The sequence below is a fragment of the Setaria italica genome, chromosome IX, assembly GCF_000263155.2.
Source record: "Setaria italica strain Yugu1 chromosome IX, Setaria_italica_v2.0, whole genome shotgun sequence".
Taxonomy (NCBI): domain Eukaryota; kingdom Viridiplantae; phylum Streptophyta; class Magnoliopsida; order Poales; family Poaceae; genus Setaria; species Setaria italica.
In genome coordinates, this window is record NC_028458.1 from 11747540 (window position 1) to 11814002 (window position 66463).

At 43.9% G+C, this 66463-nt stretch overlaps 5 protein-coding genes, 1 long non-coding RNA gene and 2 pseudogenes across 10 annotated transcripts; 5 read left to right on the forward strand and 3 right to left on the reverse strand.

The window, feature by feature from the left end:
* The first annotated feature begins 731 nt into the window (after positions 1 to 731).
* Positions 732 to 2460, forward strand: LOC101765389 (UDP-glucose 6-dehydrogenase 2). Its single transcript, XM_004982395.1, has one exon. It carries the CDS (start codon positions 732 to 734, stop codon positions 2178 to 2180), a length of 1449 nt encoding a protein of 482 aa, XP_004982452.1. The 3' UTR covers positions 2181 to 2460.
* A 1012-nt stretch (positions 2461 to 3472) lies between these two features.
* On the forward strand, positions 3473 to 5400 carry LOC101765795 (zinc finger protein ZAT1). Its single transcript, XM_004982396.2, has 2 exons — positions 3473 to 3659; positions 4195 to 5400. The coding sequence occupies exon 2, from the start codon at positions 4202 to 4204 to the stop codon at positions 5090 to 5092; it is 891 nt and encodes a 296-aa protein (XP_004982453.1). The 5' UTR covers positions 3473 to 3659; positions 4195 to 4201; the 3' UTR covers positions 5093 to 5400.
* Positions 5401 to 9515: 4115 nt separating this feature from the next.
* Positions 9516 to 10369, forward strand: LOC111258490. Its single transcript, XR_002679011.1, has 3 exons — positions 9516 to 9586; positions 9681 to 9916; positions 10132 to 10369. It is a non-coding gene; the product is annotated as an uncharacterized LOC111258490 (long non-coding RNA).
* A 7104-nt stretch (positions 10370 to 17473) lies between these two features.
* On the reverse strand, positions 17474 to 19926 carry LOC101766211 (presenilin-like protein At2g29900). 2 transcript variants are annotated; one of them, XM_004982397.4, is made up of 2 exons: positions 18687 to 19926; positions 17474 to 17831 (listed from the first exon to the last, which is right to left on the reverse strand). In XM_004982397.4, exons 1-2 carry the CDS (start codon positions 19871 to 19873, stop codon positions 17708 to 17710), a joined length of 1311 nt encoding a protein of 436 aa, XP_004982454.1. In that variant the 5' UTR covers positions 19874 to 19926; the 3' UTR covers positions 17474 to 17707. The 2 variants fall into 2 exon arrangements, with proteins under 2 accessions (XP_004982454.1, XP_012704205.1); XM_012848751.2 differs by lacking the exon at positions 17474 to 17831 and having other exon boundaries at positions 18250 to 19926.
* Positions 19927 to 20200: 274 nt separating this feature from the next.
* Positions 20201 to 26606, reverse strand: LOC101766618 (pentatricopeptide repeat-containing protein At5g55840). 4 transcript variants are annotated; one of them, XM_012848722.2, is made up of 7 exons: positions 26230 to 26606; positions 23551 to 25415; positions 21986 to 23451; positions 21739 to 21898; positions 21417 to 21553; positions 21073 to 21288; positions 20201 to 20950 (listed from the first exon to the last, which is right to left on the reverse strand). In XM_012848722.2, exons 1-3 carry the CDS (start codon positions 26375 to 26377, stop codon positions 22138 to 22140), a joined length of 3327 nt encoding a protein of 1108 aa, XP_012704176.1. In that variant the 5' UTR covers positions 26378 to 26606; the 3' UTR covers positions 20201 to 20950; positions 21073 to 21288; positions 21417 to 21553; positions 21739 to 21898; positions 21986 to 22137. The 4 variants fall into 4 exon arrangements, with proteins under 4 accessions (XP_012704176.1, XP_012704175.1, XP_004982456.1 ...); XM_012848721.2 differs by having other exon boundaries at positions 20201 to 20947; positions 21986 to 25415; XM_004982399.3 differs by having other exon boundaries at positions 21986 to 25415.
* A 725-nt stretch (positions 26607 to 27331) lies between these two features.
* Positions 27332 to 32996, reverse strand: LOC101762988 (annotated as a pseudogene).
* Positions 32997 to 44087: 11091 nt separating this feature from the next.
* Positions 44088 to 50184, forward strand: LOC101768113. Its single transcript, XM_004982403.3, has 3 exons — positions 44088 to 44361; positions 49661 to 49737; positions 49870 to 50184. Exons 1-2 carry the CDS (start codon positions 44186 to 44188, stop codon positions 49734 to 49736), a joined length of 252 nt encoding a protein of 83 aa, XP_004982460.1. The 5' UTR covers positions 44088 to 44185; the 3' UTR covers position 49737; positions 49870 to 50184.
* A 1706-nt stretch (positions 50185 to 51890) lies between these two features.
* Positions 51891 to 59043, forward strand: LOC101763800 (annotated as a pseudogene).
* The last annotated feature ends 7420 nt before the right edge of the window (positions 59044 to 66463 follow it).

Genomic DNA, 66463 nt, shown 5'->3' on the forward strand with positions numbered 1-66463 from the left:
CACTACATTTGCTCTTAGCCGTTCACCTGTCACCGCACCAACAGCACATCCCATCTCCTTTCTCCTCCTCTTCTTCTTTCGCATCATTTCACATGCTCCATTCCGTTTCCTGTTCCTTGTAGCACCAAGGTGTCAAAGGTTTGGACCTCTCTATCTTTTGATTTCTTTTATTTTTCTCTGAATTGCCGCTTCACCTTCTGTTCCTCATTTTCTGTATGATCCAATCAACATTCATCACTTCGCGGAGAAAGGACACCTCCATCTACAGCAGTTTTTCTTCTTCGAAAGATCGCATCTATAGCAGTTACAAAATGCATTTTTTATGTCAGGGAATAAGCATGCTGCATCTCATGTCATAATCAAATCAGGAGCGAAATATCAAGTTTCAAAAATCATACAATAGTATGATTTTGCTTTATGCTAGTTTGAGTCCGTCAGGCCCAGACTACCTGCACGGCCTGTGCAGCAGCCCGGGACTGAATTCAGCCCAACTGGCGACGAGAAACCTTCTTTCCCCCAATCTTTGATGATTGAACCTTGCTTCTTCTTTTTGCACAATTTTTTGTTCTTGATCTATATGCTGCCTCCACTACAATTCCATGAAGACTAAACACCTGTCTAGTTCTGTCCCCATACTACACTGTAAAATTCTTGTTTAATCCGCGAAATGCAAGAGGTTTGATCATACTCTGTTTGTTTGTTGATCTCCTCGTGCAGCAGGGAAGGGAACCATGGTGAAGATCTGCTGCATCGGCGCAGGGTACGTGGGCGGCCCGACGATGGCGGTGATCGCGCTCAAGTGCCCCGAGATCGAGGTGGTGGTGGTGGACATCTCCGAGCCCCGCATCGCCGGGTGGAACAGCGAGCGCCTCCCCATCTACGAGCCCGGCCTCGACGACGTCGTGAGGCAGTGCCGCGGCCGCAACCTCTCCTTCAGCACGGATGTGCACCGCCACGTGGCCGACGCGGACATCGTCTTCGTCTCCGTCAACACCCCCACCAAGACGTGCGGCCTCGGCGCCGGCAAGGCCGCCGACCTCACCTACTGGGAGAGCGCGGCGCGCATGATCGCCGACGTCTCCCTGTCCGACAAGATCGTGGTGGAGAAGTCGACGGTGCCCGTGAAGACGGCGGAGGCCATCGAGAAGATCCTGGCCCACAACGGCCGCAGCGGCGTGCGGTACCAGATCCTGTCCAACCCGGAGTTCCTCGCCGAGGGCACTGCGGTGCGGGACCTCCTCAGCCCCGACCGCGTCCTCATCGGCGGCCGCGAGACCCCCGAGGGCCGCGCCGCCGTGGCGGCGCTCCGGGACGTGTACGCGCGGTGGGTTCCCGGCGACCGCATCATCACCACCAACCTCTGGTCCGCCGAGCTCTCCAAGCTCGCCGCCAACGCCTTCCTGGCGCAGCGCATCTCCTCCGTGAACGCCATCTCGGCGCTCTGCGAGGCCACCGGCGCCGACGTCGCCGAGGTGGCGCACTCCGTCGGCAAGGACGCGCGCATCGGCCCGCGCTTCCTCGCCGCCAGCGTCGGCTTCGGCGGGTCCTGCTTCCAGAAGGACATCCTCAACCTCGTCTACATCTGCGAGTGCTACGGCCTCCCCGAGGTCGCCGGCTACTGGCGGGAGGTGATCCGGATCAACGACTACCAGAAGTGCCGCTTCGTCAACCGCGTCGTCTCCTCCATGTTCAACACCGTCGCCGGCAAGAAGGTCGCCGTGCTCGGGTTCGCGTTCAAGAAGGACACCGGGGACACGCGGGAGACGCCGGCGATCGACGTCTGCAACGGCCTGCTCGGGGACAAGGCGGTGGTCAGCATCTACGACCCGCAGGTGACCGGGGAGCAGGTGGCGCGGGACCTCGCCATGAAGAAGTTCGACTGGGACCACCCGCGGCACCTGCAGCCGCTCAGCGCCACCGAGATGGCCAAGCAGGTCGCCGTGGCGGCGGACGCGTACGAGGCGGCGCGCGACGCGCACGCCGTCTGCATCCTCACGGAGTGGGACGAGTTCAGGAGCCTGGATTACAAGCGCATGTTCGACGCCATGCACAAGCCGGCCTTCATCTTCGACGGCCGGAACGTCGTCGACGTCGCCAAGCTCCGGGAGATCGGGTTCGTCGTCTACTCCATCGGCAAGCCGCTCGACGATTGGCTCAAGGACATGCCAGCAGTCGCGTGATCGGATCCGGCGTTCCCAATCTTTTTCTTCTTCATTCCCTCCCTCTTTCTAATCTAAGTTCTACGTTGGCTGATCGGTTCCCCGGTTTCATTTTTTTTGTTCTTCATCAGAACTTACAAGGTACTAGCTCCAGCTCGTATGCATTTCGTTGGCTCATGTAGGGCACATTCTTTTTTTTTACTTTTCTTTTTTGTACTAACAACTAATAAGTTTAGCTTTATTTGTAGTAAGCTAGCTTCCTTTATTTATGTGTCAAATGTTGGCAAAGCATCGATCCTGTTCCCGCTGCATAAAAGTTCAATTTCGGATCTCTCACTTTAATCGGTCAATTGAGCTAATGGGAGACTCCAGGCTAAAGTGAGTCATAATTTGGAATGCCAAAATCGGGTCACAAAAGACATGATTTTTTCTATGTTGTTGGAAAAGAATTTTGGTCATATAAATGTAACGGTCCTATTTATGAAAATCTTTTGCCTACATATGAAAACTACAATGCAAAGATCACTAGTTTCTTACATTATCTTAAAATAAAAAATATATATACTATGGCGCAAATCATGACCATATATATTAAGTTCCTCGACATTAGTACTTCTATTATACCAAAGTAGTTGGCACCCGCAAGTGTGAATTCAAATAGAAATTTGTCAAAAAAAAAGAGAAAAAGAATGGTGATCCACTTTGTAGATTACTGATAAAAAGAGAGATGCATGTACGATTTTTCCTAGCTACTAACATCCCTGTTCTCTTACTAGGCTCTTTTTCAGGCATCCACCATGATGCCAAGTTGCCAACGGTATCATAATTTCACCATTGCTAACTGTCTCATGCGTTCATGCCTCTCGTGACTAAACGAGTATCATTAGAATAATTGAACCAACAAAGGTGAGCGAGTCTATAGAAAAAATAACTTTCAACTTGAGGGTTTAAAAAGGTTCAACTCAAAAAGATTTTAACTTGACGAAATTGAACATTTGACTTGTCGTTTGAAAGTTGAAACTATCTAGGTTAACATTTTCTTTCAAAACTGCTACTCTCTTCTGTTTTAAATTGTAGATTGTTTTAACTTTTTTAAGCTGGAGCTGGAAAAAAAATAACTTTTGGCCGTGTTGTCAGGAATCCTAAAACTCAACCCCTCGTCCACGCCTTTGTCAGAAATTTTTGGCTGTATCCGCCCGCTCCCCACGTTCTCCCTGGCGCGGTGGCGCCTCCAGAGCCGTCTGATCGAACGCCAACTGCTTCCTCCAAATCCCACTGCGCTAGAAAACCCCACCTCCTCTCCCTTCCTTGTTCCAAAATGCCCCTCCAAAAGCTCAACACGCCAAGAACCCACCACCACCACCGCGCGCTGCCAGGGGAGGAGGAGGAGGAGGAGGAGGAGGCCGCCGGCCCGCCGCAGTAATCGGGCGGACGATTCCTCGCTGCCGATAGAAGGAATCATCCAGATTTCTCGTGAGCTCCAAAGGGAGACGACTGGAGGTTGGTTTTCTAGCATCCCGCGTCAATTTGAGCTCTTGATTTTCGGATTACTCGTAAATTTGCAAGCTTTGCGGCAAGCATGCGTATGAACCCTATCCATTTTCTTGTATGACGAGTAAATTTTCGTTTGATGAGCTATTAGGTTCTTTGGAATTTGGATTATACGGTTATGCTCTAGTTCTGGCGTTCTTGGTTTTTCCGTCGGTAGCTAGTTCTTCTCCCCCCTAAGCAATCTAATCGAATATCATATTCTTTTCAATCTAAAAGGTCTCCGTCTTCTTTTTTACGGATGGAGCAAAACGCTCAAGATTTGGGGTAAAATTTCAAGGCATTTCACAAGTTCACGCCGTAGTAAATGTCAAAACAAGGGGTTTCCCATTCCTTTTTCGCGTCCAAAAAGAACTCCTTTTTTTGCGGAGAGTGCTTTCAAAAATCATGATTTATCCATGTCCGTGTAGCATTTCAGCTCCTGTTTTTCATTTGCTCTGTTCTTCCATGTCGTGCTCATTATTTCTGCAATTTTTGCTGTGTACAGTTCAGGCATGCCACCGAGAGGAAGGAAGCACTGGTGCAAGCTATGCAAGAAAAGCTTCCCATCTTGCAATTCGCTCGGAGGCCACATGAATCTTGCAATCCGCGACAAGTGCATGCAAAAGAAGCTAGCAAGGAGCACCCTTAGCCTTCCGAAAATCAGTGCTGGTGCTGGTGGGTATAGACTCCGGGAGAGGCAACATAGTACCTGGTTGTTACGTGATTCTAGCGTTGATGAGGATCAGACAATGGTCCCCAAGACGGAATGTCAGTTGTGCTTCAAGGTTTTTGCATCCTGCCATGCGCTGTCGATGCACATGAGAGCGCATACGCGCCATGAGAAGAAGATGGTGGCAAAGGAGGCATCAAGAAAGAGCAGTGGATATTGTGATCACAATGACGCTGTGCCTACTCCAGTGATGTTGACATATGGGATAGAGGAAGTGAATGCTGCGCGTGTTCTTCTGATGATTTCAGGACATTCTGGCATGGATTCAGCTTCTGAGCATTGCAATGAGGATTACGAGATGGATGGCAACTCGGCCTACCGTATGCAGAAGAATGAGAGGGAGCTGGATTATTCTTTTCATGGCCAAATTGGGGGTGCTGATTTGATGATGCCAGAAAGCCCCAGTTCTGATGCCAAGCTGAAGTTCAGCAGTCTTTCACGAGTGTTGAAGGCAACAGAAAGCCACGATTGCAAGCTCTGTGGCAAGGTATTCACATCCAGCAAAGGATTGGCGAGCCATAAGAAGTTTCACAAAGCGGATAGCCGGTTGCTATGTCTCAACCTCCCTGGTTTCATTGACAGAAAATACAGAAGCAGGAGTCCAAAGTCTGCACAAACTCCATGGTGGACCACAAGAGGTTTTCGGAGTGAGCGGATTCTGGGCGGTGTCTGAAATTGGCACAGTTTCGGAATCAGTCTGGTGAAAAGATTGGTGAAGGATATTGATGCCATGAATGCCCTTCATAGATTTACTTAGTAGTTAGTAGTACTCTGCTATTAGGAATGGCCATCGTTCTTACATGTAGCGCTGCAGTTTTGTTCCTCAAATACTGAACTGTATCCAGCGACAATGAAGTGAGGGCCATGGTCTCATTTTTGGTTGCCCCCGTGGGGCATAGCATGCTTGTTCAGGTTGTTACAAACTTGCAATGCATTTTATTTTGTTTCTCTGACTCTGTGGTAACAGAGATGGTTCCTGAATTTGTTCAGTCCAATTTCTCGTTCTTATCTTTCTTTTCTAATGCTTATATCAGCCATCATTTTCTACAGTTACACAATTTAGTGTTTTGATTCCCCGGTGTTGGGTGTACTGCAGGATATGCATGCATGATTGTTTGACTAGTATTTACTCAGGTCTGAAAATTAATTATTATGTTTGTAATGTCTTGTGAGTGCCTTGACAGTATGGTGACTGAAAATCTGAAATTTTCTGGTTTGTCTGTTCCAACTTGATCTAGAACTCACTGCAAACAGGACACAGAAGATGCATGAAATGCATAGCCAGTTGTCCTGTATCAGCCTTACTGCTCTCAGTGACACAGGAGTCCAAAGTCTGAGCAGAATCCATGGTGGATCGCAAGCGGCCTTCTTAGTGATCGAGTGCTTGGTGTTGTCTGAAATTGGCACAGTTTCTGTACCATTCAAGTGCAAAAACTACATCCAGGCTATCCCATGAATTTCCTTGATAGATTTAGTTTTTAGCACTCTGTTATTATGTGTAGCACTGCCCTTTTGTTCCTCAAAATACTGAATTGTATACGGTGACTGTGAAGTGAGACCATGGTCTCATTTCTTGTTGTCCCCTGGGGTATAGCATGCTTGTTCAGGCTGTTGCAAACTTGCAATGCACTTTATTTTATCTCTGACTCTGTAGTAACGGCTATGTGCTTGAACTATTCAGCTCATTGGCCATTCTTATCTTTCATTTCGAATGCTTTCAGTATCTTGTATCTTCCGCAATCCGCAGTTATATACAAATAAGTTTTTCGATTTCTTGGTGTTACGAGTATGGCATAGTATGCACGACAGCACGAATGATAGTTTCCTTTAGACACATATTTTCTTGGGCCTGAAAGTAAATCAAAGGAAATACGTGGATGAGGTCTGGTTCTGATAAGATTAGTTTATACTACCAGTGATTACGAATGTAGTGTCATTCTCATGCCCATTATTGTTCCACAAAATCTCAACATAAGGAAAAAACGGGCAAATGTCATTTGGAAGTGAATTAACTCGGATTAGTAGTTTTGAAGCTAAAAGGCTACAGGTTGAGGGGATTATCTAGCCAACTGGAAAAAAACACCGAGTAAGTAAATTAGACTTTTTTCCCTGATGTAAAAATGTGTCCTGAGAGGGAAAAAGATACGAGTGAATAAATTCTGAAATAGATCCTACCACGTGTAATAGAATATAGGCCCCGTTTGGGACCGGAGTGACCGCACGGTGCGATGGAGGGCCACGAATAATTCCGCCAAACGGGACGCAACAACCGTGCGGTACCGTCCCTCGCGAGGCTCCCTCCCCACTGTGAATTGCGTTCAATCGAAACGTGGACGACCCCCGCGGTACGTGATTGAGAGCAACTTCAGCAGACCCTCTAAACAACCCCCTACTCTAAGTTTAGAGGGCCACATAAAAAAAATGTACTCCAGCAGGCCCTCTACTTGGCTCCCTATTTTGGGGAAGCCTCCAAATTTCCTCTTCCACCCTCCATTCCTGGGGGATCTCTAGGGGGCCCTCTATCCATGGGGGCTATTGCTAGAGTTGGAGACATTTTTATGATCCTTAAAAAAAATAGAGAGAACCCCATTTGATCTTTAGAGGCTTTGATTTGAGGACTATTGCTGGAGTTGCTCTGATCGACTCTCTACCCCTCCCGTTTCCGTGCCGCGACAGGCCTGGCTCTCCATGGAGGCTGGTGGCTGAGCTCCGACGTAGCCACGGGGCAACGCGGCTAAGCTCAGCTCGAGGCGAGGTAGATGGATGCAGCAGCAGGTGAGCCCGCCATGGGAGTGGCGTGGCTGAGCTCAGATCGAGGCGAGGTGGATGGATGCGGCGGCAGGTGAGCACACCATGGGGGTGGCGCGGCTTAACTCGGCTCGAGGCGACGCGGATGGATACGGAGGGTGAGCCTAGGAGCTCGCCATTTTACACTCAGAACAGATAATCAACTACAAATAATCAGGGTTGCCAAACTCCTAACTTATCCAGCCAGCAAGTTTTCTCGACGGTAGCACAGACAATCGATTATTCCAACAAACAGATTGCAACAAATATGAACTTGGAGCCATCAGCCATGGGTAGTGTATTCTTAAGTATCATATATTTTGCCACATTGTTGGGAGAACAACAAAAAATTTATACACCACCCTAATGTTAGAATTGCATTTTTCATGGGATGGAGGGAGTACTTCTCTTTGCATTTTTTTTTGGGGTGCGGGGGTTGGGGGATAGAAGTATTTCTCTCTACGCCAATTTTCAGCGTGTGTCCACCTTGCAAAAATTATGCAACCTCGCTATCTGGGACAGCTAGGCACGTGCGCAGCCAGCCAGCGTAGCTGCGTAGGTGCGGCCCAGCACGGCTCTGCAGGAGCACGGGTCGCTGCAGAAACCTGCCCGAATTCGTTTTATGTTTCCTGAGTTTTTGGGCTGTCAAGGAAGCGATTTCGACTGAAAAAACTAGTTGTGGGAGAAAGAAGAACCCTCCGCCTCCGGCCATCACTTCCGCGAATCCGATCGATCGATCAATCATGGCGGGGCCGGGCAAGCGTCGCCGGAGCAGGCCTCCCTACGCCGACCGCCACTACAGATACAACACGTCGCGGCGCCTCGTCCGATCGGCGCTGCTCGAGACCATCAACGGGTTCTACGCGGCGGCGCTGGACCGGCTGCCGGTGGGCGAGATGCCGGCGCTTGTCCTGCGCCTCCTCAAGGCCGGCCTCTGCGTCGGCTTCTCCGACCCCGTCTCCAACATCGTCCTCAACACCGTCTCCTCCTACAGCCGCCGCGTCCCCGAGCGCAAGCCTGCCGTGGCGCTGGCACCCAAGTCCGAGTCCGACGACTCCGACGAGGGCGAGAAGAAGAGGAAGGCGGCGGCCGCGGCGAAGAGGTGGCGGAGGAGGGCGCTCTCGCGTGCCGTCGCTGACACCAGCAACGTCAAGTACTGGCCACCGTTCCGTCCCCTCCTCCGCGACATGCCCGTCGCCTCGCGGTCGCTCGAGGCGCTCGTCGCGTTCCTCACCTACTACTTCCGCTACCTCCCGGTTTCCGAGGCGCTCGAGTATCTCCGCGTCGCCGGGGCGGACCCCCTCGCCGCCGTGCGGCTCATCCTCGAAGATCGCAACTCCTCCGGCCGCAGCTTCAGTTTCGCCTCCCAGACCACCAAGACGGCCCTCAGGTGCGCCGCCATGGCCGCGTGGCACCCCAAGCCCAGAGCCCTCGTCAACAGGCCCTACTCCTTCGCCTCCCAGATGGAGCAGGTGTCGGAGCTCCTCGATGCGGACGGCGGCCGCATCTCGTGCAGCGCCGTAGAGGCCATCCACGGCTTGCTCAAGCTTCGGCGAAAGCTCCGAGGCCTCGCCGCCGGAGTAACCCCGCCTCAGTTCCATCTGGAGCTGAACAGGCCGCCGCCGTTTGTTCCTACCAAGTCTCTGCAGAGCGTCCTGCTCGACAGGGTCTACGGATTCTACCTGGATGCGCTTGCATTGCTGCCGACGGCCGACCTGGGACAGCGCTACCACCGGGGACTCCTCAAGGCCGGCCACTGCTATGGCCCTTTCAAGGATCCTGTCTCCAACATTGTGCTCAACACCGTGTGGTACGAGACCGTGTTCCCGCCGCGAGAAGAGCTCTCCGTGGCCATGGTCTGCTCCAGGAGCCTTGTCCTCGTGACGTGCCGCTCCCTCGGTGGCCTTGTCGCCTACCTCCGCGCCTGCTTTGACACCATCTCCGAGCACCAAGCCATGCGCTATCTGCTCTTCACCGAGGTTGATCTCTGGGGAGCAATCGACATGGCATGGCAAGACGAGAAGGACACGCTCAGAGAAGCACGGTGACGGTGGGGCAGGAAAGTGCCTGCAAGGCAGCAGTCACCGCTGCGATGCACCCGGATCCTGATGCAGCGGTGAACTTTCTTTCTTGTCACAACGTTTCCTGGCTTGCCCCTTTCCCTTCAGACAGAGCCAATGGCATTGGATGTACAGCTCATCTCGGTCGCAGATGTTGATGCAATACTGTTCCATTCCCCATGGTGCAGACAGCTCCTGACCTTTCTGAAGGGGGGGGGGGGGGGGGGGGGGGCGGAGCGATTTCAAGGAGGAAGAACACTTTGCCATTGCGAATTGCGAAGGTTGATGCTGCGCTGAAGAAATACACGCAGCAAACCGGGGTATGTTTGTTAATTCTTTGAGATTTACAGTATTATCAAAATGTGACAGTAATGTTAACAATAGCCGATTCATTGTTTACCTTGTTCTGCATAGGGACCTGCATTCGAGCTTCATGTTATATGTGGCTTAAATAGGAACGTAGGCAGCTCTTGGGGTCTCCATTACGGACCGGGGCATATGCGTCCAAGAAAAACTCAGTATTCTCACATCAACTTTCTGGCCAGCCCGACAGATTTGCACTCTTCTAACGCAGTTCCTATCCTGTTCTTTGCTGAGTGCTCTAACGATGAAGATGTGACTGATGAATCATCCTGTCATGGGGCACCCTGGTATGATCTCCTTCCATTTTTGTGCATTTCTACTTGCTGAGTGTTATTTGTTGTATTGTGTAATACACCTATCTAAATTATTGATATAGGTTGTTGATATTAGTGAGTTACCTTTGTTCTCCTGTAAGATACATGAGACGATGGCTGTTCTCCGTATATTGCCTTTCTTTTTTTGATAGAACTGATGGTCGTCATTTATTTCATTCTCTTAGCAGATGGTCGTTGTTTCTATTGTGAGAACGAAGTGGCTAAGATTGTCCATCCGGACTCAGAAAAATACAATGGCTGTGACATTGCCTTTGAGAGGATGGCTTGCGAGGACTTACGCCCTGTTTGTATACGCTTTTCTGGAACTCGCTTATCTGTCAAGTAAGCTTATTTGATAAGTCTGCTGTCTGGAGAATCTACTGTCTGAATAAGCAGGGTGTTTGGCAATCCTGATTATTTTGTGTCGATTGTCTGTCCAGGTTGGTAAATTGACCTGAATGCCCCTAAGGCTGATAGCTCATTTTTATTCTGAATATGAGGGGCTAAGCCCGGCGGCGGGGGCTAAGCCTGGCGACGAGGGCCAAGCCTCCAAGGGCCAAGGCTGGCGGCGGGGACCAAGCCGCCAGGGGCCAAGCCCGGCGGCGGGGGCAAGCCCGGCGGACGGCACCTGCGTCGGTTGCAGGGGCGGCGGCGGTGGACGGGAGCCGGCGGCGGGGGCCAAGCCCGGCGGACGGGAGCCGGCGGCGGTCGCGGGAGGCGCGGGGGCGGCGGCGGCGGACGGGAACCGAGCGCCGGCATCGGGATCTGCAGGCGGCGGGACCCGACGATGGGCTCTGGCGGCGGACGGGATCGGGCGGCGGACGGGAGCCGGCGGCGCTCGCGGGAGGCGCAGGAGCGGCGGCGGCGGGCCAAGCCCGGCGGCGGGACCTGGCGACCGACGGGAGCCGACGGCGGGCGCGGGAGGCGGCGGCGGTAGCGGGAGGCGCGGGGCGGACGATGAAGCGTCGGTGGGTGAGGGGCAGCGGGGGGAAATTTCCTTCGCTTATTCGAGAAGCGTCTCCCGACCCGCTTACACAATAAGCCGGATGCTAGTCGTTTCCCAGCTTGTGCACTAAGCGGCTTACGTAGCAAGCGGGAAATAATCAAAACGTTTGGGTGGGCTTATGGCTTATTTCCACCGATAAGCGGGAAATAAGCGGATACAAACAGGGTCTTAGGTGGCTTGACAGTTGATGACAGCGGCGACCGGCTTATTACTGGTTCTGTTGACGCTTGTGAGGAGGGTTGCATATAGTTTGATGCCACGAGGGATGTCAAGTGTGCAGAGTTCTTAAATTCCCGTGCAAGGATTTTTGAATACTCTCTTTGTGTTTAATAATACAATTTTTCAGGATTAAGCTCATAGGTCAAGGTTGCCCGACCCGGTGCACACATTAATAATATTAGTGGATCTTTTTTTCACTAGACAATGATGCATGCACCAGGATCATATGTCAACTTTATATGACTCAAACCATTTGTTTAGGTATAAGGACTCATCATGAGTTTTTTTTCTCCCAGATCCCTTTCTTTTTAATATAATAATAGGCAGCTCTCTTGCCAATTCATTAAAAAAAAGACTCATCATGAGAGACAACACAGTGACATACCGGTCCTTAACACCGAAGGGTATATTTGCAATTTCTCCAACGAGTTAGCCCCCATCTTCTCTTCTGCCTCCACGGGGCCATTGGCCAATGTTGCCGTCGGCATCCAATCCTCGACGCCGTCGGTTCCTTTCCAAGAGTCCCGCGTAATTCCGGATCATGGTTGGCAAACATCGCGCGAGCGGGCGTTCCCACGCCGACCGCCCCTACCGATGCGACACATCGCTCGGAACAGATCGGCGCTGCTCGAGACCATCAATGGGTTCTACGCGCGCGGCGGCGCTGGACCGGCTGCCGGTGGGGGAGATGCCGGCGCTGGTCCCGCGCCTCCTCAAGGCCGGCCTCTGCGTCGGCTTCTCCGACCCCGTCACCAACATCGTCGTCAACACCGTCTCGTCCTACAGCCGCCGCGTCCCCGCCCGCCGCAAGCCTGCGGCGACGTCCATGCCCAAATCGTCCGACTACAAGACGGCGGCGGCGAGGCGGCGACGGAAGGCGCTCTCCCTCACCTACTACTTCCGCTACCTCCCCTCCCCGCCCGCGAGGCGCTCGAGTACCTCCGCCTGGCCGACGCCGACCTCCTCTCCGCCGTGCGGCTCGTCGAGGAGGACCGCAACGGCAGAGGCGGCTTCACATTCGCCTCCCGGACCACCAAGACGGCCCTCAAGTGCGCCGCCATTGCTGCCTGCCACCCCAAGCCCGGAGCCCTCGTCAACAGGTCCTACTAGCTCGCTTCTCGGATGGAGCAGGGGTCGCAGCTCCTGGCAACCGGAGGCGGCTCCCTCTCCTGCACCGCCATCGATGACATCATCGCATTGCTGATCAGGCCCCGGCGAAAGCTTCAAGGCCTTGCAGGAATAACTCATCAGTTCCATCTGGAGCTGAACAGGCCACCACCGTTTGTGCGCACATAATCTCTGAAGAGCACCTGCTCGATAGGATTTACAACGAGGGTTCATGAAGAGCACCAAAGTTAAGTCAGTGTCAAATAAGTAAGAAAAAAAATCTTGAGAGCCATTTTTTTTTCCGACCATACCTTAGCACTAATTTCATTAAGAGGGAAGAAGCAATTTTACATTAGGGTAGGGCTTTGCCATCTAGAAGGGATGACGCGCCCTAAGTAGAGAGTTCACTAGTTAGTTGCTACATGTGCACCATTGTGCGACCAATTTACAAACGCATTAGCATGAGGAGTATCTAAGACAAAAGGCAATAGGCTTGTGAACCTTCCAGCAATCCATGACCATGCCTCCTCTGCGATCTTGTGCACTAGCTGAGTTGTTCTGAGTTGTTGTTTTCTCTTCCCTGTTGAATATCCGTGCATTGTGTTCTAGCCAAATGAACCATGAGATCAGGATGACCGCTGAATCAAAGGACTTTTTTGTACCTTGTTGATCCCTTTTCACGATGCCATCCACCAATCAGCAAGAGTTAGGTTTGGCGCTGAAGGAGCTCTGGACCACCAATTAACCCTAGATAAAACAAAATGCCACACTTGCTTAGAATAGGAGCAGTTAACCATCAGGTGGTTTATAGTCTTTGATTCTTGCCCGCAAAGAACACAGGCGTCGTCATTCTGAAGATTATATTTCTTTTGCCTCGAGGCTGTCCAACAGTGACCATGGAGAGCAAGCTATACAAAGAATTTGCATTTGGCAGGGGCTCTAGATTTCCGAAGGATTTTTGCTCCAGTGATGACGTACTGTCCAATAAAGAAGGCTCTATATGCTGAAGCCGTGGAGAAGATGTGATCTTCTGTCTATTTCCAAAGTATCTTGTCTTGGACATTATCAACCAATGTGATCAATCTCAATCTTTCCCAGATGTTTAGGTAGTCCAGCAGGACTTGGACCGTGAGAGCTCCAATAATATCCTTGACCCATCTTCTATCCTGTAGACCTTCGTAAACAGTTCTCTTCTTGCGTGTCCTCGGTCTTACTGCTTGATACAGATAGGGGGCAATTTCAGCAATTGAGCGACCATCGAGCCACCTATCAGTCCAGAATAATGTTAGTTTCCCATCTCCGACTTGCATGGATGTGGAGTAAAAGAACATGGCTGTGACAATGGGTTCGGTGGTGTCTGGTAGAGCGACCCAGGATCTGGCATTGTCTGTCTTCTTTAACCATAGCCACCGCATTCGGAGAGCATAACCCATGGTTTGTAAGTTTGTGATCCCAAGATCCCCAAGTTCAGTGGGTCGGCATACCTTGGGCCAGGCCAGGAGACATTTGCCCCCCCCCCCCCCCCAACCATTTCAGTTCCATTCCACAGGAAGGCTCTCCTTCTTTTGTCAATGCATTTGATGACCCAAGGAGATATATAAATTGCTATGGCTGTGTGGATAGGAATAGCAGGCATCTTGACCTTTACCATTACTGCACGACGAGCCTTGCTCATCATCTTTGCTTTCCACATTGGTAGACTTTCGCTTATCTTGTCAATTAGCGGTACGAGGTTGTTCTTATGCAGTCTTTGTGGGGATAGCGGAATTCCAAAATACCTGCATGGAAAAGCTTGAAGGCGACCTGGGAAGAACTGTAATAGCCTAACGGTATCCTGGAGATCAATGGTATCCTGGAGATCGCATTGAATAGGGGAGATGAGGCATTTCTGCAGGTTCGTGTGCAGTCCAGAGGCGTCCCCAAAAACATCCAAGATAACTTCAGAGGCCACCAAGTCTTGCTGCAAAGGAGACAGAAACAATACAGCATCATCGGCATAGAGATATGTCCGCTGTTGTATGCTGTTGTTGCCTAAGGGGGACAGAATACCTTCTGTATCTGCTAGGTTGATCATAACATTTAGGACTTCCATAGCAAGAACAAAGAGCATGGGGGATAGCGGATCCCCTGCCTTAGGCCCCTAGCATGGCAAATTTGCCTTCTTGGCGCTCCATTGACAAAGATTCTGGTGCTAGCTGTGGAGAGGATCATGCTAATCCAATTGAGCCAACGTGAAGCCCATGTGTTTTAGAAGTCAAAGCATGAATGTCCAGTCCACGGAATCGGATGCCTTGGAGATGTCAAGTTTGATCAACGCGCACGGTACCCTGCGACAGTGAAGTAACTTAGCTGAGAGTTGTACTGCTTGGAAATTATCATGCAACAGACGACCTTGTATGAATGCACTTTGGTTTAGTTGAACCAGGTTCTGTAGTTTGGGTGCCAATCTGTTAGCTAGGACTTTAGTGAAGAGTTTGGAGAAGCTGTGGATCAAGCTAATGGGGCGATAGTCTCCAACTTGTAGAGCATCTGGCTTCTTTCGGATGAGAACCATGTAAGCCTGGTTTAAAAGGTAGAGGCTACGACTGTCCAGGGTCCATAAAGCATGAAAGGCACACATTATGTCGTGTTTGATTATTGGCCAGGCTATTTTATAGAATAATCATGTAAAGCCATTGGGACCCGGTTCCTTGTCGAGAGGCAAATCTTGGATCGTGCGCCAAATCTCCTCTTCTGAGAAGCAGCAGTCTGTATGGCTCATGTCAACAGAAGGAATACCCAAACACTGAAAATATAAGGAAACCGTTGGCGTACGGGAAGTTCCAAGGATGTCCTCAAAGTGCTGGAAGACTGCTTCAGCTTTAGCTTCCTCATTTACAATGTCTAAGTCCCCTAGTTTGAACGACCGGATGTAATTTATTCTACTGCAATGGCATGCTTGCATGTGAAAGAATTTTGTATTTGCATCTCCTTTGGCCAGAAAAGTTATACGTGATCTTTGGCGAATAATAGACCTGAGTAGTGAGGCGAGGCCAAGACACTTGAGCTTCATCTTGTTGCAGAGGGTTCTTTCATGTGCTGCTAGCATCCTGGATTCCTAGGCAACACCAAATCTAAGCACCAACTCTTTGGCAATAGCCATTTGCAACCAGACGCTGCCAACATGCTTAGCGCTCCATTTTTTCAATGCGACCGCCGTGTTGCGAAGCTTATGATCAAGCATTCGAAATGCATCTGCTTTGGGCCAAGGGGTGGGCATGTCCATGCCTGCTCAACCGTCTGCATGTAGCCCTTGTACTTGGGCCAAATTGACTCAAAGCGGAATCGCTTGAATGCTTTGGGGATGCAATTGGTTTGAAGAAGCAGAGGTGCATGATCTGAACACTGAGATGAAAGGGCTTGTAGACTGTGGTTTGTGTAGAGGGATGCCCAATCTTCGGATAAAAAACTCTGTCAATTCTTTCCATCGTTGGGTCAGCCCTTTCATTACTCCAGGTAAACAAACGACCATTTAAATGCAGCTCCTGAAGTTCTAGATCATCAAGAAAACGTCTAAAGCGACCCATCATCCTTCTGTCAAGGCGAGAGTTATTTTTGTCTTCCACTTTATAAATAAGATTGAAGTCACCACATAGCATCCACCTGCCTGTGCAACTATTCCTGACATCACGAAGCTCAGAAAGAAAGCGGATTTTATCCTGGTCGGTTTGGGGACCATAGATACACGTGAGCCACCATTCAACATTCGTTGGCAAGTGTTTGATCATGACGGTCAGGGAGTGATCACGAAAAATTGGAGTAGAGGTGTTAAATAGGGAATTCTATCATATTTCTTTAGTAATAATTTTAAGTTTCAAGCCTAATTTATTACCTTCGCCTGAACTCTGCCTAGTAATATTGCACGAAATTTTGTTTTGACAATTTTTCACATAATAGCATCGACCTCTATGTGATGGATAATCCATCCATTAAGTGTTCTCTGATAGTACTGATACAGCACCATGTCAACAGCAAAGATCAGGGGCGCAAGGATTTCCTATTTTCTTCTGTCCCAACCAGTCTCGCTTCCTCATCTCGAACATTATACATCTAGGCTCTAGCAAAGAGTCCATCTACCTCAGTTTTTTGTTTTTTTGTTTTGGAATGCAGTGCTTTTCAGGATGACCATCATGTTTGCTGTTAATTGGTTTGCTGCATCAGGCATTTTGTAGTTCTATTAGTGCCTTTCTAGGTATCATAATATATAACAGAACTGTTGGCTGCATAGATGTGTTCATCATCGACATTTGACTATTTGAGGATGAAGCAGAACATCAACGCAGCTATGAAAGAATAGCAAAATTGTAGGAAGTTACCATGATAAATTGGCACACAATTTTGATCACACAAAATTTGCTCTTACAAAGGCATCAATTTCGATTCCCTTTTCCAATGGCAAATACATCGGCACTTAAAAAGTATATTGCTCTTACATCTTGTAGCATGCAATTGCTGTATCATATTACTAGGCTGCCATTTCCTGAACCCATTGAGTCGAAGTTACATTGTCCACAGATGGGAAATTCTCTACTTCTATCCATAATATCATAATCAACATATGCTATCATAGTAGATTAGTAGCATCGCCCTCAATTTGGAATTGCGAAAAGCTGCCAATCATGATGGCAAAGCGGTTGATGAAAGAAAGATGTTAACCCAATAAAACGGCAACACAAACTAGATGCCAACTTCGCATCACACTTGTTCAAAAACTGTTGATATGCTGAGTGGCTTCTAACCGGGCACTAACTTTTGAAGCTGCATATAGCCAGCTTCAATTAAAGAACTTAGCTTCTAGTAATCCTCCAGCCATATTACCAGATTATCCAGAAACTATCTTCAGTTCATCCTTCCAGCTTCCAACAACACAGCTTCAGAAGAGAGCCGTATTATCAGTTTGTTAGGGTCTCAAGTGAGAAGCTGTGAGAAGCTGTAAAGTAGTTATTGTCATGTCTTTCCCAAAACTGTGATAATAAGTTTCACTTTGAAGTATCAAAGCACAACAGCCATGAAGACATGAAGTGTTGTTAAAAATAGTATCTCCATGTGTACAGACACAATTGAGATGGAAGAGAGCCAACAAAGATGACCCTGAACTTCTAAAGCTCATACCTCATGTCCCTTCACCCAGCTTATCATCACAGGGTTATTGTAGCAAATTAGTATTAAATTCCTGTGAACAAAGGAATACCTCCTATATTGAGTGAATCTAGATCTGTCAAATCCATTCTCAACTATTTATTTGTTGTAATCGCCAGCCAACACAAATAAAAGGCCAAAGAGAAAAAACAATGAGACTTTAATAAAAAAGATAACAGTATTCAACATCAGAAATCCCAAACTCTCATCCTCATTCCTTGAAGGATAAGGAAACAACACCCAACTGGTCCGCATCAACCTCCTTCTCCTCCCCACACTTCTGTAGTGAGAACATGAAGCTGCAAACACTGATGCTGGTATCTGTATGTCACCTCCGCAGCCAGACCCCACAACAACCATTCCTTTGCTCCTATATCACTTCAAATATAGAAAGACATCTTGCGTAAGGGCTTACAGAAATCATTAGTAGCAGAATACATATAGAATTAGAAAGTGAGGCGCACTCCATACTGAATTGGACTACCAAAGTGGTCCGCATGACCATTTTGTTGAACAATGTGGTGCAGTAGTTATTCTCACTGAGATATAGTTCATTTAAATGATGCAGAAAAGGCACGTTGGTCCTACATCTTAGCTTTCTTTTTTCTCATAATATGCACAGCCATAATAATTTTAGAAAACTTGCAGCAGACTGAAAATCAATCCATCTAAACAACCTATTTGCAGCCTGGCAAACTTTTCATCCGCAATTGGTGAAAAGAAAAAGTTGAAGAATGATACCTCTAAAAAGGCATATTTATGGCTTGATAATTCAAGAAAATGTCTGTAATATATATGCACCCAAAATGTTCTTATTAATTTTATTACAAAATGCCAGATGCTACAACAGAAACAGATGGGGACGTACCTAGGTTGGGACATACACAACAAGATCAGTAGTGGAAAATATGACACAAATTCCAAATAGCTTTGTATAGGTTGCATGGACCAGTCAGATTAACATTTCCAGAAAATGAAGAGCTAATTGACCAGGAAAGGTGCCAATCGTGAACTACAATAGTACAACAATAAGCAATGTTCCATTAATGCTAAAACATCAAAAGATTGGTGGAGCACTGCACAACAAATTCCTCAAGCAATGTTCTTGTGAGCACATAAAACACAACGCCAAGGGCGATGGACACGGGTAGGGCAGGCAATGCCTTGCGGAAGAAGGCCAGCAGGAGCAGAGTGATGCCAAGCCCAGCAATGATGGCAAGGTAGCAGGCGTACACTGTCATGTAGTCATACATCGCTGCCCTACCGACCAGAACACTGTAGAATATGAAGTCCCCCAAGCCGAGCTTGATCGCCCCAGATGAGCTCAACCCAATGCCATCTTCATCTTCCTCCTCTTCCCCTGATCTCTCTGGACGTGGCTGGATCAAAGGTACCCTCATTTCAGCAACAGCCACTCTATGCTCCCGCAATGCGGATACCTCCCCAGCTTGTTCAACTGTAGAATCTGAGCTCAAAGCAGCCGCCAATGTCTCCCTGGGCCTTGAATTATTAACATTACCAGCTGAAATGGTAGCTTCATGAACTTGGGGTGCCGAACTGTTTCCGGAATTGGCATCAAGACGCCTCCCGGATACCTCCCCAGTCACGTCGACCGTGGTGGAACTGGCATCCAAATCCGCACCAGGTTGCCTCCCTTCCCTCCACAAGCGCCAATTTCGGCCGTGTCGGGGATCCACCGGCCTCGCCTCGTAGACCAGCGCCGGTATCTCCTCGTTCCTCTCTATGGCGAGCTCAAGCAGTACTCTCAGAGGGCCACCAGGAAGCAGCACGGCGGCGAGGTCGTAGATGGCCATGGCGACGAGCAGCGCCCAGGTGGTCCACTCGGGGAGCAGCGTGAACCAGAAGGCGGTGAGGACGGCGACGGCGACGAGCGCGGCCTGGTGGAGCGCGATGGGGACGGATGCCGGGGCCAGCGCGGCGAGCGCGAGCGCCCCCGCGGCGTTGGGGAGGAGGAGCGCGAAGGAGACGGCGTCGAGCGGGAAGCGGAGGCGCGAGAGGAGGAGCAGCGCGACCTGGCCGCCGAGGACGAACAGGACGGCGAGCGCGGAGAAGCCGAGGTAGGCGCGGAGGCAGGGCGTGCAGCGGAGGTAGAAGAGGAGCGCGAGCAGGAAGGTGGCGGCCGTGACGGCAACGACGAAGGTGAGGGCGGTGACGAGCGCGGTGGGGATGTCGTCCCCCACTCCGCCGGAGACGCCGCCGCCGCCGCCGGTGGCGGCGGCGATGGAGGCGGTGAGGGGCGAGGGGGAGGAGGGAGAGGAGAGGAGGGAGACGAGGAGGACGACGAGGAGCATGCAGGCGGAGACGGGGTAGACGATGCGGGTGATGTCCTCGCCGAGCGAGTCCAGCACGGTGGCGCCGGCCGGTGGATCGCCAGGGACGGCGGCCGCCGCGTCGGCCATTTTGGTGGATGGGGGAGATGGGGGATCGCTTCCGTTGGGCTGGCCGAGTATTGACTTGTTTATTTACACTTGTCCGCTCACTTCAGCTTTCTTGTAGCATCTCATCAGAATACAGTTCAGTCTTGCGTCACACTAACCAGCCTCCTAAAAATCTTACCGAGAACAGTAAAAAAATCTTAACACGTCATGTTTAACCTTCAGTTCTTGGTCGGCTGAAAATGAAAGCCTCACAGTATTTCAGTGCTGTAATTCATACAGATCGATGCACATGTCACTATGAATACAAAACGCAAGATATAAAGTGCCTTGTAAACACACAACACAAGATACATAAAGTTGCATCCATCTTATTTTTAAAAAAGGCAGGAGCACTGCCATATCATTTAGGGAGAAGCATGCCAGTCATTACAGAGTTTGAGTTACATAAACAAAAGGGAGCTCTCAGTCTCAAAGGTAACTAACACAAGGAAAACGTTAAGCCACCAAAAGCCCTCCGAACGCTTGCTGCCTGAGAGAATCCACACGCTTGCGATCTCCTCCAGTCCTGCTTGACGTGCCCTCTTCGCTGAACTCATATCCAGATTCCTGCTGACCATGCCACGAGAATCCCAATTCTGAGTACTGGATCGTGCCGAGGGTTGGCCAAACAGAGCCCTGAAGTGGTTAAGCAGGCATTTTCTGTATGCCTGTACAACACAACCATCAGGCCTCAAGTTGCTGAATAAATTTTTTTCCTCCTGCCGTTTGCCTGCACGAAGAAAAGCTTTGAACAGGCCTCTTCTGCTTTGGTGGTCATCAGACGTGACTTGCTTTGCCCTTAGTTTTTCATTCGCAGTCAGCCCAAGAAACTGAGCCTTAAGATCCCTCTTCAACTGAATTTCAGATTGGCTGAGGTCCCTGTACTCTTACACCACATCCAAAAATCCAAATCAGCTGCCTCGCCACACAAAATTGCATACATCTTCATTGAACATTCTTGCTCCCGGCCCTTCAGAAATTCTTCCTCTCCTGAAAACAGGCTGCAGCTGCCTTTAACTACAAAATTCTATTTCAACAGTACCAATGAATTCATACCTGCTGAGAACACAAATAATCAACGTTAGTAAGTACTAACACAGTAGCAACAGCAAGGCAAATACCGATCCAGTAGTGGCATATGGCAACTTCATGACTGATGATACACAGTGGGGTTGGGTTACCTTTGTTGCAGAGCCAGCTTCAGAGATCCAAACAAATGATCCAACAAAAAACCATAAGCATTTGACTAAGTGAACGCGTGATGGCCATCCATCTTGTAAATCGTATACATTGGAATGTCCATCCAAGGTCTTCTCATCGAGTGACAGGCATTTAAAAAGCTCCTGGTAATTGGAACATAAGATTGATACTGAATCTCTGCGAGGACTACATTCTCACTGCAACAGAAATATAGCACTTAATAGTCTATCCAAGGAGACATATCCAGTGAATGAAAACATGATGAAACCTGAAAATTTTCCAATTCATAGATTTAAATCACAAGTGGGGCAACACTTCTACTCACCTCCAACAAGTGAAAGCACATGTTGAGCTCGAGACAACATTTCCACCACCTGCTGTCCCTGTCTGTCGTTCAGTAGCCCCTGCCTGGGACCAAGAGTCCAAGATGCTGTTAGCCTGTTACCCTCCACCTGATGGCCTCTGCAGCACAGAATGTAGATACTTTATTGTTCAAACGTTGTGAAAACTGTGCTGATAAAATGCAAGATGTGTGGTTGTTCGCAGTATTTGAGCTAATGAGTAATGACAGAGCTCTTTTGGGAGTTCTTTTTGCTGCAGATTAAGGCGTTAGGAGAAGTCAAATGTGGGTTTTCAGAGTGGCTTACCTGTCTATGTTCTCTTTAGTGAGTAAGTGCGCTCCAGCTTGTATGGCTATGTTCGTTCTTATGTAGTGAATGACAAACCACAGGCAAATAAAGATTCAAACATGGAAATTGCCCGTGCGCAAGCATATGGGATGTTCCTCCCCAGGTAAATTTTGTCTTTCTGGAAACACCAAACTGATGATTAAAAGTGAAGAAATAGTATTATGACAACAAGAGTAGGATAAAAAGACATAACACAAAAGCTGACCTGAATTAACTGTTAAGGCAAATTGCATTAAAATGTCACAGTACAAGGTATCACAGGGCATAAACCAGAAAATGTACCCACAGTTTTCTACCAACCATATTGGTCAAATGCTAAAATTCATTTGACTTGGGTAAGTTCCAGCGGAATTTCAATCACTGGAAGCTTTCTACTGGCAATACCTCAACCTCCTTAACAGGCATTCCCTTTCTGCAGTTTCTTATCATGTTTAACCTTCTAATTGCATCTTCCATCCTCCTTTCGAGACTTTCAGAATGCTTAGATGGAATAAGGCCCCTTTCTTCTATATCCTCCAGTAGTTTCTCTCCAACCTGCATTCTCTGTGTCGCATACATAGCTCCAGTGAGTGTGACATAGGTTGTAATATTTGGCAAAAGACCCTTAGATTTCATCTCTCCATAAAGATCTAGTGCATCAGAGATACACTTGTTGTTGCATAAACCAGTAATTAAAACATTATAACTGACAACATCAACCTTCAGTCTACATAACTCCATCAACCTCTTCAAGTGCAAAGCATCAGCAATCTTAGATTGTTTACAAAGACCATGCATTAGAGTAGTGAAAGTAGCAATAGTTGGCACCATTCCTGAACGCATCATACTGCTAAAAACTATGACTGCCTCCTCAAGTTTCCCGCATCTACAAAGTCCTCTAATAATTGAGCTGTCAGCAACTTCAGCAGGCACCACACCAAGAGCTTTCATTTCTTCTTTTAGCCTGAATGCTCCATCAATCTCGCCAATCCGACATTTTGCATTGACCAATGCAATATAGTGTGTATGGTTTGGTTGAAGCCCTCCTTGTAACATCTCACGTAAAACCTCATGACTCTGGTCGAAGCAATTTTTTCTGATTAATCCATTTATCATGGCACTATAAGTTTTGCTGCTGGGTGACATATGTAACCACTTCATAGAATTGAAAAGTTGTAGCGCATTATGCATCTTGGATTTCTCACTGAAAGCTGTTATCAGTATATCAAAAGCTAACTTATCAGGAAAAATGCCTTCTAAAACCATCTTCTCCAAGAACTTAACTGCAATGTCAATCATCCCACACTCAGAAAGCCCAAGTATGAGCAAGCGATATGTGACATTGTTTGGTCTGATCCCTTTCCTCACCATATCTTTGTACAGATAAAAAGACCTTGAATAATGTCCCTTCTTGACATACCCATGCATAAGTATGTTATAGCTAGCAGTGTTTAGATAAACCTCATTCTTATGCATATCAGAAATCACACTTTTCATAGTATTTAACTTTCCTCCCTTGAGGTGCCCTTTCATCAATGAATTATAGGCAATACAATCTGCATACAAGCCTTCCTTGCATATGATCTCCTGGAAAACATAAGAAGCAGCCTTCACTTGACCTTCATTGATCAATCCATTCAACAAGCAGGTATATGCAACAGTATCAGGGACTAATCCTTTCTCCAACATCATCTGCAACAAGGTGAATGCAGGCAAAATCTTACCTTTCCTGCAAAAACCACCGAGAAGAATGGTGTAAGTATGGATATCAGGTAAAAAGTTGTTTCTGACCATTTTCTCACATAAGTCCAAAGCTTCGTCTAGGGTTCCATATTTGCATATCCCAAGAAGTAGTGCATTGAAAGTTTTCTCATCAATAGCAGAAGGTATGTCAAGAAGGCAGGACATAAACTGCTTCGCTTGTACCAAGTGGCCTCCTTGACATAATCCTCTAAGCAAATTCTGATATGTGCAAACATCTGGAGAATGACCATATCTAACCATATCATCATAAACTGAAAATGCATCAGTTATGTTACCTCTGTGGCAGTAACTATCTATGATGCAGTTAAAGGAGACAGAATCAAATGATATCTTCATCCTAGACATGTATTGTCTAAACTGCTCAGCCTCTGTAAACATTCCTACTCTATAGAAAGCACATAATAATGCATTATGGATGACTGGATTGGCAACTAGCCCCCTTCGATAAATGTCCACAAAATGCTTCAGTGCTTCCTTGACATACCCAGCCTTACAGTAATAACAAATCAGAGTTGTGTATACCACATCATTAGGTAAAATTCCACTTTTCTGCATTCTTGATAAAATTTCTTTTGTGTCATGCAACTTAGCCATCCTGCACATGCCATTGATCAATGCTGAATAAGTGATAACATCTGGATCAATTCCATCTGCAAGCATATTCCTTAAAATTTGTTTAGCCTTGGAAATGTCACCTACTTGACAGAAACCATCAATGAGAATAGTATACATTGTCTTATTGATGGTCATGCCTCTTGAATTCAGATCTTCGATGAGATCTAGAGCCGGTCCCAGCATGGAAAGTTTGCAGTAACCATTCAGCAAAGCACTATAAGTTAGTTCACTTGGAATGACACCAGAAATTTGCATTTCAGACATAACACTAAGGGCCTTATCAGTTCTCCCATTTCGGCAGTACCCATCAATCATTGTAGTGTAAGTAGCTACACTTGGAACCGAATTTTCTCTCAGCATCTGATTGAAGACATAGCGAGCATGGTTTATCTTACCTTCCCCAAAAAAACCATTGATCAAAGTATTGTATGTACATTCATCAGGTGTTAAGTTATCTTTCCTCATTCTTTTGAGTAAAAGGAAAGCGCGTGCACTCCTCTTTATTTTACATAATTTATCTATCATGATGTTATAAGTATACACATCTGCCTCTATACCATTCCTCTCCATATCTTCTAGAACACACAAGGCAGCCTTAAACCTCCCTTTCTTAACATACCAATGTAGTACTGTATTATATGTAACTGAATTAGATAAGCGGCAGCTCTTCATCTTCTGAAGCATATCTTCAGCCTTTCTAAATTCACCCTTAGTGCACAGGGAATTAAGAAGAATATTGCAAGTGGTAACATCCAGAGGAAATTTACGGGCCAAACTTTCTCTCAAGAACCACCAGACATGTTTTGATTCCCCTTCCTCCACAAGAGCATTAAGGATGGTGTTGCAAGCAACAGCTGAAGCCTTAAATCCACAATCATCCATAAAGAAAACCGCCACAACTGCGTCTACCACTTTTCTTTCCTTGACATATGCTTTGACAAGGATGTCAAAAACAACATGATTGGTGGAATCAAAACGTGAAATGGTCCGCAAGAGGGAACTAAGAATAGCAGTGCAGGAGAAGCCTGTCATGGCAAGATGCTTCAACACTGACATTGCTTGAGAATGCATTTGAGCCTGGATGAGAATTGGAACAGCAATACAGTAAATATAGGTAATTCGGTCTAAACCTGATCGCTCCACAATAGAACTCAGTATCTTCAAGGTCAACTTTCCATCAGACTTGTCAAGCCTCCCAAATTTGTAGGCCATGTGATTCAAGGTCTCCCACCGCTTCATAGTCTGAATGGTGATTATGCTACTATCAATACCACGCGCTGAAAGAAAGAATCAAATCAATGAAACAGGAAATTCATTCCACCCATAAAGTAGTTATAGCGCACAGGAAAGTTATTGGGGTTTGACTTTTACGGAAATGCTACTTCAGTCCCTAGGATTGGCATCCACATGTTCATTGCCTAGTTTCAATTAGGAAACTGTTGTGTCAGAGAATTTATCTTTGATAATGTCCTCGAGACATTCAAAACAGGTTCATTCCTAGACTTATTGTTTAGGAACTGGAAAGTCACAAGCAGATGCCAAGTTGTCAGGTCAAAAGCACCCATCCAGAATTGCCAATACCACTTTCAAGCGGGAGGCTATGAAAACATTTCTTAAGTCAAATATGGAGATAATCTGCAACCGAACTGATAGCCAAACAGAGAAAAAGAAAAAAAATCCTAATTCGGAGCTTTACATGCACCCCATTTCCATAATTGCTAATCAAGTACACATTAACGAATTGGTTTGGAATAGGAGTTACAAATTGATCAAGAAAGCATCGAGATAGAATAAGAAATAAACATGTGTGAGGCGCACGACCAGCAGCATTCTGACTTCAGATTTGCACAAACTTATTATTCCACATACCACTCCATCAAGATGAGTTCAGCACACACTTGCTGGCTACTAGTAATTTTTTATAGGCCTGGGATATGCATTTTGCACTATAAAGATCAACTAAAGTACTAGTGCCCCCAATTCTTAGCATCACCGAACTACGCAACCCAACAAGTTTGCTGACTGACTGCTCATATTTGCTGATACTGACTGGCGCCAGTCAGTTGCGTTTCTGGCGGAGGAGGATTTTACCTGAGGTGGTGTTGGCGCCGGCGGCGATACGGGGGCACGCGGGCGGCCTCGCGCGGGAAGGGAGCCGCGAGGAGTAAGCCGCCGCTTTGCACTCGACGATCCTGCGGCGGTACAAGGAGCACGCCAGCGACGAGAAGGTCGACGACATGCAGCTCGTTCGGCTGGCTGCTGCTGCAGCAGCAGAGAGCTGCTGCCTGCTGCAGCTTGCGTGCTACAGCTGCTGCGACAGAGAGCCGAGCAGCAGCAGCCAGCCGAACACGCTGATGGTAGCTGACTAGCTAGTCTGTGGAGGAGGCGCCACCAGGACCAGGGGGAGGAGGAGGAGGCGCCACCGGGGAGGAGGCGGCGGCCGTCACTCCCGTCGACCGGAGAGGGTGAGCAGCTGGGCGGAGGGGGTCTGTGGGCTTGAGGAGCCTAAACTACAGCAATGTGGTTCATTCTTGGGCCGAGTTGGGCTAGCCAGAGGTTTTGGGCTGGTTGCACGCCTGCAATTCAGGCTCAATTGATATAGAAGTTATGTACGCTCTTGGGCTCTTTGCAGTCTGGCCTGTTGCGCTCGGATTTGCTATTACGTCCGGTAGAGACATATAACTAAACATTTATACTCTAACAGTAGTCCAATAACTGATCCACAGCCCAATAACCTATTTCAACATTTTTCTAATAAACTATCTCAACATTTTCTACGTGGATGTCAAAAAAAAATGTTGGCGAACACGTAAAAAAAGTTGATGAATGTCAAAGAAAAAACTGTGTTCAAAAGCATATTTCCTCTTATCACTGGCAAACACGGGAGGAGCCTTCTAACAAAGAGCAACTTCACGGACCACGGTGCCGGCCGGCGATCACCACAGACGAACAAAACTCTGACGCCGTGGCGGTGTCTGGGGTGAGGAGTGACCCATGCCTCACGGTTGTAGACTGCGAGCTCCTCTCGTCAGAAATGATCGCATGTTCGATACATCCTTGCAACCACCAGAGAGCCTTCCTTCGGCCGATCATGTTTTGACATTCCTCGGCACAAACGAATCATGTTTTGCATAGTCTGTTTTAAAATGAAGGTCGTTTTAGATTTCTATCAAACTTCTCGCTTTGACCAAGTTTATAGAGAAAATATTAATATCTACAACATCAAATAAATTCCAGTATCAAGACAAATTTCATGGTGGATTTAATGGAACTAATTTGATGTTTATATTATTGCACTCTTCTATAGGAAAAAGTTCAATTTACTACCCTGACCTATTGATAATTTAGGGGGTTATTCAGACTTTGTTCGTAGTTTAGGGTAGTAATTTGGACTTTTTTCTTTTCTATAAACTTGTGGTTAGAGAAGTTTGGCTTAGGATAGAACTACATTTTGAAATGGAGGGAATAGTACCCAGCGGGAAAAAAGGTCATTTGTAAACTCAGCCATGCTAACCTCCAGTTTATCTTCTTTAACCCAGTGAATAGATGGAAGCCGTCTAAACTCTTCAGTCAGCTTAATACACTCGCCAACATTTTCAGGGGAAACAAAGCCCATTGCAACGTTGATGCAGGACTGCGCAAATGAAAGCAGCGAGTCATTTGTTGCTCCATTAAAAGAGAGAGGGAGGGAGGGAGGGAACATAAATTAAGCCGTGATGTCCAACTAGCTACCTTCACATTCCTGATTTGGTAGGGACATCCAGCAGGAATGAAAACCGCTTCAACAAGTTTCTGTTCAAAAGTCCAGGGTTCAACACCTAAAAAAAGGCAGAGAAAGGGCATAACACATGTGTGAGGTCTGAATACAATCGCGGAACAAGTTCACTAACCATATTCTTTCTTGAGCTTTCTCTTATGCTCCTCAGTTAAGTAAAAACACTGATCATGAATTGGGTGAATAGCCTGTATCATTAATATAACTATTAATCAGCATAGACAAGACAAGGGAATAAATTCCTAGTAAGTGAAAAGAAAACAAATACCTGCTTCACAGGATTGCAATGGATGTGCCGAAATTCCGAGGCATGCTTCCTAAGCTAATCTTGTAATTTATCCGAATCCTCCCTTCGGAAAATATCCCACAAAGTACCACCTGTCCTCTGATGCTCTCCACTCTCCTGGACCATCCTGTGAGGAGCATCACTGACTTTTCCTTCACCGTAAAGTTCATCAATATCTTGTTCTCTCATTTTCTTTCTGGTTTTTTTCCATCATCTGGAGCTGATGAGTACTATAGGCCACTTCTGCTAGCTGTGTGTGTTAAAATATTTACCTGGTTAAAGCAGACACATATCACAAGAAACTAATAAATAAATAGAAGAGGTCCCTTTACTCCCCAAAAGTATTGCAAGAGTCTGCTTAACCCCCTAAAGTATTTGTTGGCTTACTTAACCCTGAGATTATAATGCCGGCTCACATCAACCCTACACCGGTTTTTCCAAGTAGTTTTGATGATGTGGAAGGTGTTTCGCCATGTGGACCGTCCTGTCCCATGATCCTTCTTGTTCTCTCACCTTCTGGTATCTCAGCTAGCTGTTGCATACTCATCCCTGATGCCTTTCTTTGCATCAACACGCACCCACTGTAGTGCACTAGTGCTCTCCAAATAGCATCGTGACTTCCACCGTATTCAAACATTAGTGCATGCAAGCAACAAGCCACAACATTAGGCTGCGACACTAGCATGTGCACTGAGGCAATTATCGTGACTTCTGGCATGTATGCATGCAACACACTAATGATGATACATGATACGTGCAAAGGGTCGTGATTCATTTGTAGCTAAGTGCATGTAACCAGTGATAAGGTTTGAACATTGAAAGGAGACATTAAGAGAGGCCACGGGAAAGAGTAGCAGCAGGATGGAGCACAGCAATGCCCTCCGCCTGGATCAGTTGTTGATTTAGTTGGGAGGCTTGGAGCCTAGGCATGATGCATCCACCTCCTAAGACAGATGGGGTCAGAACAGAGACTGAAAGAAGAGAGAAATAGATATATGGGTGACGTGGCAGTACACATTGCAAAAAAAACTTCCACATCATCAAAACCAAAACCAATATAGGGGTGGTGTGAGCCAGGATTATATTATCAGGGGTTAAATAAAACGAAATATACTTCAGGGGGTTAAGTGGTCTCTCACGATACTTTGAGGGCGTTGAGTGCACTTTTACCAAAAAAGGAAGAACTACTAATGGTAATTACCTGGTGGGTATAAAGCAGCAGCATTAGAGAGAAATATTATAAAGAAAGTGGGACACGTATCGCCTAGTATAAGACCTAGCTTTTCACAAATCAGTTTTATTAAACACTGCAGGAACAACACACAACTGCAGTAGTGGGGTAAAATGGCAGAAATTTCACTATCAGACAACATACTGAATCTAACATGTCGCAATGAAGCTTGGTCACAGAGTCACGCCTGCCTAACTCTTGGTAAAATCCATAAGCGATATGAGCTTTTGGCCCAAGATCTGGCTTCTGGACACCATCAGGAAGCTTCACTGTAAGATTTAGTGGACCATATCGAGGATCAGTATACTCAGGAAATGGCAATGCACTGAGAAACTCAGCACCATGGCGAGGCAATCTCTGATTAAACGAATTGGACGGTGACCAATCCTTTAGCTTAAACATCTCAGGCCAGTATTTGATGGGGTGAAATCTTCCTTCTGTGTATCCCACAAAAAACTTGTGTATATTAATTTCTACCTGCAATACCAAACGTATGAATGCTAATTGCTTATTATTTTTACAAAAAACTGTAAATAAGTAAATAACAGATCACAGTCTGACTGCATGCACAGAGATAACACCATTAATTTGAAATTGAAATGGAAAGTTAACTTCACTGATCAATTAATAATTTTTTTACTATTTGTAAAGCATGTTTTATTTCTTTACATAATAGCAAGTTTCCAAGGCAAACATATCTGTCAATTCCTGGACCAAGTGTGTCAATAAAATGTTTTGTGAGGAGGGGAGAACAAAGAGGGATTTCAGCAACAAAGCACTAGTAATTCGCATATACAGAACAAAAAAACATGGGGCAAATATGTGCAACAAGCCAACAAAGGAGAATTGGTAATCAAGAAATATCATTGGGGACTTGTACCGCCACAATGAAAATCAACATGGGGCAAATATGTGCAACAGAGCACATACTTCAACAAGGAAGGAAATGAACCTATCCAACAACTACAGCCCACCCTCAAACAAATCCAGGAAAAGCAAAAAAAAATCCAAGGAAAACATTCACATAAAAATCATGTAAAAAAAAGCGATCACTAATGCACTAGCATATTCAAGGCAATCTATTGCCTTGACAGCAAGATGCGCATCTTTTCCCTTGCAATTGTTTTTTTTCTCGCAATGCCCGTCACATTACTAATGGCTCCCAACTGAGACCAGAGGTTAACTGAGAATGTCAGTAACAACAACTGGTTCACCCTTTGCCCAATGTATCTGAAAGTGCAGCAAGTCATCCTCCTTGATACCAGTGGCAACTGGACAGTATAGGTAATTATCACTCAAACCATTCCTATTTGCAGCCTCTCGCGTGTCCTGAGTCCTTATCTTTCTTGAATGATCCCAGCAAGAGCACCTTTTTCAAGCAATATTGCTTTAGCAAATATTTCAGTCCTGATAATTCTGCCAGCTCGTTCTTCTAACTCAGAAAGGAACTTCTCTGGGAACAAGCAATTGAGGTTCAAAACTGAACCACCACAGCCTCCTAGCTCCTTCGGTGGGCAAGGAATGCTACCATCATTCTTTGCTTTCCACAGTAGCATAGCGTTATTTGGATCCTCACTATTGACCAGGCTATTTGGGGACTCCTTGTGCATCCTTGAATTAGGAATATAACCGAAAACATAATCCTTACCTCTATCTTCATACCACACACGCTTAACCTCTTCTCTTCCTGGAATCTCACCGTTGCGGATCTCCCAGCAGCATGCAAGGCACAAATCATAAAAGCAAAACTTGCATCTTCTATGAAAATCAACTATAGAAGTTCTACATTCGTTGCTGCATCAGAAGGAAAAAATACAAATAAGATACTGTTACAACATTTATGGCATAAAGGAAACAGGAAAGGTCCTTACCAGTAAACACGCTCATCCGGAGAACACTCAGCTTGTTCCAACTTTACTTCATTCACCAAAACACGTGAAAAGAAAGACAAATCAGCATGTATTGCAACCTCAGTTACCAGATTATGTCATGCAACACCAGAACAAGAACCTTTTATTTTAGCCTCTAATTCTTTCTCTCCATCTGCTCTTGCTGCAGTTTTCTCAACCAGGGTAATAACAAGCGTACAACATGACAAGCATAACCAACTTGATTTTCAACAGTGACGTCCTTTTTTTGGAGCCTTGATGGAATTTGGAGTCATTAAGGAATACCCGAAAGGAACAATAGCAAAAAATGAAAGCACAAAAATAGAGATTGGATATGTGATGACAGGTGCAAACCACTTCAAGTCCTTGCAGCATTCGTACGCATGCCTTGCAATTACAGTTCTTGCAACAATATGGGCATTTCGCAGAAAATTCATCTTCTGACAAATCAGGGTACCTATTTACCCAAAAGAAAGTTCAGTGCTGTGTAATAGTAATACACAAGACTAATAATACAGCAAGATTTCAATGTAAACGAAATGAAAATGCATTATATGGAGCGCCAAGACATAAACTGAAGTGCAAAAAAAGTAGTCAATGCATACATAAAACAATGGTTGACCAAAGCAGATATGTCTAGGTTATATGTAATGTAACTTCCAAAAGAACAAGGTAGTAGATGGGCGATCAAATTAGTAGAAAAAAAACTAAACAAGATGAGAGAACGTGACACACCATTGTTGGATGCATGGCACACAGAAGCGTTTATTGTTGCAAGAATTACAACGGACCACCCTTCCTTTATCATTCCTCTGGCACTGGTATCCTCTGGCACTGGTGGCACATAAAGGAGTTTCCTCTTCCGTTTCTACAAAATTAAAAACCACATACATTAATTAAAATAATTGTGGAGAATCATTCCATGAGCATTCTTATACAAGGAAATCAGTACATTAGCTTATTATTATTTTCATCACAGTTTTTGTCACTGCAGGATGAGGCCCTTTTTTTTCATCATCCCCTCTCTTTAAATTTCTAACGGTAGCATCGTTCCCTGCATCTCCTCGTTTCTGCTTTTTTGCAGTCCGTAAAGCCTCATCATAACTTAAGTCCTGGTCCTGCTTAGTATCATCCTGCCAAATAACTAAGTAAGGCTGGCAGCATTATTCTTTTAATGAAGCAAGGCCGCCAAATAATACTATTGCATACCTAAAGGTCTACAAGACCAATGATAAGTTAAATAGATGAACATTGCAGAATTCCAACATTTCAGGGTTTTAATTCATTGTTAACTTTTCCATTGACGCTTCATTTATATGATGTCCAGAGTCAAAATTAGAAGTTCCACTTGATAGTTCTGGTTAAAGGGGGTAAAATCTTCGAGGCCAGGAACATGAATGGTAAGCTGAAGAAGAATGGTAGCGACTAGCAACGCACTATCTTACTATTACTAATTAGATTCCTTTTGAAGCTTTCACGTGAATCCACATAAGTGGACACTCTAGAAAAAGAGAGAAATCTTAGAATTCTCTCAAAAAAGCAAAACATCCGGCCATCAATTCGAAGACTCGAATCATCGTAGCCATTAGATCTATTCTGTTTTCTAAAAAATTACCAACCTCTACCATTATAAAAATAGCCTAAATGACCTCCTAAATCTATATGTAAATTACCCATCTCTGCTATTATAAAAATAAATTAAAGTAACCCATAATCTTCATCTAAATTACCCACTTATGTCATTATTCTATACACTTCTTTGTCCACGTTCATACATTTTTCATTCACATTCATACATTTTTTCACTTTGCATCACACCAACATGCATTGTCTTTACCTGGAACTCTGATGGTCCCACGTGTGTGGCATATATAATCGAAGTGGTAACGAACAAAGCGGCAAAAATACAAAAAAAGTTTTACTACCCATCTTTTCTACCTTCGCGTTTCTGGATCTTCCCATCTTTCAAGAAAAGTAGGAGAAAGATTATCAAAGAAATTATGCCTGGGTCTTCCCATCTTTCAAGAAAAGTAGGAGAAAGATTATCAAAGAAATTATGCGAATAGGATAGCGCAGCAAGAATATTTAGGCGAAAACCCCCCAAGTGACTGACTGGCCGTATTCTTGCTTGGAACAAAAGAAAAATATTGCAAGGGGAAAAGGATATAAATCGTGGGCGGAGACCAAAAAATGCGAAGAGGTGGAGCAAAACAAGGTCTTTGCTAACTTTCGATGCGCGCTCATTCAAATAGAGGTGAAAAAAATCGCAAAGACCCGCTCAAACCAAAGTAAAACCCATGGAAATCAACGCAGTAGTATTAAGGAGAGATACTGACGCAGCACCAAAATGATCGACACTTCCAAATGTGTATAAAGTACATGATCTCGATTTTTCTTTCATGATCTTATCATGTGGTGTTGATCAGTTGTTTCATGTATTCGCACCGATCGGTTAACCCCAACAATCAACGATGCAAACCACTAAGAACAATTGCTACAGCTTCTCATGTCGCAAATGGACACAAAATGGGGATGAAATTGAAACTGCAACTGCAAGTGCATATATATATATACATACATACATATGTTGGGATACGAGGTAGGCTACGCTAGCGCAAATCAAAATTTCTACCGCGTATAACCAGGAAGAACTGCCGTATAAGGATCACGGGATTACCACTCGACGCACTACTGGTGCGGAAGATGTAGATATGCGTCGGTGCAGTGAAGACGATCACGTAGTCGTACGTAGTCGATCAACGTAGTCGTACGTAGTCGATCACGTCCAGCAGCTCCTCAGCAGCTCGTCCACGTGCACAGCAAGATCGCCTCCGGTACCGCGGCTCGTCGTCGGCTCGTCGTGGCTCGTCGGTGGCTCGTCGATGGCTCGTCCAAGTGCTGCAGGCGCAACACCTCCAAGGTATCCACACGTGCAGGGAGGAAGCGTCGCAAGCCGGATTGCTAGATCCGCGAGTTGCAACAGGCGAGGGCGTGGGAGGCGCGGCAAGTGTGTTCAGCCAAAAGGTGTAAACCCTAGGGCGCCCCCACCCCTCTATTTATAGAGGTTCCTGATGGGCCTCTGGATCCGAGGCCCATTAGTACTCCTAAACCTAATCCAACTCGGATCAGATCCGAATTGGGCTTCCAGCCCCTTAAGTGTGTGACCCTATGGGTTCGGATACGTATAGACATGGCCCGAGTACTCCTACTCGGCCCAATAGTCGGTAGCGGCCTCTAGCAAGACGTGCCAACTCCTATACGCATACGAAGATCATATCAGACGAACCATCACAACATAATATACATGCTATTCCCTTTGCCTCACGATATTTGGTCTAGCTTCAAGCCGACCGCTCTTTCTCGATCCTGTGATTCGGAATCCCTTTGTAGGTTAATTCTTAACCGTACGTAGCATGGCCATGCATTTTCGGATCCGATCACTCGAGGGGCCCAGAGATATCACTCTCAATTAGAGAGGGGCAAATACCTTCTTGATTGACCATGTCTCATAGCATGCTTCTTGACAAACCCGAAAGCTACCTTTATAACTACCCTGTTACGGCGTAGCGTTTGATAGCCCCTAAGTAGGTCGATCCACATCTAGAATACATGCGACAATCTCAGGTCTAAGGACAAAGCGTATATGTTGTTTAAAGAGAGAACTACTTCTCGTGTTGGGTCAGTCCTAACACATGTCTCCACATGTGTCCACATTTATTAGTTCAACATCTCCATGTCCATGACTTGTGAAACATAGTCATCAACTAATACATGTGCTAGTCTAATATTCATGTGTGTCCTCACATGAACTCCGACTAGGGACAACTTTAGAATAACCATACAAGTAAAGAGTTTCACATACAATTCACATAATTGCAAATCAATTCAAGTAGCCTTTAATGGATATTCAATGAACACAATATACAAATCATGGATACAAATGGAATATCATCATCTCTATGATTGCCTCTAGGGCATACCTCCAACAACATATATATATATATATATATATATATATATATATATATATATATATTTGTCTACTGCAACCATGGTGACCGATTTCCAGACCAAAAGAGTCCGGTATTGGTTCAGCAGATTAAGTAAACACAGACAGTATATACATACATGATTCATGGAAGGTCCACATTATTCAGCACCAAGTACGCGCAAGTACGGTGGTTTCTCCATTTGATGCTACAACACATATACTATGATACAACAAGCAACAGAACAATAATAAACTGGGAGACACCTTGCTTAGCACTCATTACTTGCACTCTGGTTCTCGCACTCGGAAAAGAAATCAATGAACGACCCCACCAGATAAGACTTCTATGAGGGAGAACACATATATTTTGTGGTGCAGACATTTTCTAGGCATTCTAGAGAAGTGTTAGAGACACTTCTTAGATGTTTTGAGACATTTCATCAGAACATCACACTTGAGATCCAACATAACCCACTAAACTAACATTCTTCATGATTTCGTTAAAAGTTAGATCTTTATGTCATGTTCAAAGCTGTCTCTGGCCCCCAAATAACACTGGCGTAGCACTGTGTCTTACTTTCAGTAAACACTCCTCAACCCCTTTGAGCTTTGAGGATTTTGTCCCACGTGAGTACACAACTATGGAAAGCATAATTCATTGTAACATCATTATAAGGGGATAAAATGCATCTACGCGTGCAAAAGGGATCACATGAAAAGCACAATTCATCTAACCACTTTGTGTGTCTGTCCCACATGTGTGCACAACTATGAAAAGTACAATTCATTATAACATAATTATAGGGGGGTATAAAATACATCTATGCCTGCAAAAAGGATCACATGCACTTTTTGTGTATATGACCAATAAGCTCGACTTGACATTCTAGTACTAAAAGTGAAATGTGTATTCAAACATTTGAAAACCTTAGCACAAAAAAATATTAGATTCTACAAAATATCTCAAAAGGAAAACATGGAGGAAAGGTCAACACATACTAGCTATCTAACATTTAGTATTGTCTTGATATATGGAATATGATGCTTGCAACTAGTAATATAACAGAATTTGGTTAAAAATAAATATTCTTGTTCAATTATGCTAATTTTGAGTTAATACTCTAATTAATAGATATGCCTGAAATGGTGAACAAGTAAGGCTGCTAGAAACAGCTAAATGCAAGATTTCAGCACATGACAATCCATCTTGAACATACTCCTATTTATCTTGTCCTCAATTCGCTACGTAGCTCATTATGATGTTGGATGTTACTAACCTTTTAGGGTTTCAGAATCTATAGTCAATCCCACTAGGGGAGATGGATATATAGACTCCTCATGGGCCATATGGGCCTTCAATATAGATGGGCCTTGATATACTTAACACCTCCCTTCAAACTCAAGGTGGAAGTGGAGGAGCTGAAACATTGAGTTTGAGCAAGTGAAGCTAATGTTGTTCTCGAGTTTGTGCCTTAGTGAAGAAATCTACCACTTGTAGCTTTGAGGGCACATATTGAAGAGAAATTGTTTATTGATGACAATGAGACCGGGTAAAGGATGCATCAACACCAATATGTTTTGTAAGCTCATGCTTCACAGGATCATTTGCAATCTGTATGGCTCAATGTGACAGGCTCTAGTGTTGTTACAGAGAAGAGGTGTGGGGACATCACAAGAAATACCAAAGTCTGCTAACAACCAATGAAGCCAGACAATCTCTGCAGTGGTAGTGGCTAGGGCTCGAAGTTCTGCCTCTGTACTAGACTGAGATACAGCTGCCTGCTTCTTGGATTTCCACACAAGAGGAGAAGATCCAAGAAGGATACAATAACCTGTGACAAAGCGACGGTCCATTGGATCACTCGCCCAAGTGGAGTCCGAGTAAGCATGAAGCTGAAGCGGGCTGTCACGAGCATAGAATATAAACACTGAGAAGATGTCCCTCTTAAGTACCTCAGCACACGAAGAAGGTGTCCAAAATGAATAGAAGTAAGAGCACTCACAAACTGGCTCAAAATATGAACTGCATGTGCAATATTAGGTTGCATAACAGTGAGATAAACAAGGCTGCCCACAATATGTCGATATCGAAACGGATCCTCGAGAAGTATACCATATGTAGGACGAAGCTGCAAGTGAAGATCCATAGGTGTTGCAGTCATTCTATGATCAATAACTCCAGACCAAGAAATCAGATCTTGTATGTATTTGGACTGAAAAATGTAATAACCCTTTGAAGAGTGCAGTACCTCAAGTCCTAAGAAATAACTAAGAGGACCCAAATCAGACATCTAAAACTGCTCACCAAGTTGTTGTTTCACATGGGATATGTGTTCCATATCATCTCTTGTAATCAACATATCATCAACATACAAGAGAAACAAAGTACGTCCACGTGGAGAAAGATGAATAAATAAAGCAGGATCATGCTCACTAGGTGAGAAACTAGAAGCCCATATCACAAAGACAAAACGCTCAAACCAGGCACGAGGATCTTGCTTAAGGCCATATAAAGCACGATGAAGACGACAAACATGTCCTAAAGGAACATCAACACCAGGAGGTGGCTGCATATAAACTTCCTCATGCAAATCACCATGAAGGAAAGCATTTTTAACATCCATATGAGAAATGGTCCAATAAGATGTGGCAGCCACTGCAATCAAAGTATGAACAGTGGTCATGCAAGCAACCAGAGCAAATGTCTCATCATAATCTCATCCCTGAGTTTGTTGAAAACCTCTAGCAACAAGACGAGCTTTATATCTCTCAATGGAACCATCTGATTTAGTTTTAATTTTGAATAGCCACTTGCATGTAATAGGAATTGCATGTGATGGTAATGGAACAATATCCCAAGTGCCTGTACGATCAAGTGCTGCAAGTTCCTCAGACATAGCAAGCTGCCATTCCGGAAGACTAGAAGCTTCCTGATATGTGGATGGCTCATAAACAACAACATTCACACAGGGAAAACCATACTTGTCTTCAGGATAAATAGTAGTACGATCTCATAGATTATATCGTGGACTAGCCTGTAACTCATCAGAAACAATATGTGACTCATCAATATTATTGTCAAAAGCATCAAGAGCGGGTGCGTTAGGACTAGCCGAGGTGGTAGAACTAGAAGGAAGTTCAGTGAGAGCTTTGGGACGATGACAGAAAAAGTGTGTGATAGATGGTTTTGAAAAAGGTTGAGGTGGAGGTGGCGCATGTGAAGGTGGTGTAGGAGGTGTAGGTGGCTCATAGAGAGGAGGTGTGATGAAAATAAAAGGATCATGAATGGATTCGAAAGATGAAGTGGCATAACTTGTGGATGAAACAAGAGGAAGACACATAAAAGATGTGGACTCTGTGGGAGAATACGAGGGCTGTAGAGGGGTTAAAAAAGAAAGGACGGTCCTCAACAAAGGTCACATCACAAGAGATATGTATGCGACGAGACGAAGGATCATAGCAGTGATAACCTTTATGCTCAGGACTATACCCCAGAAAAACACACTTAGCAGATTGCGCAGTCAACTTAGTACGCTCACGAGGGGCAAGCAAAACATAGCATGTACAACCAAAACACTCGGAGATGGTCATAGCTGGGAGGGGTACCAAGAAGTACCTCACCAGAACATTTGTCAGACAGTTTGGATGAGGGTTGTCTGTTTATGAGGTATACAACAGTGGAGACAGCTTCACCCCAAAAATGAGAATGAACAAAAGAGGAAATCAAAAGTGTGCGAGCTGTCTCTATAAGATGGCGATGTTTACGTTCAACAACACCATTTTATGCATGAACACCAGGACAAGAGAGCTGAGCAAGAGTACCTTAAGAGGACAAAAATTGGCGAAAAGCATCAGACAAATATTCACCACTAGAGTCAGAGCGAAAAACTCTAATAGGAGTATATAACTTTGTGTGAACCATGCAAGTAAAAGACTGGTATATGGAGCACAACTGTGAATGGTGTTTCATGAAATAAATCCATGTATATCGAGAATGATCATCAATAAAAATGACATAATATTTGTGACCACCCTTTGTAGCACAAAGGTGCAGGACCCATACATTTGAATGAATAAGATCAAAAGGTCTAGTAGAATGGGAAGCACTAGAGGAATATGGAAGTTGTATTTGTTTTCCAAGCTTACAACCCTTACAATGAAAACTAGACTCAATAGATGTATGGCCTAAACAACCTTTATTTATTAATGTAGACAAACGAGACCCACAAAGATGACCAAGACGATGATGCCACTTGGCAAAGGACAAAGTGGATGAACATGCAGCGGATGACATGCGCGCGTAAGGCTGAGGGAGATGCAATGTGTCAAGAACATAGAGGCTAGGGGAACCTTTACGGCGATGGCTAGTCCCAAGCATAGTCCCAGTTCGACGATCCTGAATAAAACAAGATGAGTCATCAAATCCAACAAAACAATTGTGATCGGTTACTTGACCAACTGAGAGAAGCTTCATGGACAATTTAGATACAAAAGAAACATCAGGCATAGAAAAATGAGAAGTACAAAGAGAACCCTCATGAGTGATAGAACAGGATGTACCATCTGTAGTCTGAATAGAGGCACCATCATTAACTGACTTGCAACCAACAAGCTGGGAGCGGTCAGATGTCACATGAAAGGAGGCCCCTGAATCAAGCACCCAAGATGATGAAGAAGCACTGACAGGTGAGGTAGCAGCAACAGACATAGAGCCTCTAGGAGTAAGTGTTGTACCACGACCACGGGCAGCACGAGCAGCCCGCCGTGCACGAAACTCGGCCAACTTCTCCGGATGCTCAGAAAAACAATTTTCTGCAGTATGAGAAGTCTTTCCACAGTGCTTACATGGCTCTGAAGAAGTACCTTTAGGTGTACTAAACCTCTAAGAAGCTGCCAATACACTATGAGATACTGACATAGATGCAACAGACGTAGACCGAAGGCGAGTCTCTTCAGCAATTAACTTAGACAAAGCACGTGCCATGGTTAAGTTAGAAGAATCATGTAATATCCTTTTACGAAGAGAATCAAATTCTTCCCTTACTCCCATGACAAAGTGATCTACAAAGAACTTCTCAATAAATTTGTGTGCTGGACACTGATCAGCAGCACAAGCACCTATCATGGAGGTCAAAGAGCCTACCAGACAATCAAAGGTTGAGTAGTAATCATCAATGGACATATCATTATGCTCAATTGTTTGAGTTTGATGCATGAGAGTATGTAGAAGGGCACCACTATCCTGAACAAATCTATCCTTCAGGGCAGACCAAATGGCTTTGGCTGTTTTAAACTTAGACTCATAATCATAGATTGCTTAGTACTGTTGACCATGGCAGCCATCACTTTCTAATCACTAATTTGCCAATCAGTGACTTCTTTAGCATTACTATCATCAGTCTTAAGTGCAGGTGCATCATCAGTTAAATGAAAATAGAGACCAGTACCCCTTAAAGCAATTTCTACACAGAAAGCCCACTTAGGATAATTGTGACCATCTAGAGTGATACTGACAACAATTGCATTTATCTATGACATGTTGAAAACCTCTAGGATATGACCAACAATAGAGAAAAGCAAAGGAACAGATATCACTCGGGAGTAGAATCAACAAAGTACCACTGTGCAGAGGAAGTCACCATAGCGGAGTACCACTGTGCAGAGTGAAGATCGAATCCGCGACGAGCGGATCGGGTGGCACACGGTGGACAGACATGCGGAAGATGACACCCGGCGCAACTAGATAAGTCGAGGGCGACGCACGAGAGGCGGCGCAGAGGAGCCACGACGGCGGCTGTGAGGAGCCGTGACGGGCGGCAGGGACGAGCCGAGACAGGTGGTGTGACGGGTGGCGGAGCGGCAGCGTGACGGGCGTCACGTGCGTTGGCAGCGGATGAATGTTGGGAGCGCAGGATGATGATGATGATGATGGAAAAAAATGGATCTCGGGTGGATTAGATTAGACCTAATCCTAACCCTAAACCACACTCTGATTCCATGCTACTAATCTTGAGGGTTTTAGAGTCTACAATCTATCCCACTAGGAGAGATGGATATATAGAGTCCTCATGAGCCATATGGGCCTTGATATACTTAACATTGGACACAAGCAGAAATAACACTACCACCGAGTTGCAGTTTCTCCATTGCTTCATTTGACATCAACTCTGCCCTCCTCTAAGGATCATCCTTCCCTTTTCAACGCAAAAACAGGCAGTATAATTTGTACCCATTTATACAAATATATAGTTTTAAGTTCATACTTTGTATAGAGATCCACCAATACTTGCATGCCAAGATAGTTCCTATACAATTAACGAGAGACATCTTGCAGGTAAAAATTCTAATTCTTTAATGTACTCCATACTTACTAATACATCAGCTTGTTTAATTTCATGGAACATTTGTTTAATTCTTCTACGCAGAGAACAAGATAAATAAACTATTTTTATTTCTGCAGGTTGACCCCGTCTAATTAGAGAACGGATGACAGAAACATGCACTAATTATTACAAAATGAAACTACAATGTCACTACCATTCCAGCTAGCAAAGGTTCCTGGCCCTAGAACCAATTGTTTACTCTCAGAACGGGTATGTATTTTAGGCAAAGTATACAATTAACAGTTCGTTGCACTAGGTTATCCGGGTATTTGTGCTACTAGTATGGTTTCAGTAGGAAAAGGATGTTATGTATCTAGGTGAATAGCGCCTGGCAGTACTGTAGTCCCATTGTAAAGACTACAACCCAACAACCAATTAAAGGAACAATCCACAGGAGCAGTTACTTGAACAATGTAAGCAGCAAATTTGCCCAATATTTGTGGAAGAGAAACTCGATCGATTGGGCCTTTGGGAGACGATTCCGATGAGAAATAGGCTAATTTAGCCAATTTTTCAAATAAGCTCGGAGAATCTAGTGTTTGGAAGTTAAATCTCTTGTTTTGCGTTGACATGGTGCCCGTATCACAAATCCACATGAGGACAAAATAACATAACAAGCCACCTCTCATGGTTAAAGAGGACATTTCACGAACAAACAATCTTATGTTGAACATCATATAGCCAATATTGTTTTCTAAATGACATGTATGTACGTAGTATTTGCTTAATTTATTAAGTTGCAACTTATGCTCACAAAAATAACACGGTCAACATGCATGTTTTACTCTAAACTTGCTAAGTGCACCATTTTAAAAGTTTATGTGCCAAAAATAACACCATGAGATAAGTTTAAGGACTACTAGTGTATTTCGCTCTATCAATATTATTTTTAGAAAACAATATGATTTTTTAGCCATGATACCCGCCGAAAAACACTAGAATGTTTCATGAGAAAAAATACCTATCATGCTTATGTGGATATATTCCACAATGCATGTATAATGTGGCATCTCTATATAAGATTTACGAGTTCCCCTTAACCATTGCACTTTAAATGGGTATCATATATGTATTAATGATTTACTCTTAATTAAGCATATAGATGAAAAAGAGTACGGGTTTATTTTCATGTAAATTTATTTACCATATGCAAACTAAACCCACTTGTCAAAATGTATGACATCTAAAAACACAACCATTTGTAAAGACATAAATTGTAGAAAACACTATTTGTATTCCCTTTTTTAAGTCTGGGCTAGAAATTTTGTGCGGGTTATACAGTGGGACGTTAAGTATGTTCTCTGAACATAATATACATTTCTTTAAGCATGGTAAGATTGGGCCCTGCTTACATTTTTATGTTTGGAATTGGACATCTACATAAATAAAAATATAAGTGTGTAAAAATACTCGTGCTAATAATAGAATATGTGGTCAAATAACCCTACATGCATTACATATATAGTTACTCTATGAAGGTGTTATCGCATTAAAGTTTTTATGCTAGTGGATAATGGAGTTAATGCTAAACTTTTAATGTGATCTTTTGAAACAAAGCCTATAAAAGTGATATCATCTTAATAATTAACTAAATACAACTAAAAAAACACATCCAAAGCAAATGCACTATGGTCGCATAGCCTTGCCACCTAATCACTAGTGAAAAACCAGCTAAGAGAAAACAAAAGAAAGAAATGGTTACCTTAGCCAACAAGAGCAATTAAAATATCATATTTACCTTTAAATTCCCGCACCTCCCCTTAGCAAAAAAAACCCTTTAATTTTATGTTTCTACTCCCTCCATCTATTTTTATAAGACATGATATGACTTGGCACGATCTTCTAAATAACATTTTGACCATTCATTTATCTTATATTATATTGTTTATGATTATAAACTTATAATCATTGATTACGAATCCAACCATATAAAATTTATATTATTAAAATAAAAAATTAATAATCAAATTATTGATCAAAGATTGCAAAGTTTGAATCTTGATATGCGTGTGCGCCTTATAAATAAAAATGGAGGGAGTATATATCATGCGCACCATTGCATCATTTTTTCTTTTGCCTACTCTATGCATGGTTCCACACCAAACTCCATCTCTCAAAAACTCAAGGAAATAAACACCACAAAAAAGTTGTTGGGTGTCTTATTTATTTCCTGTCACCTCTCCTTGCAACAACATTTTTCTTAAGCCTAAACACCAGCCCTTGTAAAACGAAGTAAAAAAAATCCATGTAAACACCATCCAATCGTCCTCTCCCTGAGTCCCAGCACAAATCTCAACAACATTGGTTCATGGGCCCTATTCCCTAGACTAGGTCCACCAACATTCCAGGCACCCTGGCGGCCCCAGTTCCGTATATCCGTTCTTCCCTTCCCCTGCAAAACCCCATCCCCATCCATCTATTTCGTTCCGGAGCGTTCGCAGCCGCCGCCGCAGGGGAAGGAGAAGGTTCGGTTCGAGGGAAAGCGGAGGAGGATGGGCGAGTTCGACGACTACTGGGCGCGGGCGTACAGGGGCGACTCCGGGGTCCCGCACTCCGACCCGCAGCGGCTCGTCTCCACCTGGACCGGCGCCTTCGCCCTCGGCGCCGCCGCCTGCGTCCACCACCACGCCTCCGCGCTCGCCTCCAACATCAAGTCCCTCCCCGCCACGTGAGCCCCCCGCCTCCTCTCTCTTCCTTTATCTCTCGCTCGCGCTGATATTTGTACCAATTGTGTTCCTATGACCTGATTGCTGCGGAGCCCGAGATCATGTTTATTCCATGGATTGCAATGTGTCTCTAGATTGATTTGTTTGGGTCTCGTCCTACGTGTTTGGGGGATTTTATGTGATCTGTTGAGCCGAATCATGGTTAGATGCTTGTGTTCTTGAAGTAGCTGTGCAATTGCATTCCAGACTCGGGGGAAGGTTCTGTGAATTTAGTATAATATCAATCTGACCACTAGATATCTCTTGAGCCCATTATTTTTGGATTTGGGAAATTTCTTATTTTGACACACTCTGACTCTGAACTGCTGTTCGTTTACAATAAGATTAAGAGACATATCCATTGGAGATGTTCTAATGGGCCAGTCCATAATTCATTAATACGGAGCCTTTTTGATACTCTATGATTAAACCTTTCCGATTCTAACAACTTGACATTGCTGAAAATTCTTGAACCCAGACTAGATACACAACAATTAATGATTTATATCCTAATCTTGTGTAACGACCAAATAGTCCACTACTTTGTGATCATGCAAAGATAAGGTAACAACATGGCGTATCACTTTGATACACTCTCCCTAGCGATTGTAGTGTGTCAGGAATTCCTGTTTATGCATACTCACATTTTTCGGTGAATATCAAATAAATTCGGTGCATGCACAGCACAGCCTAATTTTTTGCTAGTTTATGCAATGGCATTGGAACTAGACTTGGTAAATGTTGATCCTCAGTCCTTTTCTGGTACCAAACATGCAGATTTGCTGAGTTTGAAGGTGCATAATTCTGATGGGTGTGCTGTGGTTTGCCTATGCTACCAAACTCTATTTTTTTGGGGGAAAGACTATAGGGTTGGGCCTGATTGTCAATTTGTGCCAAATTAAATATGTACGGTAAAGGAAAGTACCAACGTTGAAGTGGCAGAGCAAGGCTATGCTTTTTTTTTTTTTTGAAAACTGAGCAACGCTATGCTGGTAAAGGAAGAAAACCCGGGTCCAATACTTTAGATGTATATGTGCAATTGTGCATATTAAGCACTGAATTTGTTTTGTTTTATGAACCTTGAGGTATACATTATGAAGCCCTGCTACATAATTTTCATCAAGCTGCTACAGAAATTTATTCAATAGTTGAGACAACAAAAAGATATAACACTGTTTTTTCTTGTTTGCTTTTGATTCCTGCGATTGGTATGAATATGGTGGTCTATCTTGTTCAACACCCTCCCAAAGTTCAAAATAATCCTGAAAATCTTTCGGTAGATGCAGGGCATACTCACCACGCATTTTCAAATCCCAACTAAAATGCATTGAACAATACGTGGTAACCATATGCCACCATTTTGTTTGCACAATACCAAATTATGTAGGTAAAGTTTGAATCCGATTTCAACATTCTTTTATGTCTTGAAAAATATAAATGGGGATGATGAGAGACTGTCTCTTGAACTTGAAATATTTTATTTACATCAGCTTGTTTTTGGCATGTGTTGTTTTGTTTTCATTCAACTTTAGAGATTCTTTTTAGGTAGTATTCTCCTACATAAAATTTCTATGGCTTTCTATTTATTTGTCTAACTACGTAAGCACAACTTTGCAGTTCCAACTAAATAACTAATATATGAGGTATATCTTGCCTGTGATGGAACTGTTAGCACATAGGATGGTTGTATTATTGTCTTGAGCCATAGAAAAGGCATGAAAAACTTGATCAATGCATATTTACATTTCATCTGACTTTGAGGCTCTTACTTATATGGTTTACCTTTCTTGAGGTGTCATCATGTTGATTATAAAGCATGGCCAAGTAGCCTATGTGTCTTTTTATACATTTCTTCTCGGCTGTCTTCTAGGTTAAGAACCTCCTTTTGGCTTTTCAAGCCTACATTCCATAGTTATTGCTTATCTAAGGATGTGGCTGGTTGGGGGAGTATCACCTGGGAAGGAACAATTTTCATGGTGTTTGATTGATGAATACAAGGGATGAGCCACATCCCCATGAGGAATATTCCCCAAATATGCTGCACCACTCCATCCCAATTTTTTTGCTGAACATGGCCGTCCCATTTGGACGGCGTCTCTCACTGTTCGACTTTCCTTCCCTCCCTCCCTCTCACATGGCAAGCAACTGGGTGGCGGGGAGGAAGGCTGCACGCTGAGCGGAGCGCGGGCTCAACAGTGGGTGGCTGTGGGGCGGCTGCAGCAGCGGTGGAGGGGTGGTGGCTTCCAAGTGGCAGAAGGTCAGGAGTTGCGGGCAGCGGGTGGATGCTTGCGAGTGGAGGATGATGATGAGCTGCGGGCGGCCCCTGCAGAGGACGACAACTAGTTGCTGGCGGTGCGGGTGGAGGACGACGATGAGCCACGACGTCTCGCTGGCAGCGGCAACGTCAGACGGGCCTCGCAGGCTGCGGCAGCAGGGAGTGGGGCGACGGGCTGCGGCGGGTAGCTGCGCGTCGGGGAGGGGAGAGAAAGTGAAAGAGTGGAGGGGAGGAGATTTGATGGTGGCTGACTGGCGGGACCCACTGGTAATGGGGTTAACGGAACACAAGGCATTTCATCCTTATCCCTCCAACCAAACACAAAAATGTAATTGTTGCATCCTTCAAACCAAACACGGTATGGAACCATCCCATCCCTAAATTCTGGATTCATCCTACCCCGCTCTCCAACCAAACACACCCTAATTAGAACCGATCTTGTGGAACTGCCCCAACAATTCTGTTTCTTAAATCTTGTGCCATTTTCTTGTGTAGCATCCAAATAGCCCAGTTAAACAGTTTATATTTACTAGATTCTGAAATCCATGACCTTCTTGGTTTTTTTACTATTCCTTCCTTACTCTTGAAGTAACACTATAATTCTTATTCAGTTGACCTTGCTAGTGCCTGTCTTCTTGTCATGCCCCTTCCCTTCCTCACTCACATCTCACCCCCTTCTTCCATTGGTAGGGTGTGTCCAGCTCGTGCTGGTGGTTCCCTTGGGGTCACCCTGCCCTAGGAACTCAAAGAAAGGGTGATAGGGCTTTCCCTTCCTGCAGCATGGTGGAAATGCACCACAGGCCCACAAATCCTAGTGAATGTCAAAGGGGAGCCAGTGAGGTGTTTCATGAGGCTCTTATGCAACACTAGGTTCACCCGTGCCCCATATAACCCAAAACCACCACCAATTTTTTGACACAGAGCTTAGTTTTTGGTGTATGGCAGGTGCTTCTAAGCTTCAGGAGCTCCTGGCCAGGTCGCTGACTCTGGGAGCATAAGCTCTGGAGGTCTGGTCGGTCTTTCTTTAGATTGTGGCGCGTCTGTAATGGAGCAACCTGGTGTGTGTGTGTGTGTGGGGGGGGGGGGGGGGGAGGATCCTTGTACTCGGGTTGGGTCTTTCTAAACATCTGCGCCTGACACCCGCTGATGTAGACTTGTGTACTCCTTTTCTACCTTAATGAACACGCAGCTCTCCTACGTAGTTCGAGAAAATTTTTTTTTGACAAAGAGATTAACAGAATGTAGCTTTCCTTAGATCCAGCAAAAAAAAAAATCAAAATAGTCCCAAATCCTGCACTTAAGGATGACTTGGAGTGGATCAAGACATACCCCCCACCACCCACCATCTGCTACCTACTGTTGAACAGCAGCCGTACCAAACCCTCATGTAAAACCACACCTTTAATCCCCCACCCCTAACACCCCCCCCCCTTCCCCACCCCCCTTCTTCTCTACTGAACCATCTGTGGTATGCATTGTACTTTGTGGGATGTCCACTTTCGTGGAAATTGATTCCAATGATTTACCCATATAATATAACCCAAAACCACCACCAGTTTTTTGACAAAGAGGTTAACAGAATGTAGTTTTCCTTAGATCCAGCAAAACAAAATTAAAATAGTCCCAAATCCTGCACTTAATGATGACTCGGAGTGGATCAAGACATACCCCACCACCTACTGTCCGCTACCTACTGTCAGAACGGAAGCATTACCAAACCCTCATGTAAAACCACACCTTTAATCCCCCCAACCCTAACCCCCACCCCACCCCCCCTTCTTCTCTACTGAACCATTTGGGGTTTCATTACGCATTGTACTTTATGGGATGTCCACTTTTGTGGAAATTGATTCCAATGATTCGTGTGGGTATTACACTTTGCGAGGTGTAGTACTTTGTGGGACCACCACTTCTTTAGCAAATGCTCCCGTTTGATGCCTATGTGGAAGCGGTGGTGGGCTGGATCTTGCTGAATCACATCCTAGAGGTTTAGGAGCCTAGCTTCACGTACAAGCTCCTAGAGGTTTAGGCTCTTAAAGAATGATCCTAAAAGTTTGGGAAGAAATGAAGAGACCAGACTGTTTTTAGTTTCCTCCTTACTAGTGCACCTGAAGCAAAAATGTCTTCCAGTTATAACTGGAGTAGATATGTTCTCGTGTCAGTCACATGTTGATTTGAAAACTGAGGTCAGTATAATGCAAAATCACTCATAATGGTTTTACTATTGGTTAATTGCACACTTGACCATGATTCTCGTTAGCAGCCTCAATTGAAATTACTGAAGTGTGGGGCTGCAACCATTCCTTTTTTGGATCATGATTTGGTCCATGTATGGTATTAGGTTCTTGGCACTGCTGTTCAACCATATATAAATGTAAACAGCTATGATGCACAAACATTTTTGAAGCCCACATGCGGATAATATGTTGGACATTGTTACTCCTCTAATAGGCCATTCTAGCATTTATTGTTTAAATGAAAGCCAGAATAGTAGCAGATTAACCACTAGAACTACCATATTAAACTTTAGGTGCTTACATGGGAAAATTTTAAAAATTGATTCTCATAATTTTGGTACAAGTTAATTTTCACTAGGTTTTATCTTTAAATTTTTCATGGTTTTACAGAATCTTTTGTCACTGAGCTGCCATGTATGTTTATCTTTTCTTGGGTTTCAGTCTAATGCTTTTGAGTTTTGTGGTACTCATCAAATTTTAGCTTGAAATGCTCTGCATCTAAGGTGTCGGGACTCATTTGTTATTTTTAGCCTGCATAATAGAGCATCTCGTGGTGTCTTGTCATTCTTTATTGTAGCTGTTATCCATTAGCATCTAAGATACATGAATTGTTTTCCCATTGTGAATGAATGGCATATTTTCTTATAGAATCTTTCAATGTTATGTCTGTGTTTGAAATCCTTTTTATTGTTTTCCGTTGTTTTCCTTGCCTTATACAAGTTGATTTACATATGGTACCATTAATCGTAGTTGGCAAAACATGACAATGATGCTTGATCAAAAGCGCTGGAAGAAAGTTCTTGAGAAGAAGCAACAACAAGCTTAAGGTGAGTCGATCTCTCTTCCTGTATTAGCTTATGATATTTGTCACCTGCTCAGTCTTTGCAGTCAAACATTGGATGAATAGGCTACCTTGTCGTGTTTTTAACTTATTTACTGTTTCTTCTTGTGCGCTACAGCTCATGCTCATTGTACTTCCCAGCTTCTCGGCCAGTTGGATGAGCTTGTCTCAAGTCATCAATTGTGGTGCAGAAAGTTTCAGAGCGACCAACTTTGGTTTTCCTGCCTAGTGTTAGAACTTCCTGTCAAAACGAATGTATTGTGTTAAACTGCGCCCCCCCCCCCCCCCCCCCCCCCCCCCCATTGTGGTGTTTACTCCAGCTCAAATCCTCAAGTGGCGTGCAGAATGATTTGCCTATCCTTCAAATCTTTGTGATCTTTTGACCATGCGACATGTCATCTATATCTGCTGCGTTGGTTATATTTCCATGCTATGTTGTGTACTCCAAACCGTTGACCTTACAGGCTGTAGTAGAGCTGGGTGTTGTATTTTCGCCAAGACGGGTCCTCTGGGTATCCATCTGCCCAGAAGGAACCTGAGCAAGACATTGGGTATCCATTTAGCTTTACTGAACACACGGTCTCACAGAAGAACATCCTGTAAAGGAAGAGCAAAAGTGCAAACAAGAAATGATACCATTGGTGATCTTTGATCGCTTCTGCTCACTGGGAGCCAGAGAAAAGTGCTGAACTGGTCATTACTACAGCAATGGCGTAACCAGATACAACATGCTCCGTTGATCCTCTGGCTGGCTCCACTACCTCAGATAATTCTATAAAGCATCATTTACCTTCATTTCCATGCTATTATGAGCTGAAATGAATTGATAACAATAACATGAAGGGGCAACTGAATTTGCATACGAGGTGATCGAGCCCTTGTCTTAATTGTAACTTGTAAGCAAGGATAAACTGCGTGACACACACTGTGGTCTCTCTGATGCATTCTTTCCTTAGGATGCCACTTAAGGCACTAACGATTACTCTACTTCAGCATGACCCGTCCTCATTAAAGATTAATAACCTATATACTCCGTAATTACTAATTAGCTTATAAGAATAATATGATATATCATGGACTCCATCCATCCTGAAATATAAGTCAAACTATTCTATGTTTGACAAGTTTATATTAAAAAAAGAATAATATTATCTATACGATTCAAATAAGCATAATTAGATCTTACGAGATATATTTTCACAATTTATATGCTAACACTATTCTTTGTAAACTTTGTCCAACATAGAACATGATCCATTGTATTTCAAAACAACGGTTTTAGATTAACAGTGTCAAAAAAAAAGGAATTGCTAAATGAATGGAATGACAAAAGCATAGGGTGTTCGTAATTATTTTCCCTTCCACCCGAATAAGTTAATGGGTGGTTCACTTTCACTCGTATTTAGTTACTCATTTCCTTTGCACTAGAAGTCTTCGACCTCTTAATCTTCATTACTCCCTTTGGTTTTTTTACATACCACATTAAATTTGTCCTAAGTCAAATTTGTCTAATTTTAATTAAATTTATAAAAAAATATAACAACATCTATACTACTAAATATATGCACTATCAAAATATATCAAAATATATTCTATGGTGAATTCAATGAAACAAATTTGATATTGTAGATGCTATTATATTTTTCTATAAATTTGGTCAAAGTTTGATCTAGAACAAACATAATGTGACATGTAAAAAAACCAGAGCGAGTATGATACGGAAGTTGACAATGATCCATCTACCTGTTCTTTATAGATCCATTGCCCCATTTTATTAAAAACATCGGCAAAGTCAGTTGAAAATGAAAAATCTGGCAAAAAGTCTAATGAAAGTATAATTCTATGTTTCTTAAATCTCGTTAGCAAACAAGCTGGAACGCTGCTACACTCTATCGTAGGAGTACCAGTCCTACTCGTGCTGCAGCCACCTTTTTACCGGGCGCGTTCAAAATTTGAAACGCACCTGCGCACAAGCCGCGAAACCAAAAACAACGTCATCTAGCCACGTCGCTGACACCGGGCCCCACTCACAACACCCGCGAACCCCAACGTTACCCCCACCCAAATCCGTCAATGACTCCTGGGTCCCACCACTAACCTGTATATAAATGCCCACCCGTCTCCCTCCTTCCCTAGTTCCCTCTAGTTCCCCCGCCTGACAAGGCGGCGTCCGTTCCGATTCCGGCCAGGTTCCCTCGCCGCATGGACCTCGCCGGAGGGATGTCCAAGCGGAAGGCCCCGGTTGGCGACTCCGCCAAGGTAATTAAGCGGGAGAGCGTAAGCCTTCTTCGTGGCTTCACCTTCCCCGTGCCCACGCGACGGCGCGAGTCAGCTCCTGCTTCACTTTAATGGCTTCGTTGCGTGCGTTGCTTGCAACAGTGGGAGATGGATTGATCCCCATTGATCCTATTTTAATTCCTTTTTAACAAGAGGGGTGGGGGACCTTCGGGTTGCTTGGTGTTTCTCACCAGCTTTTATCATTTTACCCCACTGGCCACTACAATAGTTTGATTATCATGGTCGCGGATCTGCAGTGCAGAGGACGATCCATTCGGGATTTCGTCGGATTGTTCCCAACCTCTACCTGGTGCTTCCACTGGGTTTGCACTTATATATTTGATTTACTATTAATCTTGGTTTGATTCCATTGTATACCTGCATTTGGGGGCGCATGCTTGTGAGCTGTGTCACATTTTTTTTACCCATCCTACTGCTATGCACACGGTAGGCCCTAGCACACGGTACTTAATTAGGAAGTAAAATGAGTAATGTGCACATCGTGTATGCAATTCCTTAGGTTACAGATAAAGTGCAATGTCTCAGAAATGGTTTACATTTTGGGATAATTGCTCAGTTGCTCCCAACTATAACCTTTAGATTTCCTATATGTGCATGTATGCTGTACTTTTCCTGCTGGAATTTGCAGAAGGCAAAACGGACTGGAGAGTCAAACATGTGCCATCAGTGCCAGAGGAACGACAGTGGAAGAGTTGTACGGTGCCAGGGCTGCACGCTTTATAAGAGGAGATACTGTGTGAAGTGCATCAGACGCTGGTTTGGCTCTTGTAGCATTCATGTTTGATAACCTGACATTATATTTATTTGCCTTGTTGAGCTATAACTCTTGTCTGGCCTCATATTTTACATTATCTTTCTTCTTGTTACTGAGTTTGTGCATTTTACGTTTTTGCTATTGAATTGTTCACTGCTCGTGTTATTGACATGATCGAAACAGGTACCCACATTTATCAGAATATGATTTTGAGAAATGTTGCCCATCTTGTCGAAATATTTGCAATTGTAAGGCTTGTCTGCGTGCAGATGTAATGCAGAAGGTGTGCCTTTTTTTTTTGTTCCATTTGTATTTCATTAACTGGCCCCAATGTGTTTGATACTCTCACATTTCCTGTTCTACAGGTTGACAACTGGGATGTATCTACAGATGATAAAGTTAAATTTTCCCTGCGTATTGTGCACTTTCTGCTCCCTTGGTTGAAAGAATTTCACCAAGATCAGGTGCTAGAGAAGAGGATTGAGGCCTCGATTCAAGGTATTATTACTGCAATGCCATTTTATGTATGGATTTAGAGCATAGATGCTTCTTATTTGTTACTCCATAAGTTTGTGCTGCTCCTAATAGCAGGGATTGACGCATGCAGCGTTAAGGTTACTCTAGCTACATGTTGGCGCAACGAACGGACATACTGGTTGGTTTGGTTTTACTTACATCGCATGCAAGTTGTTTGTTTCTTGAAATGTCTAATTCATTGCTATTTCTTGTAACAGCAACAACTGCAGGACATCTATTGCTGATTTCCACAGAAGCTGCAACAAATGTTTCTATGATCTCCGCCTCAGCTGCTGCCGGGAGCTTCGTGGAGGCCATGCTCCTGGTGGTGGTGTTAAAAGTGACAAAGTTACAAATCTCACTTATGATGGAGGCAAGGAAGATTGGCAACAGAGAAGTAGTCATGATAAAGTTGCAAGTAAAGGACCTTCAGATGGACAGTATGCCATTTTGATAGGTAGTGCAGTTCCACCTGAGGATAACACTCCTAATTTGACAGGGTGGAGGGCAAATAGCAATGGAAGCATACCTTGTCCTCCAAATGCATTGGGTGGTTGTGGTAGTTCTCTTCTTGAACTTAAGTGTTTGCTCGAAGAGAAATTTATTGCTGACTTACTAGAGAAATCCAATTCCGTGGTCAACAATGGAACACAGCTGGAGTCTGAGGGTTCAAAATGTTCCTGCTTTGCAGAATCTGGTTACATGAACGATGAAACATCACGAAAAGCATCTCGCAGACATAATTCCTGTGATAACTACATATATTGTCCAACTGCTAGAGATGTTCAGAATGAAAGTCTGGATCATTTCCAGGAGCACTGGTTGAAGGGGCAGCCTGTTATTGTTCGCGATTCACTTGCATTGGCTTCTGGGTTGAGCTGGGAACCAATGGTTATGTGGCGTGCATTACGTGAAATAAGAGACAAGAACAAAGATGAGCGACTCTCAGTTATTGCTCTTGAATGCCTGACGTGGTGTGAGGTTGGTGATGTTATTATCAATTGTTTGTTTTTAACGTTTTAGCATTGGTATAAATCAAAACTGATAAGATGATGCTAAGGAATGAGGATTACTACATGCATAAAATAACTTGTAAAGTCATTGACTGTGTGGATATCTTCTATCCGAGTTCTGGAGTATCCTTTTTAATAAGTACTGTCTTCGTCTTGTAATCTGCATAATATGTGGTCAATTAATTTGTCTCAGTTTTGGCAGTGTTATGAACCAAAACTGATAAACTGATGCTTAGGAATGAGGACTACATGCATAAAATGACTTGTAAAGTCTTGACTGTGTGGATCTCTTCTATCCGAGTTCTCAATACTTGCTAAAGAATGTGGATTACTACATGCATAAAATGATTTGTAAAGTCGTTGGCTGTGTGGATCTCTTCTATCTGAGTTCTGGAATATCTTTTTTTCCTTTCAAAAAGTACCATGTCTTGTAATCCGCATAATATTTGTTCAGTTAATTTGCCTACTAGAGCTTGAAATGCAGCTAGCCCAAGTTCCTGCTTATATCAGTTTGGTCTTGTGTGGATTGCTGTACATACTTTGTTCTTGTTTTACCATGTTTAGTTTTTAGGGCCTTGTAGACCCATAAGATGTCCGATTACCATTCTTTAAAATATCTGTCCTATATTGCACTTACCTAACAAATCATTTCTCTTTACCATCAATGTTGCTTACCTGTACTCCAAATGCAGGTTGATGTGAATATGCACATGTTTTTTACGGGCTATTCTCGTGGGCTTGTTGGCCCCGCGGATTTGCCTCTGCTACTTAAGCTTAAAGATTGGCCACCACATAGTTCCTTTGAGGAGCGACTGCCACGGCATAGTACAGAGTTTATTTCTGCGTTGCCATTACGTGCCTATACAGATCCAAAATCTGGTCCTCTTAATCTGGCTGTGAAGGTTCCCAAAGATTTTGCAAAACCAGATCTTGGTCCGAAGGTTTATATTGCTTATGGAGTCACCCAAGAGTTGGAAATTGGTGATTCTGTTACCAAGATTCACTGCAACATGTCTGATGCGGTAACTAAATAGTTATTATTGTGCTTTATCCTGTTTATAAGATGATGTTGCTGATGGGCAATTGGGCATGTTGTCCATTAGAATCCAAAATAACTGTAGTTATCTGGTCTTCAAACTTTGATATAGTATATACGTCCACATTCTAGTGATGGGAAGTAAAAACCGTTGATGCCATTCTATATGCCATTGTTGTGTCTTGGGACTTATCTACAATTTTGATTTTTCAGTTGTCTTAAAAATACTACAAAAACAAAGAACTTGAAGTTATTTAGCATGTTTATTGTTTTCTTGGTTTTACCATGTTTAACATTGATTGAACTTATAGATCAGATATGCTAGTTTTTGGTGCCAAAAGCTGCACCTCTTTTTGCCAAATGCTTAATGCTAGTTATAGTAGATGTTGATGACGGTTGACCATGGTTTGGACTATTAATCAAGAAAGGTCCAGAAATTGCCACATACTGCCATTTCTTAATGTTCCTGATTTTATTATTCTCATAGGTGAGCCTTTCTTTACTTATCCTTTTGTTTTTGTTAAGTTCCTAGTGATTTTCTACTTTCTGATTTGTACTCATTGAACAGGTCTATATCCTCACACATACTGATGAAATAAAGCTCAAATCAAAAAGAATTACTGCAGTAAAGAAAATGAAGGAGATCTTATCCACCAAGGGAGCGAGTGCATACCTACAATCTTCACATGCAGATTTAGCTGCAAGAACATCTACTGATTCTACAGAAGGAATGTCTGCCCAACTTACTGGTCAAACACACAGTAAACAGCATGCCTGTAATTCTTCTGGTGCAAGAGGAAAAAGGAAGAGGAAAAAAGGCAAGGGAAATAAGATAGAACATATTCCTGTGTCTACTGAGTCAGAAGATGAGGATCTCCCATCTGTAGAGGGAAGCCAAACAGAAGGTGGTGCCTTGTGGGATATTTTCTGACGGGAAGATGTTACAAAGCTGCATGATTATCTGATGAAGCATGCAGATGAGTTTAGGCATTGCAATTATGAACCAGTGAAGCAGGTGCCTATTTGTACCTACTAATATTCCATGGCACTCCATATAAAATCTAATTCATGTGTTGTGTAACTATCTTATGTTGGCAGGTTACTCATCCTATACATGATCAGTATTTTTATCTAACACATGAGCACAAGCGCAAGCTTAAGGAAGAATATGGTTAGTTAACGTTACTAACGTTTTTTGAACTTAACTTTTCTTTCAATCGGGGAAGGTTTTTGGTGACAAGACCTGGTGCTTATTTCCTGGTTTTTATCACTGCTTATGTAGGAATTGAGCCTTGGACATTTGAACAGAGGCTTGGTGAGGCGGTACTTATCCCAGCAGGATGTCCCCACCAGGTCAGAAATTTGAAGGTATGATTACAAGGATTTGGTGGGAACAGCTTCCAATTTTCATTGCTACTAATGACATACTTTTGGAATCATAATAATCGCTATTATCTGTGACACTCTTTTGCTATTCAGCAGTCATGTATAAATGTCGCACTTGATTTCGTTTCTCCGGAAAATTTGCGACAGTGCATCAGGTTGACAAATGAATTCCGTCTTTTACCCAAGGGGCATTGGGCCAATGAAGACAAACTAGAGGTCTGCCTATCATTCTGTTCATATTCTCTTTATCCCTTTGTATATACAAGGTCATTTCTTTGTTTCTCAATATGGCAATCCTTAAGATGATTACTCCCTCCATTTCAAAATGTAAAACGTTTAGTTTTGTCCTAAATCAAACTCATAGCATTGACCAAGTGTATTGAAAATTACACCAACATCTACAACGTCAAATTAATTTCATTAATCCACCATGAGTCTTGATAGTGCATTTATTTGGAAACGTAGGTGTTAATACTTTTTTCCTATGAACTTGGTCAAAGTTGAAAAAATTCGACTTAGGACAAAACTAAAACATCTTGCATCTTGGAATAGAGGGAGTACATATAAATTAAGGCATATTATCAATTTTGCTATTTTGTTTTACTCTAGAACTGGACTTGTTACTGTTTGAGCATTCTTATTTAACTGGACTTGTTAAGATACAATGCTACATTCTGAATTATATGTGCATCATATGATTTTGAATCACCAGGTTAAGAAGATAGCTCTTCATGCACTCAGCAAAGCAATTGCGGATATCACTCTGTATGACTGCAAGGATGGGTTTGTTTCCAGCATCTCTTTGTATTGTGTCAATTTCCTTGCACTTTCTGATTATCTTCCTGCTGTGATTACACAAATATTGCATGTGTAATCGTCTATCTCTGATCATTTTGAGGCCTCATGTATCAACCGCTTTCTAGCATCTCTCATTTGATACAAACTTTTACATTTGCTGTTTAAGCTTTCAGTTCTTTAGTTCTTTTTTTTCTAGCTTCTGCGCTGCTGATTTGCTTGCTTGCTTTTCTTCTTGTTTCTGTCCCATAATGCTTAACTTGCACCAGAGTGATCACCTTCCTAGAAGGTGACTTTTTGGTCTTTGAGTTTTAATAGCTATAATATCTAAGAAGTATGATAATATCTAAGAAGTATGAAAGCAATTTTCGAGACAAATCTATATATTTAATTTTCAAATTAAATATTTTGAAAACTATCAACAGTCAAAGTTCCAAAAATTTGACCGGATTTTGGTCAAAACATCAAGTATTTGTGACCGTAGGGAGTTTAAGAGACGTTATGAAATTACCTTTATTTTGCACACTTCGTGTTCTGTTCTGCATTGTTGTGTGGTTTTATCCATGCTTGTGTAGGTGCAACACTATGTTTCAGTTTTAGAATATAGCTGTCAACATTACATACATCTGATACATCAGAAAAATATATCTGAACATAAATATAATACTATATTGGTTTCTCTACTGAGGGTTCTTTTGAGGATGTATCACAAGAAATTAAGTTCTGTTGATTATTCTGCAGATCAAAATTCTTTGTGATCTAATTATAATTTAATTCTATAGAATAGTTTAGGTAAAAAGAAAACATATGGTAATAAAAAAGAAATTGTTCTACTATGTAAAGTTAGGCTACCAACCTTCTCAAATCATTCTAACAGCTGCTGCCTTCTATGCTGCATGGTGCTCTTGCCGCGCAGGTTCTGAATTTCACGCAATGCCTCATTTCCTGATTTTGAAGCCCTTTTGTTTTGATAAGTAGATTAAGTTTATAACTTATGCAAACACTTTTTTGGCATGAAATGGTATATTTAATTTTCAACAAGCAACTGGATATTATAAAGATATTTACTAAGTAGCTTTTGCTGTTAATTGGCAGCCCGAAGAAAGAAGTTAAAGATGAACTTCGCCCAAGTGAAGTTGCAGAAATGGAATGTCAACCGTAGCATAAGCAGAAGATGCTGTATCTGCTGGAATCTTGCTGCCAAATGCCATTTCACCTGATATTTTGTGGTGCCTTCGTTTCTATTGGGATCAAACTTCTATGCGGTGTAATGTAACCAGTGCTTTGGCAAATAGTGTGGCAACAACCTCCTATAACTTGTAAGCTGGCCTGTTCTGTGCTATGTTTGTATGCGTAGCATGTCAACTCTGCGATGGTGCAAGAACTTTAGTGCAATTCAAACATTGGGAATTGCTAGAACAAAGACAAAGCTTTGTAAATTTCTGTATAGTAGCATCTTCTATGATGGGAAAACAGACCATGTACTTCAAAATACATGCAAACCTGTATCTTTCCGTGGTTAGGGGGAACAGCCGAGCAGGGAACCAACTGGTCGATTTGCACTAGTCGCTCCAACGGTCCCCGTGCTGCAGGGCCATCCAACACCTGCAAGTCTCTTGGCACAGTCCTGGACCCATTGGCCTCACTCCTCGATGATCTCCTGCAGCAGTTGCATTATGGTGGCTTCAATTTGATTGAAGACTTGCGCATCCCACTCATTCCACAACCGCCAGCATACAAGCAAATTGTTCTTCATGTATAGCAGTCTGCTAATTCTCGTTGATGAAAACAGGATTATTGATTTCTGGATGTATTCCGACTATCCTGTCAGCGTAATGTGCTACTAAGATATACTCGTCACACGCGCGCGCACATAGAACGTTTTCTCTGTCACTTCACTTCAGCTCTATACTAGAAGTCTAGAACGTTGGGGTCCTGCCATTTTATTTGTCTACATACTTGGTGAATTTTATGATACCGTCTTGATATGTATCACGTTTGTTGTGTCACATACACTATATCAACGACTAAAATTCATAGGCAGCACTTAAACTTAGTCCACAGTGTCCTAAAATGCATATTTAAGTCACAAACTTGCAAAGTGCATCACTTTAAAAGTTTATGGGCTAAAATAACACTGCAAGACAAGTTTAAGAACCACCGGTGTATTTTATCCTGTCAATATTATTTTTTGCAGTTTTGCAAAAAAAATATTTTTAACAAAAAATAAGATTTTTTTAGTCACCATACCTAAAGTGCTGAAAAATATTAGAATATTTTCCGAGCTTACCTATGCGCGCGGATAATATTCTGCAATGCATGTATCGTGTCACGTCTATATAATAATTTCTTTATCCTTATTTATCTCTCCAAGGACATAACCTTTTGCTCCCTCTCGTAACCGTTGCACTTTTAATTGGGTATTTTATATGTGTTATTGACTACTCTTAACAAGCATAGATGAAAAGAGTACGGTTTATTTCGTGTAAATTTATTCACATATACAAATAACCACTTTTCAAAAGGTATAACATCTAAAAATACAACCACTACAAAATACATAATTCACTATTGTATTCCATTTTCAAGTCTACTTAGAATTTTTTATACACTTATATGATGGAACTTAAGTATGTTTCCAGATAAAAACATAATATACCTTTCTCTAAGCATGGTAAGGTTTGGCATGCTTACATTTTATGTTTGGAATTGGACATCTAGACAAATAAAATATATAAACATGTAAAAATACCAGTGTTTGCTTACATGGCCGTTTAGTCCATTTACACACCATGTAAACACTACACAGTACCTAGCCATGTCCGTTTAATCATCCGTTTAATGTCCATTTAACTCATTTAACTGACCGTTTAGTCCGAATAAAGAGCTAAAGAGCAGGTGACTTTTTAGCGTTTCCCTTTTAGGGTAACAATCACAGAGTGGTGAAGAATTATAGATCACATTTTCCCCTTGTGAAAATAATAACATAACTGAAAAGGGTATCATATGGCTTAGGTAAACCGAGTCTCAATAACAATCATCCTTGGGCATGTTTGCCATCTCCAGCAAGAGGGGGCCTATATGTTCTCCCTTCCTGGGTATGGCATTCTGCATTCTTGGTAGTTGCGCAAGCTGCCGGGGAAATCGGTGAACAGCCCATCAACACCAATCTCCTTGAGCCAATACTCATATTCAACATAAGGATCGTGATGGAAGTTGAAGTGCTGGTATTTGTTCTCGTTTCTGAAAGTGTATGGATGCACCTTCAGTGTGTGTCATGATTTTAGTATCGATGCGACGGGTAAAATTTGCAGGTCTAGGATCACAGACCTGAAGATCAAGAGCATGTGCTCGTGAGACCAGATCGGTTGGTGGCCCTAACTAGAAGCAAACATGACTCTACAAGTTTCTAGACTATATTCACAGGAACAAATGTCAGCAAAAAAATCATAAAAATAATCGTATTCACGTACCAACAAAAAATCCAGTCATGTTTACTCTCTCAACTTCATAGGTTCTTTTCCTGTTGGCAAACTCTGTATGGTCCGCAATATCCGTTGTTGCATCCAACGTTACATCATGAAAACATATCAGATGTCCATCCTTTGATGCAACTATATCAGCCTCGATGAAGTCTGCATCTTCTTCAATTGCCCTCTTCAAGAACCAGTGCGTATCTTAGAGTTTGCGGTAGTATAATACTCTGGAATGAGCCCCAAACTGTCGAGCTCACTACAGTTTTATTTGGATAGTGTAAACTTCTAACTAATATTGCTAGTGCGGTTTAATTCCATGCGTCTCTAAAAATATAAAGAGCCATATTTTACCACTTAGTAGATAATCTCAACCTGTCAGTAGCATAGAAAGCAAGGATTTAGTTACCAAATAGGCCGCTGTTGTTTCTTCTGGTATTTGGCCACTTGATCCCCTATGGGCAACATTGTAAGGTCTGAATGTCTGTAGTGGCCTCTTGTGCTTGACATCCAAATTACTTTGGTGAGGGGCAATTGGATTGGCACTGGATCCTCCAAAAAGTAGTACAACGAGAATGATCCATGCAGAAACTGTGAAATATGTCATGTATTAATTGTAAAAAAAAGATATTATACAACCTATAGAATCTTGACATTGAAGAGGCTATATATTAAGATAGCTGAAGTCATTAAATTTCTGATTATCAGTAAAATAGTAAAAACAACACCCATTCCCGTTTGTATCTTTTTCAGAATCAGAGAACCTAAGTTTACAGCTCAGTGATAAGCTCATCATAATGATGTGATGTACACCACTTCTAACTTTAAGAAAATGAGCTTTGTTACAGTGCTTTTAAAGTACCAGTGGTACTTGCAGGTATTCTTAAAAAAAGAATTAAATAGATTTACGAATAATTAAAAGAGCATCATAATAATTTCTCACTTTTTTTACTTGGTCCCACTAAATTGGTATTTCTTGGTACTTCTATTTAGGTACTTCATTGTACTTCCTTTATTTCCACCATTCGATTTCGTCAGATGGACGGTTCTTAAGAAAATATGCTAATTTTCGAAGATTGTTACTCATTAGAATACAAGTCTCTCTTTTCACTTTGAGCACTAACGAAAAGTATTCACACAAATAAAAGATTAAGATAAAAATGGTACCGATAAAAAGCTCAATGGAATTGGAACTACAAAAGAGGGAAAATGAGATATTTTAAATCCACAAGGTAGCTGTCATGAAGAACAGTAGCAACAGAACTATGTGACAGAGGGAGGGGGGACCATGCTGCTTTGTGACTGCATCCACTATTCCAAAGTTAGAGGCTCAGAGCTAAGGTCTTGACTTCTCATAAGGGACTCTTTGTCTCCTCCTCTTCGCTGGCTTTCTCAGGGAGGTGTTGAGTTTCTAAGTAGACCAAGGCCATGTTTAGTTACTCCCAACTTCCAACTTTGACACTATGCAAAAAGAAGATTCCCCATCACATCAAACTTGCGGTACATGTATGGAGTACTAAATGTAGATGAAATTAAAAAGTAATTGTACAGTTTTGTTGTACTTTACGAGACGAATCTTTTGAGCCTAATTAGTTAATATTTGGACAATAATTCACAAATACAAACGAAACGCTACAGTGTGCTACAGTGCTGTAACAGTAATTTGGCACCTCCCAAATTGGCCAACTAAACAAGGCCCAATCCGAAGAGTCGAAAGCTCATCCAAACATATATTATATTTCATTGGCTTTTCAAAAATGAAACAACTCTAGGGAAAAAAATAGAAAGGCAATGTGGAAAATAGACCTCCAGAGAACCGGTTCAGCTGCCTAGGTACAACCAGTTGGTTTGGTGGAAACTTAGGTCCCCTTTGGCACGGCTTAGTTGTTTCGGCTTTGGCTTCGCGCGCTACAGTAGCACGACACTATGATGCACTATTTCCAACTGTAGCGTGAAGCCGGAACGTAAAATGAGGCAAAAAATGAACTGGGAAGAGGGAAGCTGGTGAAGCCGGAAAAAAGTGGCTTACCCAGCTCCAGCACGCGCAATGATACGCTACAGTGCTGCACAATGTTAAGCACAAGCATGGGCAAGCGCTTGCAGCTGACCCAAGCGCATATGAGTATGTGTGGGAGGCCCAAATGAGAGGAGCAGGGCACTAGATGAGGAAACTCATTTCTCAAAAAAAAAAAGACAAGGAAACTCATGAAAAGATACTTGGACAGTTGATGTCTGGTCTCGTCTTAAAAGGCTATACTTGTAAGTTGCCATTTCATAATATGCCATTTTTTCTCATTGGTGTTTTCATGGTAGGCTGAAACCGTGGAGCAGAGAATGTATATGATTTGCTTTATCTGTGGATTATTTCTAATATTCTACTAGTTTAAATTGATTATCTCTACTTGGACACGGCATGAATTCCTGCCATAGTATAGTGCTGCGCTGCTGCAGAATGAAAATCTATCGAGTACTCCTGTCACTGTTGAGGACTTGAGGAGCTGCCGAGAAGAATAGGCCAGAGTGACGGAGACACTGTACCTAAAAGATGCTCAAAGTATCCTACAGAATATCCGCAGATAATCTCCCCACGCTAAAACTATTTGGTTGTCTGTCCAAGAAATAATAGGTTAAATTTTACTTGTAGCGTATAGTCCTGATTATTCAATGAGTGCTTCCTCCATCCCAAAAAACAAATCATCCTAAGAATTTTATGACAGATTAATAAGAGGTAAAATGACCTCAATTGTCTCTGTTTATTAGCTATATTTGGTGCTAATTGACTATTGCATGCCCACACGCACATTCACGCATGTCAATTTAAGTATAATGACATATTTTTAGGATAAATTTTAAATCCTAAAATGACATATTTTTTTAGGACGGAGGAAGCAATTAGGACCATGGCGTTAACTATTTGTTACCCAAGTTGTACTGCACCCTACGTGAGCAAAGGTTGACACGTGTTGTATAATTGCTGTAAAACTCTATGCATCAATTCTTCTTAATACAATGATACGCGGACTTCCTGCATATCTGAGAAAATCAAAGTTTTGAACCATATTTTTCTTTCTTGACAATACGAATCGAAGACAAACATTACACTGCAAGATGAGGCATATTGATTACTCGCGCAGTTGCGCAACAAAGGGTATGACTTATTGATTTTCTATTCCTGGTGCATGGCAGTTGGGTGTGAAGAATGAAATGGAAACTACTGGAATAGATATAAGAATTGAGCTGAATAACACTATAGGAGGTATATACTCCCTCTATTTTAAACTGTAGGTCGTTTTGTCTTTCTAGATTCATAGATATTTGTATGCATCTAGACATACACTATATTTAGGTGCATACAAACATCTATGCACCTACAAAAACCAAAACGATCTATAATTTAGGATGGAGGGAGCAATCATTTGTAATACCGTAGCCAGAGTTCCAAATGAATGATTCTGCCAAGTACGGGGGAAACTACGAGTGCAGGCCAGGGTTTGAGATTTTGCGAATTTTTTTAGATTTATACAACATGCTAATTTTGAAGTATTTTGATTCTTGACAAGTGCTCAACATGATTATATTTATTCATGCTATGAGTAGGAAGGCACGAGACACCCTGCAAAGAAAATGTGAGTCTAGAATATAGGATGCTTGAAAAAAGAACAGACCAAGTTAACAACCGAATTCAGCGGAATTCACATAGAACAAGATAGGAGGCATTTGGAACCCCCTCACCCCCGTACGAGTGACTCGGGCGGCGCTCCCATCCACGCGCTGCCAGCCCCCTTCTGCGCCCCTGCTGTCCTGCCGCCGCCGGAGCACGCCCTCAGAAGCCTGGGTAGCCGCGAGGACGGCGACGGTGGGGCACTTCTCCTCTGCTCGTTGAGTTCCCTCCTCCTATGTTCCTCACATTCAAGCTTCCAAGGGCCCTAGCGACCGCGCCATTTGCAGAGCAAGATCTCTGGTTGTGGAGGCCGGTGGACCCCGGATATAGATGTCCAAACGGGCAGCCCGACATAGCCTGGCACGGGCCCAGCTAGGCCCGACACTATGCCTCTACCGTGCCAGCCCACGGGCTGCACCAACGGCCTAGGAATGGGCTCACGGGCCCATTCGTGCCGAGCCAGCCCGTAAAGCATGGCCGGCTTCAGTCTCCGCTTGCACGCCCTCTGCACGCCGCCGCTTGCCTGCTCCTGCGCGCCGCCACCATCACCTCCACCAAGTACTCGTGTTGCTGCTCTGGTATCCCGCGGTCAGCCCCCCGCGTCGCCGCCGCAACTGCTCCCTTGAGCCGGCCACCCACGCCGCCGTCGGACCTCTACACCGCCGCTCCCGCTCCCCGCGTCGTCGCCGCAACTGCTCCCTTGAGCCGACCACCCACGCCACCGCCGGACCTCTACACCGCCGCTCCCGCTCCCCGCGCCACCGTGGTGGCTCTCCGCTCTGCCACCGCTGCTCCCCGCGGCCAGCCCAGGGCATGGCGGCGTGCGCGCGGGGTAGGGGGCGACGAGGCCGTAGGGAGAGGAGGCGGCCGCCGGAGGTCGGAGGGAAGGCGGAGGGCCAGAGGCTGGAGGGGAGGTGGAGGTCGGAGAGGAAGGGGAGGATGGAGCCATGGAGGGGAGCTGGGGAGGCAGAGGGCCAGAGGGGAAGGGGAGGATGGCAGCCTGGCAGGGGAGCGATGGGGTGTTTGTGTGGGTGGGTGAGATGGTGTGGATAAGGTTGAGGGGTTAATGGGCCATTTTGGGCCGGCATCCTAAAATCGGGCCGGGCTGGGCCGTCCGTTGTGCCGGAGTGGCAGCCCACGCCCGGCACGAGCTACCGGGCTGGGCTAGCACAGGCCCAAAGAACTTTGTGCCGGGCTGGGCTAGGTTCGGGAAAAAAAAAGGGCTCCGTGCCGGGCTAACGAGCCGCGGGCTATATGGACATCTATAACCTCAGATCTGCCACCATAGAGGTCAGATCCGGCGCCTCCCCCAGCTGATTCGCGCATGGCTGGTCCTGGCGGGCGGCATGGTGGCCTGCGCTTGGGTGGCTCGACTTTTTTATTTTTTAACCCTTTTTGCGAAAGATTCTCACAAATACGCCCCTGGCGGAACCAATTCCAAAAATGGACCCTTAGCTTGGCGCCATCCACGCTGGCGCCAAGCTTACACGTCTCGGCGCCAGCCACCCTAGCGCCAAGGTCCATGCGCAGCTGCTGACGCGGATGCCGACGTGGCGGGGGTTTGGCGCCATCCATCATGGCGCCAAGCCTTGGCGTCGTGGATCTTGGCGCCAAGCTTGGCGTCGTGGATCTTGGCGCCAAGCTTGGCGCCGTAGATCTTGGCGCCGAGCTATCTACCCCGTACCTTTTCGCGTTTCGAACTAAACAAGTATAATTATTTCGAGGAGTGTGCAACAAACTAATCTGTTATTGCTAGCAACGCCAAAGTCAAAGGCCGCTC

Excerpts from the sequence above, each read along its gene's own strand:
- LOC101765389 (XM_004982395.1), top strand. The coding sequence starts at position 732 with ATGGTGAAGATCTGCTGCATCGGCGCAGGGTACGTGGGCGGCCCGACG.
- LOC101765795 (XM_004982396.2), top strand. The coding sequence starts at position 4,202 with ATGCCACCGAGAGGAAGGAAGCACTGGTGCAAGCTATGCAAGAAAAGC.
- LOC101766211 (XM_012848751.2), bottom strand. The coding sequence starts at position 19,873 with ATGGCCGACGCGGCGGCCGCCGTCCCTGGCGATCCACCGGCCGGCGCC.
- LOC101766618 (XM_012848721.2), bottom strand. The coding sequence starts at position 26,377 with ATGTCGTCGACCTTCTCGTCGCTGGCGTGCTCCTTGTACCGCCGCAGG. Across the intron at positions 25,416-26,229 it reads CGGCGCCAACACCACCTCAG|CGCGTGGTATTGATAGTAGC; the intron begins GTAAAATCCTCC and ends TCTTTCTTTCAG.
- LOC101768113 (XM_004982403.3), top strand. The coding sequence starts at position 44,186 with ATGGGCGAGTTCGACGACTACTGGGCGCGGGCGTACAGGGGCGACTCC. Across the intron at positions 44,362-49,660 it reads ATCAAGTCCCTCCCCGCCAC|TTGGCAAAACATGACAATGA; the intron begins GTGAGCCCCCCG and ends CATTAATCGTAG.